Genomic DNA, 72,089 nt, shown 5'->3' on the forward strand with positions numbered 1-72,089 from the left:
CAACATAACACTTTTTCTTCAAGTTCTGTCTTTTATATATTATGGAAGATCACCTCATTGGACTTGTAATACTCCCAAATAGGCTATCAATACTACTTATCTCAATTTCTCTCTTTTTACATCGTATGCAACAAGTAAAAGAAACATTAAGTCAATTATAACACTAACATACACAAAAATTGTTTATATCTTAGAAAACGATTAAATATTCAATCTATGTTCAATCACTAAGGCTTTTTTACTCAATATGTGGTGTGTACTATCTACCATATAAATGCTAAATGGTTTTTTAACACCCTATGTATATACTATATATATATATGTATATATATATAAAACTTGAAATTAATTTTAGAATTGAATTAGCATCTAGATTGAAGTAGCATACGATATATGATACGCTATATACTATCTCTGTATATGCCGATGACATTAGTAACAACTTAATTCTAAACAATGGATGATTAATAGTTCGCTGCCCACGAGGGAAATACATGAGTTACGTCATTGTTCGTTGTGTATTGTCAAGTATAGTGAATACCGATGATACCGCAGTTAAAGCACGTAAGCAGTTGGGTTTTCCTAACCAACACCAAATTTTGTTTCGCTGAGCTGCACCGTAATAGGTGAATCATTAAAAATACTCGAGATGTTTATTTATCATTCATTATGCGTAATATTGACTTCTGTCACCATTCATTTGATTTTTACTTATTCATTTCACGGCATCTATCGAATCATTGCTTTCCTGCATCATGTATCTTTCTTAGCATCAAATTACTAATTAAATTACTAATTAAGAAATTTCTTGTAAATAAATTTTTCTATTTTTTTATTTAATTTTTATTAAAAATAATTGTCCTTACGTACAATTCACACACTATTAAATCTATACTGTCAAATTTAATTTAACGTGAGTCGCCACTGCTCCTATTCAATCATATCATTATTTTAGACTAAAATAATGGTTATAGTTAACTCTGTACAGTGTCAATTTGACATTATATAGTGTCAAATTGACACGATACGGTATCAAATTTAAACTATTGTTTTGATAAAAAATAACGATATATTTAGTAGTAGCGACTCACGTTAGGTTAAATTTGACACTATAGATTTAACAGTATAGTATAAACGTATGCTGTTAACATTTTTTAAATGTTTGTATGCCTAATTTACGGTAAAATGTAAAAAAAATTAATAACATGTTTACCTTGGCTACATCATGGGGATTCCCCAATAGTTGAAATGCATGACAAATCTCTCATGGACCAGTTAATATGAAATTGCAACTTCAAGATTTAGAAAGTTATAAGCCGAACATAAATTCACTCAGGAGTCAAGTAGCTTCATCATTCGTCATTATGATGACGCAGATGGAAATAACGAAATACTATCGCAAAGACGAGATTGGGTGCTCATCATGTATACGAATATCTGCTTATGATTAACGACGAGGCCAACATATTATCGTCATAGATAATTGTTTATTTTCCGATCACTTGCGAGTATACTTGGAACAAAATCGAGCTCTATTTGATTATTCAACTAATTCTGAGTAATACTGTTTTTAATTCACAATCAATGGATTCCCCTTTTCTAAAACAGGGAAATTTGGAATTAATTATGTAAGAGAGTTACGTATATTATATTTGATAACAATTTAGCGCATTAAAAAATTCTCACATTATCTTATATTGTTTTGTTTACTTTTCTTTCTCAGAAATTACTAGAGTTTCTTTATAAGTAATAATATTTTTTTATATTGTGTATTTTAAACTTCACTTTATTAACATGTATATTACAAAAACTTGATTCATAAATACAGACAAGTATAACTAAACATTATTAAAAAAAGATATACTTCTTTCTCTTAATTTTCATAAAATTGGCATAAATGATTTCAGTTTTCAATGATAAAGTTAGTTAAAACAAAATATATATATAACGGTATATTTTGTTACTGATTGAAAGTCATGGCTTTATAAGTTTTACGATTTTTGAAAGATACGCAAAGATTTTTATAAGTAGTTGTTAATTCATCGATGACCAGTCATTGAACCTGACCTTGAAGAACCGGAACGATACAGGTTTCGCAAGAAACTTAAAGATAGAATCTACAAAATAGCTTCGTATATATGATTAGTCAAATCGACGACTGCGTGGTGTCGACTGATCGACCAAACATCATTAGTTTGCAATAAAACTGGTATCTAATAAATATAAGCAATATGACTTAATAATTTTATGAAAATTTTGATAAAATATTTGTAAAACCCTTTTAAAAAAACCTTTTTGCAAGATTCTAATGTAATAAAAAAATAATACTGTTAAAAACAATAGCATACCAGTTTAAACATGACATAAGCTCAAACATTTAATTTGAACTTTAACAGATTAAATATTTTACAGGAAGGCTTGATTAAATATTATATTTGAATTATATGTGTAAAGCATACGATATAACTATATAAGATATATTGAATTTGAAGAAATTTGAACAGAATTTATCTTTCTTTTTCGTCTTAGTATTTTACACTCTTATTTCCTTGACCTGATATAAATTCTCATCGCCGAAGCCATTCAGATTTGTACGTCAGAGCGAAGGAGAGTGTGTTTCGAGGACTGCAATTTTTATTTCCCTTATTTCAAAATATCAGTTCGTTACTGCCACATATTCATTGGTTTTCCCCTGCTTATTAATCGACTTTTCATATTCTTATAGCTTCGTTTCTTGTATTGTTATTCTAATAATAATTATTAAATTTGATTTTTTATGAACGTTCAGCGAATAATATAAGATATAAAAAAGATATTAATATTAATTGTTAATATTATCAATTCTATCGCCTTTACTCGATTATGGCTACATTGCATGTATATAATTTGCAATCTTTTTTTAGATGCATGGATGGACATAGACATGTTTCTACGTATAGATATTGGTTGCAATCATTTATGCTAATTTTGTAGAAAGATAGAGAAAAAAACAATAATTTTTTATTTATTGCGTTTGATTGTCGCTTGTCCGTATTTATGAGCCAAATTTTTTCTGAATTCTTTTTTTGCTGCATTCTCGAAATATTTTTTTTAGAAGAATCAACGTATAAATAAATAATAATTTGCAAAAGACATATCGGATTTAAACAATGTATTATATTTAAGATGTATTTAAATTAAAATCATATTTTATAAACTTTGGCATGGTGTAATTATATAAGCGCAGCTTATATTAATTTTCTCTTGCATATTTAACAAAATAATTGAAATATCTTTATAAAAAATTGCTATAGAAAAGTGAATGTGTTTTACTTGATTTCATATGAATACATATTGTTTAAAATAAAAAACAATAAAATAAAAAAATATCTTTAATTATTTATCTTTGAATATTGATTACCGTAGTCATCGATATAAAAAGGAGACAGAATTCAATGAAAACCATGCACGTGCATGCGAGATGTCATTTTAACTGGTTAAATTGCAAATGACTTTGCCACGTCGCTAAGGCTATTTGGGAATTAATATTTTTCTTGTATTAAATTTATTATGCTTATGTAAGAGCCAAGAACCAAGAATAAAAAATCTTTATTCTGTCAGAAATAAAACATATAACTTTTAAGTGGATTATAAAAAAAATTATCTTTAAAATTATCTATAAAATAAATTTAATAGCTTGTTCTATTATATTGCTTCTCTCGATATTGCTTCCTTTCCTGCTTCCTATTCTCTTTCTTCTTCTTCTTTTCTATATTTTTTCGAAAGTTTTATTCATACATTTATAGTTTTTTTTTATTAAAATTAACATAAAATCACAAAAACCTCTTATTAGATTGTTTCATTTTTGAGTAGATAGAAAGGAATAATTCAGGATTGAAAATGTGTTAAATACTTCGTCGAAATAAGCGGTCCTTGATAACCCATTCTGTGAGTGACAATACAACAGCAAAATTTTTGTCATTTAATCAGTTTTTACCAATTATTCCCAAAATTACAGATATTTAATATAAAGATTATATCTAACTCTAAAATTGCATTAATTTCTAATGTAAAAGTATAAGACTCCCAAAACGTAATGTTTCTTGAGATCGGTGTCGATTTCATGGAAATGAAAAATTATAGAAAATCCTAAACGGAGGCACTCGATAATACTCGTAATAGGAGAGAAAGAGAGGGTCAATTATTATCCGACGTAAAATCCACGCTTGTGTCGTATATAAGATGTTGTCCTCGTGCGAGAGCTTCAGTCGCTCTTGACTCTCTGACCATCGAGATATCGGCGAAACAGACAAAACAAGGAGGATTACTGTGTGTGATAGGCAAATTATTTATTTGCGAAAGTGAAAACCGTCATGAAATTATTTAGGTGTTTAGTGCCAGTAGTGGTGCTGCTATTGATTAAGAACTCCTCTGCGAGACCTGGTGAGTTTCAAATTATAGGGAAGTTTTTTCCCTTTCATTTACGACTAATTAAAAGGAATATTATTGCCAGATTGGTTTCCAGATATTTATGTAATGATGACATAATATCTAATTTGAGAGAATTATGTTACCAAAATGATTTCTACTTCTTTAATAAAATTAAAAAAATAAATTAACTATTAATTTTTTCCTATAAACTTAAATATTGTTAACCTTATGAGATATCTAATAAATTTATGAAAGAATTAATAGATGAAAGAGAAGAAATTACGAAGCATACAAAAAAGCCGTAAATAACGTTATCATTCAGTACTTTCAATAACCTTATAATATTTATTTGTGAAGGTGTGTTAGGCGATTTGATTGGTGCGAACGTTGGTAGATTGCTGGATCCATTGGGAGTATTCAGGCCTAAAGATGGCAGTGCTCAAGCTAGCAGCAATGCTCAGGCATTGGGAGGAAACGTAAATTTCGGGCCCATCGGTATCGGTGGTGGATACTCCTCAGCTTCGGCTCAGGCGTCGGCGAACAGCGGCGGTGGCTTAGCTTCGGCTTCAGCCAAAGCTGATGCTCATGCTAACGGATATGGAGGATATGGTGGTTCGAACGCGAATGCGCAAGCATCCGCTAATGCTAATGCACAAGGTAGGCTCGCGTACCTGGTGTACATAAAACATATTTCTATAGTTTTAAACTTCTTTTAAAACATGAGATAAATAAAATATTATGACGATTAAAGTAACTCAAATAATAACCAAAGTTTACGGAAAATTCTAAAATGTTGAATGTTGTGAAACATTGTGAACATTTTCGAATACTTTGAAACATATGTCTCCAATATTTTAATCACATTAAAACATTTTTATTTAAGTATACAATTTTATCATAATATCTTTAAAATATTATTCAAATATCCCGTGCTTTTATATCTTGGAGATGTTATGACTTTTTAATATTTTTCTGCAAGATATCTTGACAAAATAACAAATTCCATTTTTAACTATCTGTCCGCAGACATTAGTTTAGAACTCCGTTTATCTAGATATGTGAAGGGACAAGATAGTTTCGATAACTGAATGATTTACATATAATAGTGGTTCACTAACTTTCAAGTTCTTATTATTCGAATGTTGCGAATAGCTAAGCTATGAGTTGGGATATTTAAAACTGAGCACAAATTTGTTCGTTAAATGGATGAACGAAGTTCTACTATATTTTATTATCTTTTAAGAATAAATTTCCTTATTTAGATTTATGTTTAAATTTTTATCTTTATTATTATCCCTTTTTGTATTATCATTAACACGTTAATGACGTGTTTTTAACATAGGTTCTTCAGGAAACCCTGGGGGGTATGTTGGCAATAATGGTGGAATCAGCGGTTATTACCCTGGCGTTTCTCATCAAGTTACTCAACCGAATTACGGAAGTTATGGTGGCTCTCAGTCCAGTGCTAATGCTAATGCGAACGCGAATGCCAACGCCAATGGCGGAGGGTATTCTGTTGGTCCCTCTTATTATCCTTCTAGACCCCAAGCCATCGGCAACGCTAACACTAATGCTAACGCAAATGCGAACGCGGGTGCTAACGTCTTAGGTAGTGGCGGCGTGAATGTGATTCCCGATAAGTATCCTGGCGGAGGAATAGATAAAATAGAAGTTATTCCCATAAACATGCTGCCGCTTTCTCAACCAACTTTACCTGTCTATTCGATACCTCACCAGCCGCCTGGAGCTGGTAAGGGAAATGTGATTGTCGTTGTCGAGGAATCCCCGCAATATCCGCCGTATCATCGTCCGACTCCTCCCCATCGCCACCATCACCACCGTCAACCGCATTATGGTGGTAAACCAAAACAGCAACCCATCGAGGTCATCATCATTGAGGAACCAAGGCCTAATCCAGGTGACACTTCATGATCGAGCACATTTGAAAGTCATCGTGCAATTATCGTCTCGTTGAGATTCTAATGCACTAACTGGTGTGGCAGCTCTATGAATTTTCTGCACTATTTTTTTAATGTAATTTTTCATGAAAGTAATGTCATAATTAATCGTCTCGCTATTACTCTCTCCATGTACTACTCTCTATATATATCTTATCATACATGTTACAATGTTTTAATAATTAACTCGTGACACATTGTTGGAATTGGATAACAATTGACCACAAAATACTGTGAATCATCTGTTTCTTTGTATACAGCTCATTTATGTGATTAATGTGCACCTCATTCCATGTACTTCTCGCTTCGTCAATTGAAGCATCCTGCACAGATTTTACATCAGACGGAAGTCACATTCAAGGATATGTAAACTAAGAATGAAGACATTTTTCTTTCATTTGTGTTATAGTCGAGGTGAAGGTTGAAAATCACAGTACATTCTTTAACAGAACATTCCTGTAACGATGACAAGAAACAAGGACGCTGCTGATAATGCATTTTCCTTGTTTTCCTCATCATGACAAGCACTCTAAATGGAAAAGACACGAAACTAAGAATCTGACGTAAATTATGCGTGACTGAGACTGAGAGCATGAACTTCGTTACTTTCGTCATGTGATAATTTAGTTTTAGTATTTGTAACGACATGTTTTTATATATGTTACATCATATATACGTAATGTTATTAGTTAAATAAATACGATAAAGAAACTAATTTTTAAAAATATTTCTTTACAGTTATTGGCGGAAATAATGGCGTTCAAGGAACCTATCCTGGATATAAAGAAAATCCGTTTTTATCTAATGGCGCTGGATCAAATACTAATGCTAATGCCCATGCTAATGCTAACGCTCAAGCAGGTGCGAGTGCAAACGGCGGAGGTGGACACAATTATCAACAAGGTGGATATCAGCAAGGTGGATATCAGCAAGGTGAATATCAGCAAGGTGGATATCATCAAGGTGAATATCAACAAGGCGGACATCAAAGCGGATATCAATCAGCAGGATATCAACAAGGCGGACATCAACCAGGAAGATATCAACAAGGCGGACATCAACAAGGTGGCAGTTACCCAGTAGAATCATCAGGACACAAAAATCCAATTGGCAGTAATAATCCCTTTCTATATCCCAGCGGTCATTCCAGTAGCAACGCCGGTGCCAATGCTAACGCAAATGCTGGAGCTGGTGCCATCGCCGGAGAACAACCGATAGGTACTAATAATCCGTTCCTTAATGGTGGCGTATCCCAAAATGTCGGAGGAGGAGGAAACTATCCAGGAAGTTCGAGCGTTTTGAGCGACAAACCTAAAGGCATTTCTACCACCTATCCGGGACAATCATCCGGAGGACTCCCTGGCTCATTCGGATCGGCGGGAGCTAATGCTGGTACCAACGCCAATGCCAATGCCGGCGCTGTTGGAGGAGGACCGATCAAAGAAAGTCCAATAATTAGCTCTGGCGGACACGGTGGCGGATCTTCGGGAGTTCTTGGTGGTTACGAAGATCACGGATCTAGTCCAAACTTCAACGGATTTGGAGGACAAGTCGGTAGTTCATCTGGTGCTAACGCTAATGCTAATGCTAACACCGGAGTCACTAACACTGGAGGATCTGGTGGACATGGACCCATTTTTGGAGGATCCGGAGGTCACGGAGGATACGGTGGGGGCTCTTTCGGTGGTCAAGGCAGTGGATTTGGAAACGATGGTGCAAATATTCACAGTGGACATGCTGGAGGCTCTTCCGGAGCCAATGCTAACGCCAACGCTAATGCCAATGCCAATGCCGGAGCCGCCGGCGGTCATGGAACTATTCTTGGAGGATCTGGAGGTCACGGAGGATTCGGCGAAGGCTCACTCAATGGCCACGGTAGCGGTGGATGTGCACAATGTGGCTCTTCCGGTCTGAACCTCGGTGGCTATGGCGGTGGTTCTTCTGGTGCTAATGCCAATAGTAACGCCAATGCTAACGCTGGAAGTTCCGGTGGTGTCCCTGGTGGATACGGAAACGGTGTTAAAGGAACAGGACATACCGGAGGACATGGTGGTCAAAGCGGATTCGATAATCAAGGCGGATTCGGCGGATCAGTCGGAGGAGGTATATATGTGTTTTACATATAAATCTGTGTTGCGTGTAGTATCCTGTATAATAAACTAAATAAACAATTTTTTTTTTAATTAACCGTATCCTAAAATTCGGAAAATTAACTATATAAACACGTAATTTTTTTAATTGCTTGCTAACGTAGTTACTATTTATTAGAAATAAGCACAACTTCCTTTAATTATTATCGTCATTATGTAATGCTTGTTGACGTTTATCTTTGACACGTAACATCTTATTACATGTATGTAAATATTCATCAAATAATCATCGAACAAACGACGCCTCTATCCTAACAATTTCTAACGCATAATTTATCTTGTGTGTTACATAAGAGATGAAAAATTATTCAGCCTTATATCATTATTATTAATGACGAGAGCTTACAAAAATCAATCCTTCGGAAGTGTTAATACAAATCAAAGTATCTAAATCACATTGTCACGCATGTTCCTTATAACACTTTCGTTCATGGATTACGAAAACGCCATTGGGTGGAAAAATGATAAAAGACTCATCCTGCACTCCGATGGATAACCCAGTCGAAAGCTCTACATCATAAATATTTGTATATCCATCGGAGATTCACCGATCATAACAGAGCTTTTCCTATTCATTTTTCCACAGACCTAAGCCCCGAGGCCAAGGCATCAGCGTTGTCCATGGCGGAGGCTGTGGCGTCAGGACAGATCATAATTAAATGATTCGCTATCCCGCAGGCTCAAACGCCAACGCACAGGCGTCTTCTAATGCAATTGCGTCCGGTGGTGGATCGGCATCAGCAAACAGCAAATCGTCGGCCTTCACTAACGGATCAGGATCCGCAAAAGCCGACGCGTCCAGCAATGCGTCTTCAGGATCTTACGGTGAAATAGGATCGAAAAGTTCAGCGTCAAGCCAAGCATCAGCTTCAACCGATACCAGGGATATGCTGATCTTTAATTAAACATTGTGATATAACGAAACTAACCGACAAGGAGACTCGGAAAGAATCTTCTTGGCCATAATAGCGATATAATACTCCAATTTATATTTTGACGTTCCACGAACAAACTTACTTACGCGGTACGAATATTATATTGTTTAATTTTGCGATGAGAATTAAAGATTAATTATTGAAAAATTAGAAGTATGCATATCATAAAACTGTCTATTAATAAATACGTTTAAATTTATAATCACGAGTTATAAATTTGAATGTATTTTTGGAAATTGTGATTGTAAATTCGAGATTTCCTTGATGTCTCTCTCTCTCTCGAAAATAAGTTCAATTTTAAAAATAGATAAACAGTCTTGAGCATTTATTAGAAAACATGTAAGAGCAAGTATTTATTTATATTCGTATTGCGAATCGTGTTGGAGGCAGATCGAATATTGTTTCGCTCGATGCAATGAAATGTGTAAGATGAATAAATTACAACATCAGAACTTAAGACAAAAGGTTCTTTGGCTAATCATAGAAATATAATTTATAGAACCCGTTTTCAGTTGATTAATGACATATCTGCCTCAGACTAAATCATTTTTATACTCATCCGAGACATTCTGTGATCAGAATGGTTTTAATATATACATATATGTATATATATGTACAATATATTTAGACACTTAAAATAAAAGATCTTAATTTAATACTCTTTTTATATTTATAAGCGTACTTAAATTATATATAATTAGCTGCGTGTAGATCGCCTCCTTTGAACTTTGGATCTGTGATTTACATGACATGCCAATGAAATATCTAATAATAAAGATATTATAAAAGTCCTATTGTAAATGTGATTAAATAAATTTAAAGATGCCGATTAAAATAACCCGATGTGTTAATAGATTTTAACTTATCTACTTATTTCTTATTTTTTTCTTTTATATATATACCTTTTTATATAATATTGATTAAAACAAAAAAAATCTGTCTTATGTTAATTAAAAGTTAAAACCACTTCAGATTTCGAAGGATAAATGCGATCTCAACTATGCCATTCATAAGAGTAATACTCGACGATCAAATTAATTGTGACTGCTTACGTCCCCGTATATTTTTATAAAATCAGGGAATAACAGCGTTCACGATTGGCACCAGCAACATCTCTCTTTGTCTTTATTCTCACGATGGCAGGCATCTCTGGAGTGTCGGAAACAACGGGGATAAAAACTCGTCGGACTTGTTCTGCGCGAGAGTACGAACAAGGAAAACGGACGGAAGAGAGAATTGCAAAGATGCAGAGAAAAAATAAAAGAGAGAAAGAGAAAAAGAAAAAGGGAGAAAGAGAAAGAGAGAGAATAACAAAACGAGGAAGCTAAAGAGAGAGGGATGCCATCAGAATCAATCGTGACGTACCTATATGATGTTCGTCCGAATCCGCGAATTGTTACGTGATTGTCACAATTAATACGTAATTATCGATAATCGTTTTTTATGCGTGTCATTTGTTTAGCTATTTCCTAGTATTATCGTTTATTATCGTGCGTTATCGTTATACAATATATATATACATATATACATATATAGATGTTTAATGGACTTGACGTGCCTTTTTGCAGTCTCTTATGCATTCTTATTATGTAATATATTATTACGCGAGTTGTGAGCATGTAAAAATTTAATAAAATTTGTGATGTTTTCGATGTAACGTTTTAATTGTCGCAATTAACATATTAATACACTTTATATATCCATTCTATTTTCACGCATCATATATATAATAATTAATATCTTAAATTATTATATGTATAACTTGATAAGTGATAATTGAGAAAGAGATGTGTTTAAATAAATAAAAACATGTATTATATAATTATACATAAAATTATATATCATATAATTATATATAATGTATACATATAATTTTATTAAAATGTGATTAATATATACCTACGACAAAAAAAATTGAACTTATTAAAAAAGTTTGAAAACAAAAGATTTTTCTTAAGCAGATTTTAAATATACTTGAATACCTTGAATCATCATTGAAAGTGTAATAAACTCTTATTATCACATACGTTTTCCTTGACTGCAGAATGAATTTCTTTGATATATTGAATAATTTTATCTTTCTTAGTTCATAAATATTATTAAACGGAATTCTACAATTGTATGCGTTTTTTTGTAGTTATAACTTATAATATTCAATCGTAAAATCAATTGTAAATATAATTTATATAGTATAATTAAGGATTTTTTGTTACTAATATTTCACAAAGTGGGTTTAAAAGAATCCTGATAAAAAAATTTTGATTTCTCTTGAAAATTATAAGAAATATATACACGAAAATATATAAGTCTAAATAAGCGTGTAAAAATAGTTTTGGACGTGTAATCAAATTATTACATATTAAGACATGTTGTAAGAACTTTATCTGTGCATATATGTTTGTCTTCAGTCTACTTTCTCTCATTCATGGACAACGAAAGGTCGACTGCTCAATAAAATATTTTAAATATTAATACAATTTATGTGTAAATAAAAGTATATGCTTTCTTTCTTTCTCTTAAATTACATAAACATTTAATATAAGTGACGCATGTATGTTATATTTGTCGAATATGAAAACTTATAATATTACATTACATTAGTAAATAATAATGTTGAAATTATTAAGAAATAGTGTGAAGAAAGAAGAGGATCATCTTTTTTCCTGGACCACGTGACACGTATGTACATAACATGAGCAAACTTAAATGAATGTGTAAATACTTTCGAGTACGTGGTTAAAATCAAACTTACGTCAATATCCATCGGCGTTAGGATTCCGTTTATATCTTCGGCCTATTTCCGGTCGTCCCTGAAACGGAAGGTCGTCTACTTTTTGAAAACCAATGACCGTTCGGAGTTGCCGACATTGTGAAATTGTGGACGACTTTCCTTGAATTTTGACGGTGAAGGGATATAAAAGCATGTGAAACGTAAGACCAGCTTCGAATCGTTTTCCAGACGTTTAACAAGTAACAGTGACACTTCCGTTTCGCGATGAGAAGTTTGCTTTTAATAACGGCACTTAGCGCGATTTTTCTAAGAGAATCATTTGGTAAACCAATGGAAAAGATGGATAATTCTGATGTGTTAGATCCCGTTGCCTTGACTGTAAACGAATCCTCCGAAATTGGTAATAAAAATTTTTAATTTAATAGATTAAGATTTTTTTATAACTAGCACGTCTTTAAAAAGCAATTTTAATTTTAACAAAAATAATGTAAAAATTTGTGCATTTTTCATTTGCATATATGATGTTTATACAACTTCTTTATTTTTTTAGGGGAAGTTGTGCACTTATTTCTAACTAGAATATTATTTAAATATTGATATCTAATTAGCATATTATTTAAATATTTATGTATAAAGGAATATAAATGCTTATATTACTTTAGAAGCCACGAGAGAGCAAAGATCGCCGCAATTCGGTTTGTTAGGTGGTTACAGTGATTATGATTACGATGATGCGTATTTCCGTTACGGAAACAAGCGAAAATATCATCATTATAAACCGTTTCGATCTCATAGGCCACATGGTCTCATCGGAGGATATGGATGTCGTGGAGGATATGGCTGTGGTGGAGGATACGGAGGGTACGTGTAGAATATTATTTTACTTGATTAAAGAACAATCATCGCTATTTTATATGTAAACGTAAAAATTAAATTATTTTATCATTTTATCATACATAATAAATCAAGAAAAATCTGCAGTTCTTCACAAATATTTGTGCAAGATAACGGTTTGCATTTTACCTTCTGATTTACGCAGATGGCAACCGGACTATGGCGGCCATGGACAAGGAGCGTCCTTTGCCTCAGCATCAGCAGGATCTGTAGGTGGAGGTGGTCCTTATGGTGGAGGACACAGCCAAGCGAATGCACAGAGCGCGAGTTTTAACATCGGGCCTTTCTCAGCCTCGTTCAGCGCTGCTCAATCGTTGGGACAAACTGGATTCTGAATTTTTAAACGGTAAGCGTTGGACTGGATCTTATCCTAATACACTGTAGACTCGTATGTTTATTTAATTAAATATTTGTCAAAATTAATTAAAGCTTCATTATGCTAAAATACCTACGTATAAACATTTTACTTTATCATCTATCACTATCTTCGCGCACTCCTATGACAAGAAAAGAATGCGCGGAAATTAAAAAATATAACTAATTATTTATAAATATTGCAAAATATATTAATTTATATAAATTTTATGCATTTATGAAAATATTTTATACAAGATGTTGCTCTTTATTACGAACATTTTGATTGTTTGTGAAGATTTCATGTAAAAAGTTAAATAGTTTATACCTTTTATATTTTTAATTATATAATTTATTATTACAGTATTATACTAGTATTATTCAAAATTCATATATTATAGATAGAATACAAGAAGTACAATATCTTTCGCATTCTAAGAAGGGTTAAAGACCAAGGATGTTGCGCTGCAGCATTATACGCTGTGGCCGCCCACGAAATTGCGCCGGACTCGTCTCGGGTATAGGTCAACGAACTCGAGGGGCCCGGAGGTCGGGTCCGGGAATCCGCGATTCGCATTATATTACCGCGATCTCGTTGTGCCCCCTAACACACCCCGCGCTGCGCTGACCCAACGCGGATGAAACGAGCCTGAAACATCTGTCCGGCGCGGCGGGCCCTATGGCGGACCCCGAAGACACAACAATCTTCGTCGGGGAAATACGGGCGTATTTCACTTTCGCCGGAGTATGTACTCGTATACGCGAGAGAACGGCGATTATAGCCGTGCAAATGTACATGTGTTTATGTATACATTTCTGTATAAATGTGAGTGTGTATGTGTATGTGTGCGTGTTTAAATATATTTGAGTGTGAGTGTGTATGTACATTTGTGGGACCTGCCCGGAAAGGCTTCGCGAATGTGAGTTGGCGCGGCGTTCGCGCATTGTGCCATTGAGGCACACGGCCCTTTCGGGGTACGTGTGAAAAAGAATGAACAAAAAAAAAAGAAAAGGGGAAATGAATCTTCTTGGTTCTCAGGCGATCGGCAGACGGCCAGACAGACGGATTAACTCGTTTTAAAGGGACAGCCAGACGCCATATTGTTGTTTTGGGGCCCGTAGTTTAGGTACGACGCTCCTCTCTCTCTCTCTCTCTCTCTCTCTCCTTCTGGGCGCGACGAACCGGTCTGTTTTCGTCTCCCGAGAGATGCACCTACACGCGAATCGGAGTGTCGATTATGCACACACTTGCGACGCTTGGACATGCAAGTAAATGGCCATTGTTCATCGAAGGGAGTCAGAGAACTTGGGGATCGAGCGAGCGAGTTTAAATCGGATCGTTTCGGATTGCCAACGTAGAAAACAAGCATGACAAGTTGATACCAATTTTTTAACTCTGAACTTAACGATGCGCTTTATAAGTTCGAGCTGTGTATATCGAAATCATTTTGTTTTAAATCTTTGGAGAAATCGATTTTTTTTAGTAATTTTTGAAATTAATCCCGTGTATATAGCTTTGTGCTTAATATTATTCCTGGACTTTTAAAATTGCTCTTGTAAGTGATATCTTCAACATTTTTTGCATAACTCCGCGTAAACGTTTTATTACGCAGCTCTGTAATCGGGAAACAATGATGCCTTAGCTGTTTTCATAATGAAACTTTAAACATATGTAATCCTGTGTTGACGCAACCTTCGCTACACAATCGTTAAACATAGTTAAAAGATTGCCAAAGGCTTACTTCTTCTTATTAAAGATGACTCAGCCGAACATTAAAAAGAAAAACTGCTTCATTTCAAAGTCGAAGTTAGCAAGCAACAGAAATTCTTAATTTTATCCGAAATTCTTTCTTTCTCATTACTATTTTTAAGTAATTATGTTTGCACAACTGGTTTAATAATCATCTTAATGGAAACAAACATAATAGATACATGTACTTTAAATATTAAACGTTTCCTATTCTCCGCAGCTCCAAGGAGTAGCTAGGCGGCCTCGAATCACCCCTAATTTATTTCACCATCATCGTCTCTCCGCCATCATTGTGGGCCCATTGTTTACAAACATTCTACGTCACTCACTAGAAGCAAGTAAATAAGCCTAACCGCGTGCGTGAGCCACCCTCTTGCCTCTTGCGAGAGGATTTCCTGAGCGAGCAAGTTTTCTTTGTCCGCATGCCAGCCACCAGATGTTCTCCAAAATAAAACCGACAAAATATCGCGACATAGCGCCGCGATTCGTACATGAACAAGCGAGACGGAGGACAAATCTGACGCGAGAAGAGCAAGGATGGAGGAACCACGAAGAATGACGAAGTGGGGGGGAGACGCCGCGAGACGGAGGGTCGCTGGATAAACGGCACAAAGGGATAGGAAGCCGAAGGGAGGAGGGCCCTGTTAAGAGCGAGGGCCCCTGAAATCGAGATCCGAAAAGCCCCGTGCAATGACCGGACGAACCGCACACGCGATCTTCGCCAGCGCAGCATCCTCCGTTTCGAGATACTCTCCTCTCTTTGGAGAGGCCAAGAGGAGTTTCGAGGATGGATGCACAAGACGCGCTCGTCGAAGAAAGTTATGAATCTTCAACGAGAAACAGTTTATTTATGTGTTACTGTAGTAAAAAATACCAATGGACCAATTTCATTATTCCAGTGATCTCTACTAGTAATAAATGTTTAGTATAATTATCATAATATTTTCAAAAGATGAACAAATAAAAATAAAAAGACTTATAGAAAAGATAAGATGGAAACTATCTGATATTAACTCGACATACACATCTAGAGAGAAGCTTCCTTTAAATCCTAATCCCTTTAAATTTTTTTTCTTGGAACCATTTATATAAGACGATGGTTTTATGAAATAATAATGCAGTTTTAATTGTAACGGAAATTTGTATACTTGCGTTGATTAATCTTTGTTTATTTCTTTTTTCATAATCACGACGAAAATATTCGCGTATTATGGTCAAAAACAGAAAGCGAAGAACATTCGAGAAATTACGTTCGCTCGTTAAAGATCTGCTGTGATATTAACTGCAGCTATTGGATGAGATAACCTGTTATTTTAGAAACTACAGAAGATCATTAAATGTGTTATCTTTTGCGCTCAAAAATCACCTTGGCTTCAAAAAATTGCAGTCCGGCTTCAACTCTTCGCTAAAGTACAATGAATACGAATTCAAGTAACTTCATTTCATCATCATCTCATTAACATGAAATCCTACTTAAATCAAGAAACTTTTATTCTCTTGATTTATGTAGGATGAAAATTCTTTTCTGGAGGGATCATTGCCGGTTAAAATTGGCATTTCTAGATCGTAGTAGTGTCCAGCCTGAAGAAGTGACATTAACGATACCCGAGATGCATCAAAGAGACTCGTTAAAGGACTGTGCTGTCGTTAACCATTGTTTAGCCGCTCCTGGGCACCTACGGCCCTGCCAGCCGGTAAACCAGTCTCTCCGTCTGAGTAAAAAGAGAGAGAGACAGAGTACGGGAGTCGTCCAGATAAACAGAAGGAGAGATCAAATGAGAGAGACAGAGGGGGAGAGGATTGAGAGGAAAAAAATGAAATAGAAAGTGGTCCGGCCGGTGCAACAGACTACAGTATATGACGCCTTTAAAGCACCTCCTCCTGGTGGTACCCATGAGTCTGTTCCTGTTTTCCACACACTATAGCAAATCCGCGATGCTTTCTTGAAGGCTCCCGCGTCATTATGCTCGCATTTCTCGTGCGGTTGTCGACTCGGAAAGTATATCCTCAACTTATAGCCGGTAAGTCGAGATACATACTGTTAAGTATTAAGTGTTAAGTCTGAGATCCATGATACAAGTAAGTGAAACTGCGTCAATTTATAAGGAGACTTGTTCTGTCATTTCGCAAGGTCGAAGGCGAGGATGACGCGCGGAGCAGTGATAAGAGTTAATCGTAGTGTTGAACTCGGTATAATTTATTTTTTTCAAACGATACATACGTCTTCTTTTTCCAATCCATATGGCGCACAAATGTGTTCATTAAATTGAAAACGATATGAGAGGGATTAATAATTACAATAAAAAGAAATTGGCTTTCACTTTATAAGAGGAAACTTTAATTGAAGGGAAAATTAATTGACTGTTTTAAAATGCATGCAAATTAAGGCTATTATATTGATCTGTGTGTTTGTGCGATTATTTTATTTTAAAAAATAATTAAATTGTTTACTTTAAATTAAAGAAATCTTTTTAAAATCCTTTTTATACAATATTTCTCTAACTGTTCGGATTTTTTATATCACATTAATATTCTTTGAAGATTATTAACTTTTATAATCTATAAGATATTTATACTGTAGAGTGACCAATTGCGATAACGTTAATGAGTTGCACAATCCATTGCTTTTACGTAAGATTCTGCCAATATTGACTGCTCTAGAAAGTGATTCAAGTAGTAATTCTTTAAACTCGTGTTCCTACGAATGGTGATTACGAAATCGTCGAAGGCCTTTTAACAAATTCATCTGAAGTTAACGGCTGTTTAGAATTCCCGAGCACTCAGGCGTGACACAAGAGTAATAGTAATCAGTTAGTATAATTTTCGTATAGTCGAAAGATCGCTAATTTTCGCTATTGATGTGTCTGGTAGATTTTTTTAAATGTGTAAACGGTCTATACATGTGTGTCTGTGTGTGTGGAAGAATAAAAATCAATTATTTAAGGATTTGTCGATTTATATAATTTATTTTTTGTTTCGTGTGTATGTCAACGAAAAGGTAGTTACGATCAAATAATTAAATATTAATCAGATGAATATAATAGATATTAATAACAGTTTGATTATTATAAACGTTAGTAATAATCTAATTACACATTATGAACTGTATGTATGCAGGAGTCGACAATGTATATATTAGAATAGATTGCATCAAAATATTTTATTGAAAGCTTTGTCGAATTTATTTCTCACCGATCATTTTCGTTCACTTATTTTACAGGGTAACAAAAATTTCGATCTTTGGACATATTAAAATTCCCGTTACAAAATGATTAAAATTTTGGCCCTTTTACTACTCACTTCAGTCTGTGTCATAATCAATGCTCAAGAGACGGCATCTAACGAAAAATGTAAGTAAAATAGTAAAAAATATTTGTTAAAGAAAATCTTTGAAGACTTTTATTATATGTTTTTGCGAAAATATACATATAAATTGTATATAAAGCTAAAATAAAATAATTTTATTTAATTGTATTTAATAGTATTTAATTGTATTTAATAGTATTTAATAGTATATTTTAAATTTTCTTTGTCTTTAAAAATTTAATTAATAAAAAATTCATTTCCGCATTTCTTTGTCTAAAGGAACATTTATCTAAGAATTAAAAAAAAATTGGATGTATTTTTTGAATTTTATTTTTTTTTCTTCAGTAACTTATTAAACAATTTATCATATTTTCTCTTTAATTGCGCAGCACTTTTTGGCCAAACGTTTGATGAAATTATCGTATCGTCGGACTTAAACGTTAGAAGAAAATCAAAAGAAAATCGTCAGGGTAAAAGATTATTATCAAATGTGCCGTCAGCAACTACTGGTCCACCGGAAAGACCGACTGCAATTGCGTCCAGACTCGTTTTCGCCGATGGAAGCCGTATAACGCCAGAAAAAAGGGAGAAACGTGGCATAACAACGCGAAGGAGGTAAATTGATAAACAACTGTCTTTCTTGTTAATTGAGTTATCGACAAGTTTGAATCAATTAATGTCTGTTATAAAAATGCCGAAGTATTAATGCCAACTAAATAACAATGTAAATTATTTTGAGTACTTATTTATATATGCATATATGTACATGTACAATTAATTTTAAAAAAAGCTAAGTAATCTTAGATAATATCAGTTGATAATACTTTGTTTTACTAAATCTTCACACACACTTAATTATTGTTTACTGAATTGCGAAGTAAAACCGAATGATTATTTCTCTGAATGATTTTCATCCGATAATGTAATCGGAAAAAATATTAATTGCTCTAAACCAATTCTCAAGATAGAATTTTAATTGTATCACAAAAATGGAAAAACATATTTCATGCATCTAATTTTAAAAATAATTAGTTGAAAAGAGGACAGTTTATATATGTCTGAATCGAAGATTTTTGTTTTTATAATTGCGTATACTTAACATTAATTGTACGTGAAAGGACTTACATGATCTTTACAATTTCAGGTATCTGGATCTGGGCGTCGCGGGATACTTGCTGAAATCTCGGAAACGGTGAAAATTTTATACCCCGAGGACAACCGCACGACCCTCCACACCCTCATCTGTGATCACACTTCTTTGGATGAACTTTTAGGCCACGGTTCATGTACAAAAAGGATAATAAAATTTTTCTGTGTCATAACACTTCCAGCTTTATCACTGCGCATTCGCAAATTATTCTTCTTTCTTGATTTTTCACAAATCCATATTTTACATAATAAGATCTTCCTAAATTTGAATAATATTTGATATTTATCTTAGAGTGAAAATCTAGACATAATATTCAAAATCAAGCAGCTCTTTTAATTTAACAAAGTTAATATTCATTAATATGTCATTATTATCAAAATTTTGAATTATAAAAAATTAATCGTTCTCTAAATTTTAACACATATCTTTGCATTTTATTATCGTTAACACAGGACAGTTTTTTTTAGACTCAAGGAAAATGCTATAATAGATTTTCTTGAGACGCTGAGACAAACACAATTTGAATACGATTCTTTTACGAATACATCCTTATTGACGACGGTACGTCACGGTCTGACAATACGACCGCCGCAATGGCAGGCCAATTGTCAGGCATTCCGCGTTCGTACGCAAGCCGAAAAAAAGATCGGTTGGCTGAAATATAGCAGCCCGCCCTCAAAAGACAGCCGCTAGCACGATCGCTATGCATCGTGTCGATGCACTTCGCCACGCGATGCACCTACGGCACGTGACACGCACGTCCAAAACACATCATTTATGTACTAGCTTTTCCTCTCCAAGCTTATTTGCTCGCGTAATATTCTTTTCGTTTTTTTAATTAACTTAGATTGAAAAATTAATGATGTGTCACAATAAAGTCACTAATCATTAGTTTCAACATAAAGATAAAAATGTGAAGATCGTAACGAGAGAGAAGAGAAGAGAGAGAGAGAGAAGAGAGAGAGAGAGAAGAGAAGAAAGAAGAAGAGAGAGAAGAGAGAAGAGAAGAAGAGAGAAGAAGAGAGAAGAGAAGAGAAGAGAAGAAGAAGAGAAGACTTATCATTTATTATATTATAGAACCTTGGTTCTGTAACTTCTTCATTTGATGATTATCCTTATTCTTTGTATCCCTGCTCTTGCGATGATGAAATATACATTTCCTTGTCTTCGTAAACGGTTGTCATATTAAATTTCTGATTTTATAGACCTTTAGAGTTTCTTAAAATTTCATATAGTTTTTTAATTTAATATCTTCTTCACATACGTTTCATGATTACTCTTTTCACAAATTCGTCAGAAGACACACGAATTGTAATGTCTTCATTTTATTAGCCACAATCTTCACATTATCTGTAATAAGTATGGACAGTAATAATACAAAATGAGTTGTCGAATGCATATCCCTGTTATGAAAGAATAAAATTATATTACGCATTTGTTATTTTCTTGCGTACGTAATGCAAAAAATCTTGAATTTTCTTTGAATCAACTGAATGCCGGAAGACTTCGGGAATTTAATTTACGGTTAAGCTATAACTTTGCAAATAGTCGGTCGTTCGCTTCGTGCGTAAAGAATACGAAAATCTCGCATTCTGAACATTAAAAGAGTTCTAAGGTCATATATTATTTTATGGTGATTTTGTGGTTAGACTCTTCGGCATGCTGAGTCGTTCGTTCGTCATACTTCTGCTTTGACGTTACAGTACATAAGCAAGAACATGCTATAATTGATCGAAATGATACGATATATTAATTGCACATTCTTTGGGTCTTATAAATTAATTTAATCAATTAAGTTAATTGTTAATATTTTAAGAAATCAATTAGTTGATTAAAAGCTCATCGTCAGATTGCAGTGTGCATAATTTTGTGTTAAGCTTGAAGTGATCTCGATCTCACACTTCGATCCAGGCCGGAAGTAGCATCCCACGATGTGAATACAAATCCAACCAATCAATTTCCTCGGACAATAGGGAGAATGGACCGGTGCAGGTGTTTCGTTTTCGACACAATCTCGCATTTGCATCGGACCTCTATCGTGATGCAAAATCCGTAGGTCTTATTGCATGTATATACCGTTTGCGTATACACGTGGGCGTTTATGTTGATTGACGGTGCACCTGCAACTATTTTATATCTTCCCAGAAAAAGCTGAACACTAAATCTTAAACGCGATTATCTATCGTCAATCCGCTGACTGCTGATCACTGACGTCAGTGGCGCAGCTAGAAGACTAGGTTGACTATGAAGACGAACGACGTTTTATTTCGTTTTACCAAGTTTAAAGATTTATAAAAGTTTCAAAAATTATTTTTCCATATTCTTTAGAGAATGTCATAATTTTCATTTTAATAACGATTATTTAATCAATTTAGGAAACAAATTTTTTAAGACATGCATAATATTAGATTTTTTAAATTTAAACAATTACATATAACTATCTATATGTAAAATATTGTTCTTTCTTGATTTTTTATTTTAAAGAAAATACTCTTTCTAACTTTATTAATTATATATATTCATTTTATATTTTTCAAATTTTAATTCTCACGATCCAATCTTTTCGTCCTGCCTACGCCACTGAACAGGGTACACGTTTAAGTCAACCCGTACTATGATTCGATATAAAACGAAACTTTCATCCGTTTTATTTGGAAAATTTGCAAAATGAACGCAATCCATAGGCGAGATGTTACGCGGTCTTTCAACTCGCTGTGCTTACCGGATTTACCGGACTTACCGGACTCTTCGTGATTGGTTTCCAAATAAGATTGTAAATATCTACACGTACATCGAGATGATGTGTCTTGAAATGCTGTTTTGCGGAAGCTGAGGTGCAAGTTTTCAAAGCTTTTAATTTCAATCAAATACCTTTAAAGATGTTCTTTAAAAAAGATTTAAACGTTTTAATATCTCTATATAAAACGAATAAATATATGTATTTGTAAATAAAAAAAAATAAATGCATTGCGCCAAATTAAAGATATTAATTCGAGAGATTTTCTTATTAATAATAATTGCATTTGGCTTAATCCCTTCAAATCCCTTTGAAATCGATACGCGAACGACAGGCGAGAAATTCGCATCGCTCCTCGATTTAATATGCGTCACGAATTAATCATCTCATCAGCATCACTTGCCAGTCGATCGTTCGACAAGATTTCGAGTTAGGCGAGGCTACCAAAGTAGTACGATCTGTATGTCACACGTCTTCGACGGCTTGTCGCACGTGAGCCGATCAACGTATGCCGTTGAATAGCACGTGTAATTCGACATCGCCTAATCTTAATTCAGTCTGCGCGATGGCACTAAATGAGATTCCGTCGGCAAAACTGCGCAAACATTTGCGAAAGCGGGAGTCAAGTGTACCGCTGAAATCCTGGGAATTCTGGGATTTCTGATTTTAATTCCGCAACGAGAAGGGTTGACTTCGTACACGAGATATGAATTCATTATTGAATTTATTTCAACAAGTAAGCAAACAATTTTAAGAGATAATTTATATTTTATAGTACTCAGCGAAAAAAGTACTATGATCCATTATAAGCACAGTGAAATAATTAGGAATTCGAATCGTTTAAACTACATACATTATTTAAACCATTTCATTCTTGTAACTATTTCGTGCTTAAAATTATTTTGGTAAATCTTTATAAATAATTATTGCATAAATAATTGAATTATTTGTAAAAATAACATGCGCATCTCTCGTTTTGTGTCAATGAAAAAAATTATTTACAGTAAAAAATAATGCCATAATGACCTTAGATGCGTGATTAATAAATGAAAGCATTTCGTATCTAAATCTGTATCTTTTATTCTACATGTAATACACATCTGATATGCATCGTTTTAAAGAAGACTCAGAATAATTGTGATTCAACGGTACTAGACGCACCTGTTTTCTTGCCTATAAAAATGCCTTATTCTCAAATCGGTTTCAGACGTATACAGTCATTGAACTCGTATCGCATTGTTCTCAAACCAACCGCGTGCCACTTTAAACCCGGACTATTGATTATTTAAACAGTATACATTGTAACTTAATACATATATTAAAAAGAAAGAGAGAAGAAAGCATTTCTCTTATTTACCTTTAAATTCCTTAAAGTATAAATTTTATTCACAAGCGGACAAAAAAACTTTGTATTATACGGTTTATTTATAACATACTGTTTCAGTTGTCAGATATCATGACCCAATCAGCACACAATATATTTAAAAAATATTTTTTAAATATTTATTAAATATTTTTACGTTAAATAAATAGTTAAAAAACATTTTAAAAACATTGTCTGTTGATTGGGGACAAAAATATTAATTTGTTAAAAATTTATTAGCAAGAATCATGAATAAATTTTTATATAGTACGATTTATCAAGTTTATAAACAATAGAGAGAGAGAGAGAGAGAGAGAGCTCAGTCGACGCGTTGAAAGCTGAAAGAGTTTAATGGAATTATGGATTCTCACACAAAAGATTAGAATAATATTTATTCTAACTCACATTCGTCAGTTAAGCGGCTCGATTGTCGTGCTCGTACTCCGATATCGCAGACATTATATCGTGAGTTCGCGTTATTTCATGAATCAGTCCCGAATCGCACCGCTTTCCAAGTCACGCATATCGTATTTCTGAGCGTGACCAGACGGATCAAAAAGTAGCGTGTCTGACAGAAGGTAGACGTATCGCAGTTGGTATCGCAAAATTCATACATCATTCCCCCTGGAATATTTTTATACATCGCTGTCTCTTCCTTCTCCGACAGCATAGAAATCAATCTCCGCAGCACATCCGCGTCGTACTATTATCCAGACTCATACTTGGAAACGTTCCTATTGCGAACTGTGGAATCGCAATTGCCGAATTAATTCCTAAATGCAAATACGAATTTTACAAGCAATTCTTCGATTCTTGATACTCGCTGAATCACATGTTATATAATAACTTCAACTTGTAATTAGAATAGATACAATAATAAATAAATACATAATTTTGATTTATTTACTGTTCAATAAAAATAACTTTTTCAAGAATGAAGAACTCAAAAACGAAGGTAATTATTGATGTAACCTTTAAACGCTAAATATGATCTCATTTATTAATTGTTGTTATAATTTGATATATGGAGTCAAACTTAATATTCAAAAATCTATCGGGAAACATTTTTTTCTCTCACATAAGAGAAGGAATCTATCTTTTGATTGAAATAGGTCTTAGTGCTTAATACCATTCACATATGTAACTATGAACAATTTATAGAACTAAAAAATGTATTAAGTCTATTATTAAGTTCCAAAATCCACTTCAACCGAAAAATATAAAATTATTTCTCTTATTTGATCTATTTTTATCGATCTAATTTCCACTTAAAATTAGAAGATAATTACTTTTGCTCTCTTGTGTATTTTTTGTAAATAGTATTATTAACATAATAATAATGTAATAAAAAGTAAAATAATAATATAATAAGGAGATAAAGTTTTATAGATGTAATAAAAATCCTTAAAGGTTCTAATTAATACATTAATATTTAAAAATATTTCACAAATGCGTATTATAAAAAAAGTTTCCATTGTAAAATATCAGATCTCTTTTTACAACAGCTGAACAAACAGTTTTAAACAATTATACAAAGGTACCGGATCCATCCACCAATAATGACGCTAGTTTGACGTCACTGCCTACGACCGCACGTGTAACTTCTTAGAATTAATATTATGTCAGTCATACTCGTCCAAACGGGTACGTCTGGTCAGAGGTGACGATAATTCTTCGGGGATGATCAGAAGTCTGTAAGAGTCCAATAGTGGTGGCCGTGGCTGTCGTGTCTGGAATAGTAAAACGCGCTCATAGTCAGATCCGTCTTGATGTCAGTCTCCCTTCAACTACGCTTCATCTTCAGCTGCAAAAGCAGTATTATCTGATCCCTACACAGACGTCATGCTCTCATTGCGTGTCCCTGCTGCTATTCACATTTTATGTTTGTGACGAATGCAACGGCATCCCTCATAACTTTCTGAAGTACTAACTCGACTTTCTTACGATTGCGTTTGATCATACACAAGTTTTTACTAACGCGGTTATTTTTGGCTTAAATTTGGATTTTGATTCTATATTTTATGTTATACAAAGTTTAACCTTTTACTAATGATAATTTATATAATCACATTTATCAACCTTTTAATTTTATTACTACTTTACTTTCTCAGGACGGGCATTATCCGTAAAGAGGAAAACGGCAAGCAAACAAAATCCTTCGATTCTCAGATGGTGTATATTTTTAGATCAATTGAAAATGCATGAAGCTGCCCACGAGTCTGTTTGTCTGGCACGTTAGATTCCTCTATCGCGTCTTGATCGGGGTGACTCAGTAACTCACGTCGCAAAAGAGGGAAAGTGTGGGGCCATCGGCCCTCCGCGACATTCGTCAACCATCACCCATTCACATTCTCGCCGTTTCCCAAGCGAATTCATTACAAACACTTTGTTTCAGTCATGAGCCAAATGCCTCGAACCAACCTGATTCTTTCTGATTCAAGATTTATCAGCCGTTCAATGTCCTTTCTTTGATTAATCATAGTCATTCAAAAAAGATAGGATGAACGAATTGAATAGATAAGAAAAAATAACTGATGAAAGATATGCTATAAATCAGTATGAAGCCAAATCTAAATTCACAATCCTTTCTCCCCTAATTTAGTGAACCTTAAATTGCTATAAACATTAATGAGTTCGTAGACATGTGTTAAGTAATAAGACAATAGACATTTCATATACAATTAGATATTTATGTGGTGTTATAAGATTGTCTCTTTTCGGATATAATGATTACCTAGAACTTTCCTTTTAGATACACGTGTGTATATCCATCAATAATTCCATGTCATTTATATGCATAGAAGAGCCTGATCGACAGATCATCGCGTGATTTCCCATATCGGTCCGATCCCGCGAATCCAGATTGTCATCGGCGCGGATCACAATTAATTCATGTTTCGCATCGGTCATGACGATCACGTAGAACTTGACGGTGCGTGCGCTTACTTTACCGCGATCCTGACCGTATAAGAGACCACTTGACGAAAGCTGGTGGGGCATCCCGTATCCCCTGTGTATCCACCAATAGGTCTGACCCATCCCATACCCCCATATCAAGGTACCTACCCATCCCATTGTCCTGCATGTCCGTGTACTTCGTGGTATAAAAGCTATTGCGATGGTAAGGACTACCAGCATCGTGCAAAAAGTTGGTGCATCAAGATCGGCAAGATCGGTGGAAGTGAACCGCTTAATTATCTAGATTTTCCGTCGAAGATCGCTAAAGCACTAAAAAGTCGTATTTCCTGGAGGATTTCTAAAGAGACGAATGATCAGAATCGAAAAAGGATCGTCACGAAAAAACTCGGATTAAGATCAGAGCGACAATGGTCAACTACATTAGTTTTGTTCTAATTGCGATGGCGTCGGTCGCGATAGCAGAGTTGAAGGTGATTCCGACTGAGCCTAGTAAGCACTGGAGTTAATATACTTCTAATTTGAAACATTTCTTAAAGATTTTAAAAATCACATTTTTTGTATGGGGGAAACTATCTTATAAAAAGATTTCCAACTTTTTTAGATGTTATGTAATTAATAGAGAAATTAACAATACAATAAAATTATGTATAATAAGTAAAATATCCCGATAATTTCAAATGCAAGTAACAATAATTATTCTGTAAATTCTGTTATTGTTCTATAATTCTTATATAAAGGTATAAGATCTATTTCTCAAAAACGAAGCTAAAGATTTATGAAAAATAATATAATATATCTATTTATTATTATTAAATTAAAAATTTGTATTATTTATAGTTTCTGTGACGCTGGATACTTACGGCAATCCTATAATGTTCCTGAGAGAAAAGAGGACAGCCGTGCGTCCTTATCCACACAGGACGATGATGTTCACCGGTTACTACAGACCGATACGTCGCACGAATAACGGTGGCCAGGCAACAGGCGTCTTCGCGCAAGGAAATGCTGTGAGTGGCGAAGCTTTCTTCAGAGGTATGCACACGCCGCATCTTAAGGGTGGCCCGGAACCAACCGAGGAATCGGAAGTGTCCAGCGCCGAGGCACAGGCGGCGCCGGCGCCTGAAGAGCAGGAACGCGAATATCATCACCATCGAAACGAGGTGCATCGTCATGAGGAGGAGCAGCATCATGAGCATCGTCACGATGAGGAGGAACAGTTTCATCCCGACGATCCGCATTATCATTACCATCATCAGGATTCTTTGACCCCTCAGGTACGATGATTTGGTGAGATTTATATTTAATATAAGTGTGAAAATAATTCTTAAATAAAACTTAAAATAAATAAAATAAGAAAGTTCATAATTTATAGCAAGATCAATTTTAGATATTTTACGTTTAAAATTATGAAATCAGTTTACGTTTATACATTTACGAAATAGAATTTTTGTAAGATTATAAATATCAATCTAAATGGTTCTCTATGAAATATGACATGGAGATCTATATTATTCCTACAGGGACATCACGAATTGGAGCAGATTCCGTTAACTACAGAGATTGCGCAACCGACGGAAAAGCCGTTTACTGCCACGGAGGCGTCCCGACCAAAAATACATCATACTAAGAAAACGCATAAGACACCCGTGACTGCCAACGCTGACGACGATGACGATGACGATGAAGATGAAGTGGATGAGGAAGACGATGAACCGGTTGTGCCGTTCGTACCATTTAAAGGCAACAGACGCCGTCAGAAATATCCCCATTTGAACAACTTCTTTCCTATGGTCTTCAGCTTCCCAAGACTAGCCACTCGCGCTGGAGCCTCCGGGTCTGTTCCTGGTGCCATCACTGCTATCGCAAATAGTTACTCTACAGGAAAAGGCGGAGTTGCTAGTTCAGTAGCCACTGCCTATGGCGGATCTCCAACTGGGTAAGTTATATTTTCCTTCCATTGATTACTTTCATGAAGAAACATTGCGCTGAAAAACGAATTATTATGGTTAGTTAATCGCATTGGAAAAAAAGGTTCTCTTTTAAATACATTGAATTAATTCAAGTATTTATAAAGAAAAACTACCTTTATTTAAACAAATAGCTACAAGAAATAAGAACAAATATATAAGTAAATGTATACAAATTAATACATTGTGACAATCTTGCGTTTCGCGGGTTTTCTCCGTGTTCAGATCCATTCTTGGAATGCCAACGTTTCGTGAACCTTGCAGTTCACTTCATCAGGGCGAGGAGCAGCCTGATACTTAGTATCAGGCTGCTAATTAATACATTTTTTATTTGTATTTTTGTTAGAAAGAAACAACGCCCGCAGCCATATAAGGAATAATTGTTAAAGTGATTTTATTGTTAGAGTCGATATTATCAACGAATTGAATAAGAAGTTTTTAAGACAATCTCTTGTGAATAACTCGCATATTATCCATGTAATTGCCAAGTCTTTTTACATGTTTTATTAAATATTTATTAAATCTCAGATAAAAAAAATATCAAATTATACACAAAAGAATTTTCGACAAAAAAGCAAAACTAATTAAGAGTAATATTAAACTTATTTTTAAGAATGTGCAATTTATTATGTAAAGATACATTGTTAAGTAGACATTAACACAAAAACTTGCAATCTTTTAGTATTTAGATTACATCGAGCTTTAAATTATTGCTGTACCATTTTATAGTGAACTTTCAGACTTTCAATCTTAGATGATTTGTTTCAATTACATTTACATTCATTAATATATCAAACTACAGTTAAAAAATTAAATATCCTTCTTTATGGAATATGCAATTATAATTTATAATAATATAAGAAGATTTAGTAAACACTAGCATAATCTGCAATCGTAGTTTATATTTTTATAAATTATGAATTGTTATTAAATATTCATATTACAGTGTCATCTAAAATTCTTGAAATCTAAGTATCCGACTAACTCGAGAAAAATCCAAATTCAAATAATAAAATTGATTTATGTGCCTATAATAAATTTTTTAATGAAAAAATAAATATTCTTTATATTATATACATAACAATTTATATCTATTTTTTATTATATCTATTAAGTCTTTTGTAAATGTAAATTATAAAAGAATAAAAAGGTATTAAAATAAAACACTTCTTTGTACTTTCTGAATTTCTAAATATAATTATACTATATTGTGATAATTATATAACATACGCATTTTATTTACATAAAACTCAAACCAACAGAAAATTCAAATCTTGCGAATACAATATAATACCAAACTTTATTATAAACATATAATCCGAATGCTGAGAATTCATTATTATATATGATGCGCATTCTAAAAACGATTCACGATTAATCATGTGCTATTTTAAAGTTTATTCAAAACAGAGTACATTATTAATCATCCATAATAAATTAATCCGTAATAAAAAAAAGCATATACTGCTTTGTTGTCATACATATAAAACAGATTATAGGCGAAGTATGTGTATGCGGTCAAACTATAGTGACGTTTTCAACATACTTTACCAAAAGCTGCAAATTTATGTGTATAAAAATATATGTTGATTAAAAAATCGGTATAACCAAAAATCTTCAATTTTAACATATCAACGAGACTGTACAAAATAACATTCTCTATTGCAACATTTACTATATGATAATGTGAAATGAGTCAATTAAGAAATTTTTATATGTAACATTTTATATGTAATATGTTGTAAATAACATAGATAGTATGTACTTCAGCTGAAAATATTAAGATTAATAAAAACAAACAATTGAAGAGGTTTTGGTGGTTCAATTAACGAAATTTATACTGAAATAGTTTTGCGTAGCGTTTTAAATTTATACGATAAGTGTGATGACAAAATTGCTTCTAACTTTTAGAAAAATAAAAAATTAAAATAATCAATTTACTAAATGGTTTAATAAACAGACATTTAAAAAGTTGACATTGGTTTTTGCAGGAAAATATCTGCGCTTATTACGCCCATAACTGTTTGTAAATACCTAATTGTTTGCACTTGTCGGAAAAAATTATGTTTCAAAAAGATTAAGATTAAGATAAACAGGTGATTGCAAAATTATATGGTCACCTTGCATTCTCATGCAAGATTGCAATCACTTGTCTTTGGAAGGAATAATAATATACGCAAACGTTGCGCATGTACAATACTCATCGTCGGAAGTCCCAAATTTAAGCGTGATGTAACTTTTAAAACAATTCTGTTTGAGTACGATGCAAAGAACGTGTGAATTTATTGTACGAGTATGCTTTTTCCAGTTTAAATAAATCCGTCGGGTCAAAATTCTTCTACAGTGATTCTTATACAATGTAAATATGTAACATAACAATTATGCAGAATACTATGCTAATAATTTCGATCTACATTAGAACGGAATGGGGATTTCCGTTCGTAAATGTGTTTTTGAAGTGTTTGTTAATTGAAAAATTATTTGAATTTTATATACAATTTACATCATCGGAATATTTTCTAATTTTCAGAGCTGGATAATTATTTAAAATGCCAAATATAAAATACTTAAAAAAATGTATTTAAAATGCACAAAATGTTTTTCGAATCCACTTTATATATAAAATGGGTAAATAGATATTTTAAATAGTTTTCAAATACAGAATGATTTTCACGTACATTTTAATATACGTACATTTTATATTTAGCATTTTAAATAGAATTACATTTTAAATGGCATTTTAAATGCAAAAATACCTAGCCCTGCTAATTTTAGCTCTATATAGTAAAATTCTCTAGTATTTATGCCTCTGACTTTACTTACAAAATATCTTCAAGATTTCAAACTAACATACATATTAAAAATTCCGAGAAAATCTTTTGAAACTTTCTTAACCAACTGTAAACAAATATATAGATTACTATAAAATCTGTTATAAATAATTTTATAAGAATTAAAGTAAATATTGTGTGTGTGTGTGTGTGTGTGTGTGTAGCATATATTTTGAATCATTTTTAATTAATTTATCAACAAGATCTTATTTTAAAACAATCAATGATTTATTAAAACATAGATATTAAAAAATCAAGAGAAATTATGATTAAGTTGCGTAGTTTGTTGAATAGAAGATCTTTAACCATAAAATTGTGTTGTGTGTTAATAATAGGATGAACAGAATACTTATTGTTAGATGAGAATTCCAAAGTGTATTCGTTCATCGACCTAAGACTGTGAAGTCCCGAGAAAAACCAAGGCCAGTTGATCAAGACTAGTTGACCGTTAATGTATCCCCTAGGCAAGCAAGATTTCACGGTTCTTTAAACCAACCGGCTATTCCGGTGACCAAGCATAATTAATGTTGGACAATGAATCTAAAAACGATTATATGCACGACAACACTTGAAAAATGGTATTTTGAATACCTAGTTATGTAACGACGGAATGTAAGAAGTTTGAAGGTTAAAAGGGTTAATAATTAAAAACGTGCTTTTATTTTCACATTTCCTGGATGCTGGATTTTGTAATAGCGATTTTTCTCGTGTTAATATCGTTTTTTCTAAATATAGGATTTACATCATATATTATGGCGACCTTGTATTATGAATATTTTGTTATAAGAATTTTTATCACACAGTTTTATAAAAATGGCAAAAGTATTTTAACAACATTTGTCCTGTCAAGGATAAAATGTCTGACAATAATGCGAACAGCGTATTGAACATTAATTACGTAGGTAAAATTGGTACTCACGTCTTTCTTCGTAGAAATCTTCGTCATACCAATCATTGAATTCTCTTCAGTGTATTCATAATTTCTCATTTGCTATTCATCCTCTTCAACCTGACTTTAGCCTTAACACAACTGATTATTTTTTATAACTCCGTTATCAAAAACCAATTAGCACGATTAATTTGATCAGAAGTTCTAAAACTTTTCAACTTTATTCTATTTTAAGAATTAAAAATTAAGAATTTTGTGGGACAATCTTTGTATGAAAGTATAAAAATCTTCTAAACTATCAGAACATTGTTAATTATTATTTAATAATAAATTCCTATACGATACTAAATTATTTTAGTTAAAATTATTACTTTAGGAACTTTAATTACTTTTGATTAATTAATTAACTTAGAAATTTAGTTATCGATGCACAATAATTATAATAATTACTACAAGTTAGTAATTATTAAATAAAAATCGTTAATTAATGTTGATTAATAAATTAATCATTGTTGTAAAGAAATCTTGTTAGCGATCTACTTGTATTCTTTCGCACTTCTTTAAAATTTCGCAATTTGGAAACTAAGACGGTCTACCAAGCGATATCAAGGATTGCTGGACTTGTCACGAAATGATGTTCCACTGAGTGAAGGACAGAAGTCATTCCAGGGACACAGCGCCAGCGACGCATCATCAGCTCCACAACGACAAAAGAGAGGCTCATTCTGTTCGTGCTAATAATATGCGGCCGATTCGACACGGTCCAAATTACCTGTTTCGTATCTGCGTAAACGCGCGTCGTTGGGATATCCCGAAACATGAACGGGTTCCGTATATAAAGACTGCCTGGCCGATTTTCTCATCGTCATTTGGCACTGAATACCCTTGGCTGCACGATCAGTATCAGAATGTCAAAGATTCTTTTATTCGTTGCGTTGCTTGTCGCAGTTGCAGTAGCATTACCAGCACCACAACTTCAAGGTAAAGACAAAAATGGTGTTTGTGAGTGTTGCAGAAAATCAAATTTTAAAATATTATCATTTTATCGGTTTTGTATCAAGATTGCAAAATAATTAAATTCTATTATCTTTAAGCAAAGATGTTTTGTGTATCTCCTGCAAATTTGGAAGCTTTAGGAAATGGACAGAAATTTATTTCTAAAACATATGCATTTTTTTATATCCAATTTTTAAAATTTTATAATAATTTGAGACGTTGATTTTAATAAACAACGCGCGTCATGTTAATGCTGCATCGATACAAATAAGAAACCAGTTTATCTACTTTTTATGTTGTCGCTGATATTTTGATCAATTTTATTTTGCGTCGTATTATATGACTCACTGTTTGTTGATCACAAAAGTATATAGTTAAGAAAGAGAGTTGTATAAAATTTTTCTGGAATTTCTTTTAAAATTGAAATAACAATCTCAAATTTAATATATCAAATACATAAACAAAAATTGCTATAATTATTATTAAGAAGTGATGTCTAAATTAATTAAATTAAAATTCAAATCCAAAGGCTCTCCTTCAGATCTTCAATGGATAATCAGAACAGAACCGGAGTCCGTTCGTCTTAAACGTACCGCGTATGGTGGATATGGTGGATATGGCGGTGGTTTCGGCTACGGATACGGTGGCGGATTCGGTGGACATGGCGGTTTTCGAGGCCATCATCATGGTCATAACCATGGTTATGGAGGACACCGAGGATTCGGACATCACGGTGGTTACGGATGCAGAGGAGGATGCGGGTAAATATCACAAACGATTAATTAGCAGATTTAGCAGATCAAACTCGTTGAAAAAATCTTTAATCGTAAAATATAAAGAAAAATCTTAGATATAATATTAATTATAATTATTAATTATAATTATATGACTCTGTAATCTTGCAACTATTAACTATGTTATTATGTAATAAAATTATTAGCCTGTAACTTACAATAATGTGTTTTGAACATTTTGCAATAGATATGGACGATGAAGGACTTAAAGAAATGGCCACTGCTCATTGAGAATGGATTTTTGTAACATAATAAATTATACTTATACATTTATTATATGTATGAATGTTCATATTTTCATACTGAATAAACTTATTTACACAAAATACTCAATTACCTGACTTATTTTGTAAATCGCAACCGATATAATAATCATTTCATCTTGTAAATATTAAATTTAATACATTATTAGGCGTCATTATTTTCCACATTTGTTTTCATATTGATTAGCAAATAATTCAGACCATATTGATTTACATACTTTAATCCCAGCAGTCGTCCATGAATGCAAATCACACTTAGTTTTATATTCAGAAAACGTAACAGCCATTGAAAAATAATTGTCATTCTGTGCAAATTCGGGAGCAACGCGTCAGACGTCATTGACAATTCCCTTATTCATAATCCATTATGTTCTACTCGGAAAATATTAATATTCTAGACGTAATATATCGATATTTAAACGACAATAAAGATACTGTTGCTCCCGGTAATATTAAATACAATTAAGTATATCTCATCGTGCAGAATAATCAGGCGAATTTATGCACTCGCGTAACTTCACACGTTTTCGATATACAACGATACGTTCGTTTATTCCTCGCCGGATGTTTTCATTAAATGTTTTGGAAAACGTCACATATGTATGTTCCTTCGTTCACACACGGTGCCTATAAAACGGTTTCGTTTATTAGACGATCTCATTAGAGTTCACTTAGCAAAGCGAGAAAGTTACGCGAATAATCGAAAAATGAAAATGAAGTTCGTAATTATATTTGCTGCCTTCACGATTGGAGTAAGTTTCTAAGATTAAAGTTTTTCGAAAGTATGTATCCAATTCTTTGTCATCTGAAAATTAAATCCCATTTACATACATGATTGAATATTTTAGAATTTTATCAAATATATATTTTATTCTGAATTTCGTTTTCAGGCGCAGTGCCGCTCGCTCACGCTTTCAAACGTGAAAGACGCAGGTAGGACTTGCATGTTTCATGTTTCATATTAGAGATAGATATTAAATACTCACACACAATCAGCAATTGTGCACTATCACAACAATAGTATGTGATATATAATTATTACGCGAGCAATTTCTGCTGTCGTAATTTATTCACTGATTAGAGAAAAGAAAGTAAATACATCAAATTGGTATATATACTATTATTGAATCGATATAGAATATTACACCGCGTAATTTTTTTTAATTTGAAACAGGAGAGACAATTCCCGTAAACATGCCGGAGCAATTAAAAGAACTAATTGCAGCGTACGAGGAAAACTTCGGGAAGCTCATAAATTTTGCCATAAAAATAAGTGAAAACAAGGACAACAATAAACGTGAGGTCTGATAATACGCTGTAACGTAATTTAAACGATACAAATTAATTATATTTTGTCGATTAATACGTGATTTACTAGATATTACCTTTAAACTGCATATTGTTTATTTTAGATACAATTTTTAAAACAACTAAGCTCGATTATCGAACAGCTTGTCCAAGAGCAATCGAAAGTTATGCACGTCAAACTTAACAATACAGACTCTATCTTGCAGGCTTTATATAACGTTAATAACGTAAAAGATCTGATCAATACTATAAAGGAAATTGATACTGTCTATCAGGATGAGGAGATTACTGACGAGCACGTTCGAATCAGTAAGTAATCGAGAATTTTGATCAAAATATGTCCTGATGCCAAAGAATATTATTAACGTTAATAAGTCTGGATACATTTAAATAAAATATAAATTATATAGAAATTAAGACATATATAAATACTGTCAAAAATTAAAAAGATAGTTAATATTTTAAAATTAATTGCAGAACGAGCTGCGACTTTCGCAACATCAGAAGAACGAATGACTAACATGCTGATTGATATTCAACGTCAAGTGATGCAAATTCGAAAATATTTAGACATGTTATGCAAGTAAGAGAGGCGCAAAAGCAATTATAAGAAATGCAGACTGCGTCACTAATATTGAATAATTAACGATTAATTTCGACGTTTCAGAAAACATCATCCAACATCAACAACCATTTTAGAAGTAAATTCTGATGTTGACATTTCTCCCGTTGGTCAGCCAAATAAAGTAGCGATTATGTAAAACAAATTTTTTCTGTATGCTCGAATGTTATGAAAAATCTAGCCATATGGTATTTTAATAAACGCACTTAAATCGTATTTTATAATTATAAATGTATAACATTATATTGACTATAGACTATAATTAATAAACTAATGAATAATATAGAAAAAATTAATAAATATAGTTATAATAAAATGTTTGAACAAAATATATATTATCAATATAGTTTAATTTCTAATTTTATTGTAGCGATTCGTCTTGTCACGTATTGAATATTTGTACAACTACGATATATTCATCCGATCTGTTGCTAGATATCACGTTAAAATGTTTTTCAGCCACATCATTTGATACGTTTGGTCGATAATACGTAGTCGCCGCTGACGACGGAACCCTCGTCGCGACGAAGCAGTTCTTTGTCATTAATTGGTAAGTTTTTTTCCGATTTAATCGAACTTGCCAATCATATTAAATGCATATGAAACAAACAGAAGGCAGTGAATTTTAATTTTATGTTTAAATAATATTCCATTACATTTTAACCTTCCAAATCATCCTCTCATGAAGAAAATGATCTCTACTCGCAAGACCTCAGTGGCTTCAATTGCACAATGCACTTCGTTAACATAATTTTTTTAGTGATAATATTTTATCGAATAATAAAAGGTGTGATTCTTATTGGCAATTATTTATCACTATGGCTGTGCTTCTATTTAGAAATTAAATCTTTCAGGCTGAGTTAGTTTTATTGAAAATATTCATCAATATTTATTCGTAATTAATATTGACAATTCAAAATTCCGGAAAAATGTCGCGATGACGAAATATTTTCTCAAATAAATTGAATTATTATAATTCTGTAAAATCTGAAAAATTAGTTAATGTCAACAATTTCAGGTGGTGTTTTGATCAATATAGGCACAGTAGGTTATTGTAGATTGAAACGAAATTCACATGCATGCTACGTTTATCGTGAGTTAGAAATTAGAGAAGTTAAATTGAGAATCCATAGGTACAGAAACACACGTGTCGATTATCGCAGCACGATCTAATTTAGAGTGCTATCATAGTCCTCATTCTATCGTATCCTTGTAAAATTGCATTCATTGGCAAAATTATTTTACTGAATTCATATATAATTACACTATTAAATCAATTTACAGAATAAACAAAATAAGAATTAAATATAGAATTTTTATCGTAACTGCTTTCGACAAAATATTTTTATATAATAAGTGGAAGATATGTACAAATAATAGAAAAAAAAGATTCATGTAATATAAAGAAATCGTGTAACGCAATAAAATAGGAGTGATTTCATCATGCAGAAATTAATATCATGCTTTCTCAAAATTGCAATTTCCTATGTTATGAATTGTTCTCTTGCGTTTACAGGAGCGATTCTCAAGGCACGTTGTTAAGGATGATTACTCGAAGATAAGACATGCATTATTCAAAATAATAGTTCTCTTGAAGAACTGCATCTCATATTTCAAGCGCTTTATTACCGTTTGCATAAATAGATCTCACGTTTAAAAGTGATTATTTAGATAGTTTACAAGTTGATTAAAAATGTATCATAAATTGTTGGAGATGAAATTTTCTTTTCTAATCAAAATATATATGTATATAATTTTATGTTTAAAGACGTGCAAATCCTTAAACTCATATTCTTCTTAATCAAACAGAGATATAAAATTAGGGTTTCAGTAAAATTGTCAAAATAGTTATGGAACGAATAAAAGTGTGCTTTAAAGTTTTCTCTATTTTCTATGTTTTACCTGGCACTGCGTGTTCAAATCATACAAATCTTAAATAATGCACGAATTGGTTTGCTTCAAATACAAATACAGCTCGAGTTGTATTCATTGCCTAATGAGAAAAGTTTTTACATTTTATCTCGCAAAACGAGACATAAACTTTTTAATGTTTCGATGTAACAACGTACATTATTTATATTTCAATGTATACAGTGATAGATAATACAATATTAAATGCATAATATCTAAGTTTATGCACTATTCATAATGTAAAATGTAAGCAACCGTTGCAAGCGCGCTAATATGCGCTTTTTGTCATAAATCTCAGATATTTTTCTTTCTAAGCAAATGATATTCTTTTTCTCCGTACACGCAGACCAAGTTACGCGCACATAAATATACGATTTAAATTCATTGGAATATTCGTGCCACGAAAATGGCGAAGACGATAAACCAACACCGTTACAAGAAAATTACGTAAATATGATCGTAAATAATAATAACTCAGTTGCACGAGAGAAAAGCAATCTTTTGACGAGCTATGATTGGCTGTTTGCAATTTTTAGCTGTAAAAAAGGGACCACTGCACCCCCGCCCCGTGAATTATTTCTTATCGATTAATCGACTCGAATGTCTATATCGGTTCATAGTAACAGTCTCTATTTTCATACATTTTTTCCTATTCATATTAAGCAGATTTGCATTTTTATTACAATCGTGAAAACTCCATTTAAAATATATATTTGTTCTTCTTTATTGGCTTTTACTTTTAAATTACTTGCTTCTCACTATATTGTTTCTCTCATTTTTAACTCAATGTATTATGTTCTCTCTCGTCTTGCTTCTCTTTTTTTTTACATTCTCAAATATTATATTTTCTTTGTATATGAAAGTATACAAAGCTATCTTTGTAATACGAAGTCTTGTACCTCTATAGGTTTATGGTTTTTTTTACTACTTATGTATTACATTTGATTGTTATACTTATGTATTTTCTTCTTAATTATACACAGAAAAAAAATTTGCAGATTTTAAATAAATATTTACTCCAATATAGTACTAACGAAATATTTACTAAATGTAAACATATATTTAATCGATTTAAACATAACTATTTTATTTTGAATAAATATTTATTTACTATAAATAAATATTTCGTCAGTACTATTGGAGTAAATATTTATTTAAAATCTGCAATTTTTTTTTCAGTATACTATACTGAAGATATAAAAATCTTAAAGATTTAGACTTATAAGCAATCACATTGCTGATCTTCACATTTGTTTTTATGTACTTACATATCTTCTACCTTGCCCTTCAATAAAATTATAATTATTAATATTATGTATATGTAATATACATATATAAATAGAAAAAAATATTAATTATTAAAGTATAGATCAGAATAAATTTTTATTTCTACTCTATAAATAGAAAGCTGCTCGAATAATTTAGAATTATCTTTAATAATGTCAACAACCTAAATGAAAATTCTAATTAATTCGGAACTTTTAGTCACTGAAAGGAGATGTCTGAACAACGAAACGCCACGCCAACTGGGAGGGCAAAACCGGGCGTCGGCGCCGGCGCCGACGTCGACGCCGAGGGTCGAACAGGTATAAGCGTTCGTGCCGGCGCGACGCTCATGAAAAGCGTTTCCATTTTCTTGACGAGCGGTCGCAGGGTGTCGGCAAACTCAAAACGGCAGATCTCCGCTGCTTCTGGCAAGGACGAGTCATCAAGAAGGAGACGTCGCCGAAAGATGCCGGAAGGCGGAGGCGCCAGGAATTCTGCGTACATCGTAAAAGTGATCGAATCCCTTAAAAAAAAGACGAGGTTCTCCAGGCGAGTTTGCAGAGACGCTTCGCAATGACTCGTGAATTAATTTTCCAGTGTTTTATTTTATCATTTTCTCGACAAGGAAAAATAAATGGAATTAAGTGGAACTGACAAATAAAAGTTAATTAATTACACGATTTACAAAAATAAGATTCTCCAATAGAATAAAAAAATTATGCTTTGTGAATTACACTAGTAGCATAAATGTATAAAATAAATAATCACGTGTATAATTATTTTGATTACCGTTTAATCTGATGATTTTCTTTTATCAGGATAGAACTGGATAGTCTCTGCAAACTTTACAAGAAATTGACTACCAATTCCAGCCAACAACAAGTTGGGCGATCGATATCTATCGGCAGAAGGCCACAATCGAGGCCAGCTGTCGAGGTAATTACACCACATGCAATTGAAAGTTAACTTTGTATTTAAACAAAATAAAAAACATATATAAATTACATTAAAGAATTTCTTCAAACTCACATTATATGTGCTCAGAGAATTGATAGAACTATTTTCCGAGAACTCCTTCACAACACGTTTCACGTAATCACCGAGGACATTCTGATAGAACGCTTGTTTTGCTGTTGGGATCGAGAAATCGAGGGTGCTATCAGACTTGAACCGTGGATCATGGGCCTAGACGTGTTCTTGCGGGGTAGCCTGCGTGACAAAATCGTTTTCTGCTTTCACGTGTACGATCTAAACAACGATGGATACATCACAAAAGATGAAATCTTTCAGCTGCTCAAGTAAAAAGCGATTAAAATCTTAATTTACAATTAATCGTATCTGTTTTATTATATAGTTATCAAATATTTTCCCAATTTCATAGAAATTGCCTGATAAAGCAGCCAGGTGAAGAAGATCCAGACGAAGGAGTGAAAGATTTGTCGGAGCTGGCCTTGAAGAAACTCGACGTCGATCACGATGGAAAAATATCATTTCGAGATTATGAGACAGCAGTTATAGAGGAACCGCTATTACTAGAAGCGTTCGGACAGTGTCTGCCTACTGATGAAAGTTGCGCAGATTTCTTGGCGACTCTTCAACCCTAAAAATATATACAAAATTAGTTACAGCAGACATTTTGCATGATAAAACGTTCTTTTAATAAGAGACATTTTTAACAATAGATATCAGTTACTCGTGATATGAGGATTATACTCATGTTATCCCTCTAAAACTTTTTACTGCTATATACTATATCATTTATCAATAAATGCAATTACAATACGTAGAAATAGGTCAGCCACAGATTGAATCCTTGTACGTGTAATTGAGCAGAAAATACATCTATTGTCATAACGGACGTTGAAGTAATTATTACATCCTCTCCGCTCATCTCGAGGGCTTGTTCACGCAGTTAATGATCGATGAAGAACAGACGATCGATTGATCGATCGCGATACCTTATCGGAAGTATTAAACATTATTGAGATATTAACTTCTTAATTAAAATTGATATCAACAATTTCTTTTAATTCTGTCTGTTCTATTGCACAAAATTAGTAGTACGCGGTAAATATTTTGATATGTTTAATTTTAATCAAATAATATAGATTTTGCATCGACTTGCTTTAGTTTTATTATTTACTTGATCATTTATTATAATACTTAGTTTTATCATGTAAATTAGATCGCAACTAATACTAGAAAACAATGCAAACATTAAATTTGATCTTCGCAGATACTTTTAAATAATAATTGTTATCAAGATCCTTACAATGACAATTCAATTAATAATATAATCCATTTTCTGTTAAAGTTTGAGGACCGTCCATGTGATTATGCTATATTTTGTATAGTTACTACATATAAAAATAATCAGTTGACGTTGTTTTAATTAATGATTGTCTATAATGAGACATGCGAATAAAAAAAAGAGACGGCTGTAAAAAAATTAAATGAGAAACAACAAATCTCGACACTGCATCTGATATAGAGCATAGATGAAAACGTGATGCGATGACAACAGTCGTTAAAATTGGACAACATCGAAATATTCAATATTAATTTTACGATCATATTTAAAGCGATTGTGTTCAGCTTGTCAGAGTAAATGGTAAAATGTGGCCGAGAAGTTCAGTTTTGTTTATTTTTAACGCGTTGATCGTTCTGGTAAAATAAATTTAAATAAAATATATATTTAAAGCTTTTTTAAATTTTACTTAAAGTTAAATTAAATATAATTGAAAAAATATTTTACTTTAACAATTTTAAAAAAGTTATATATTGTTAAACATACTTATATTATATTCTAAACATATACTTATTTGATTTAATAGAATTATAAAAGATATTTATAAGAAATAATATAGCAACAATTTGTAATAATTTGATGTACTCATAATATCTTGCGATTAATTCTTTTTCTCTCATTAGGTACATTCTTTGCCATCAAATATTGACTGGAATACTTCGCGTAATGATTCAGATTCAATTGCTCAAAATGAGAAGATTTTGAAGCTTTTTTTACAATTAGCAACGCACACAGCGAATCGATTAACGCATTTGAGAAAGAAAAGTGAAAAAGGATATGATTGTAACAGACGCAACGATACTCCGTCAATTTCAACAACCGAAGCTCTCATAACGCAATCGCCATCTCAAACAAATCTGGAATGGCTTGATAAAAGCCAAAAAATTCTGAATCATTCGTCTTCCAGTGATCCTGAAATAAATTCGGATAAAAATCAAACAGTATTCAACTCGCAATTACCAAAGTTAAGTGCTCTTCAAAATATTGATGACAATCGAGATGTAGAACGCAATCTAAATTTAAACAGCAATTTAATTCCGAAATCTGTACAAGATGTCCGAGAAGCTTCATCCGATGTTACCGGACATAATCATGAATTTAATTCTAACACTTTACAAAAATCAATTCTTGATTCAGATACATCAAACAACTCGCTAAATGTAAATGAATTTAGACCAGACTTTCTGACGTCAGCGGGAAGAGTTAATCAAGCTTTAATAAAGAATAACACGAATACATCGATTATGAATAATTTGACTGAAACTGTAAATACATTTTTTCCAAACTCGCAAAATTTGCAGGAATCAACGCTCGAAATAAGTCAACGATTATTTGACACAGATTTAGCACAAATTATTCCGAAGATTATTAGTAATGTACACGGAAACGCGAATCAGTATATTCCGTCACAAAATATGCAAAATATACAAGCGTCATCAGATAAGAACGACGATATAAGGCGAAGTTTTTTTGATCCAGTTATACTTACAAATACTGGAAACATGAATACGCAAACTGGTAAACAGAAAGATAATTTACCTGTAGTGAATGAGATTTTATCAAACACAAAAAACATTGTGGAGTCGATGATTAAAGTTTTACCTGAGACTGCAAAAGGCGCGAGTAACTTACTGAGTCAAGTTATTCCGCAATCTCAAGATATCAACACGCCATTAAAGAGTGCCGAGGAAAGTCAGAATCATCTCGCGCAATCTGACTATACTCAACAGGAGCAAAGTGAAAACGCTAAACAAGTAGGAAATCAATTTGATGCTGGAGCATCTGGAAGGAATAATCAAGAAACAAGAGTTAACGATTTACCAACAAATGAGAATAATTCAACAGCCGAAGATAGTAATAAACAATCCACATTATTAAAAGATTCTTCTATTCCGCTCTTTAGATTTTTATCAAATTTTAATGAACTGGAGAACAATAATAACAAGACTAAAATCGATTTTTCTTCTATTCAGACAAATGAAAATGCTAATAGTTCTGTCGACAAAGAATTATCAATAAAAGAAAAAAGTAAATTGACAGATGTTGCAGTTACGACGTCAGTATTACCTAATCAAATAGAATCCAATACATTAACATCGATTACAGAACATCAAGCCAAACGTTCGAACGATGTACGAGATTCTAAAAATATGAACGACGTTATAAAATCTGATTCAGAAGATGGGAAAAATCTTCAAGATAATTCATCTACTAATGACAGAATAAATCGATTGCCTGAAAATCAAATTACTCATATCGATAATCTATTAGATTCAAACAGTTATCGTTCTTTTATTGATAATTTGAAAGATGAAGATTTGCATGTGCAACTGTCTGAAGCAAAATTACAGGAAATCAGCGATCAATTGATCAACGCGCTTCGACCGATTATAGAGATGAGATTGGACAATAATCAAACTTACGTGACTGATCATTATAATAAACAATGAAACAAAAATTTACATATCGAACATATTATCTAAGTTTAAGCAAATAATTTACGAGCAAGATTTAAATCACATTAGTAAGTATTGTGAATCTAGAATTATATACAAAATGTATACCTATATAAATGAGCTATATTAATTAAACTAATTATTTTATAAAAATTATTATTTTGTAATTACGATATGCTCTTATTATATAGTACATCACAATAAGGACAATTAAAATAATTATAAAAATCTTTGAAAATTAAAATTGAATGTAAATTATTCATATTATTTTTGAACTAGTTATGAGAAATTGATCCATCAACGGATGTGCTGAATGTCGAAAATGTTCCTTGTAAAATTGATTTTACAATCTTTATAACTTCCGCGCGAAAATCAATTGACGAATAATGATCCGAACATACTTATCTTTTGATTAGTTTTATAATGTGCTACCGTAATGAAACACTTATCACGTATAGCGATTCTTGAGCACGGTCTTAAAAAATTGGATTCATGAGTATTCTATACTCATGAAAGTTCATAAAAAATTCTGTATATTAAAAAATATATTGTCGCTTTTAAGTCAGGAATAACATATTTTAATAAGTTAGACTTATTAAAATTTTACAAGTATCAGAAAAAAATATATATAGAGATTAATAAAGAAAAAGAAATATCTTTAATTATACATGCATAAAAAGAAATAGAGCCATGACACACAGAAAAACGCAAGTGGAGACGTAATAAGTGAATTAATCAATCATAGCAGAAACCGTAAAGCAATAATATAAACAATAGCACATTAAAAATGTTGATCAGCTTGCTGCTTAAATTTTTGATGCGCGTTATAACCTACAGACAGAAATAAAAATAATCGAGAGGAGCATACTCCCGACTGCGGGAGTATGACACAAAAAGTGTAGTTACCATTTTTGCATTTTTCTGCGATTTTAATAATTAAATGTTAATTTACAAAGAAAACAATGACAATGTATTAAATATTGGAATATATAGGTAGATAACGATGATCAAGATGAATTATATGACGTCGTATTAATTTGGCGATTTTAACACAAATTACAGATATAATCGTGGCAATATGAAATGCGCAAAAAGATAATTGCCGTTGTAATTCAAAGATGCATGTTGCGAAAGCTGCACTTACGAACATTGCGTCTCATTGATCAGCATTGCGTGCGCCCACAAACTGCCTATAAGCGGACAACCCGAACTTATCACGAATTATCGCGTAAATTAAATCTCCAACACGAATTGCGCCGTCTTTAATTTCTATGAGGTCTTGCTATCGCACCGTTGCATTGCGCAAGTATTCCACCGGCACATCGTGTTATCGCATATAAAAGTCGGTTTATAGTATATGCATTCGTCGTTTTGAGACACGCTGAGCCAGCGTCTCAAATCATTTTATCTGTATCAATTACGTTATGACATTTACGTGCTTATCAATATTGTGGGCCGCCCTAGTGGTGCTCAGTGCTCAAGTAAGAACAAAACAAGTAGAAAAGTAATTATAATAATGATAATATGACATTAACCAATAAGAAAAATTTTAATGTCTCTATTATAAATTACTACTGTATATAAAAATATTTTTTCGTATTTATTATTATCGTATTTATTATTAATCTTTAATAATATACTGATAACAGAACATCAGCAATCTATTGTATATTGCAAATTTTAAAGTGCAAAAGATTATTAAATATTTTGTAAATAATGCAACATTTATACGAATTGTAACTAATTTAATACTGTCATAATTCATAAATTTTTCCAGATGGATTCTTTGGAGCAATTATCACTAGAAGATGTAAGAGAAAAATAAAAATATAGATAAAAGCATTAATTTTTTATCGTAATTATCTAAGAATATCATAATAATTATTATAACAATTTTTACAAACAAATTAATTTCGTGGTAGATGTTATATATCAATAATTATAATAATGTGTTAACATATTATTATAATCACTAATTTTACATAATTAGAATCAATCTTTATAATAATACAATTAATGTTATTCGATGATATATGAAAACATTATCATAATAAAAGCTCGAGTTCGTCCATTATTTCACATACAATGATAATTATCTATTGACGATAGATACCTATTTACGTTCAAAACTAAAAGTGCAACTTACAGGAACAGTTCGAACCGATAATTGAGAACAAGAATGTGAACATCAACGTGAACGTAAACGCTCAGGAATTGGCTCAAGAATTGTGGAAGATAATGGAGACTCGTTTAAACAATCGTACTATTCATATCACCAACTCAAAGAGCATTAAGAAGGATCTCGAAAGGGCTGTAATACCTCTAGTATCACATAATAGAAGGGACGGAACATCCCCGTCCGTCTTCCAAGTAGCAACTCAACTCGATAAGATCGCCCGAAGGGCGATCATCAGAGACTCACCAAGTATAAATATGTTAGACGAAGAAATCATGGCGAGGGGTATTGTGGCAGACATGATGGCCTCCACGAAGATGACTCTATCGAAACAGACTTATCCGAAGACTAACCAGAAGAAGGATAGTTTCAGCAGAAGGATGTTGCAACGTTCTGATACGAAAACAATGTCGAACGATGATGAGCAGAATTACGTGAATGTCAGAATCAAAATTCACAGAAAAGACATTCTCGATGCTCTCCATTAATTCGACATTACATTTTAACAAAAAGAAAATTATTTGATTAAATAATGTTTGTATAGTTACATATAATATTAATACATTGAATCTATCTCGAATTAATTGTTAACATCGATGAATTTTCAAAATAAATGTTCTTTTATACAGCTTCTCTTGTTTTTAAATAAATGATTCTTTTGATTACCGTACGCATATTTCACTTACAAAGTTTCAAGAATTATTAGCTTTATATGATGTAGGAAGAAATTAATACATTAAAATAAATGTATAATTTCTTCGATTGATTTACTTTCGACAAATAGTAAGTAGTTCTCAGGGTTAGCAGCGTTACCTCATAAAAATAACTCGTTACCGTTACCATTCTTTTTCCTAAAAAGTAACTCGTTATCGTTATTGATTGCAAAAGTAACTCGTTATCGTTACCGTTCTTCAAAATGTAACGAATCGTTATTTTTTCGTTACTTTCTTTTCTTAACACTAATAGAATATTATAGCGTTTTTCATTGGCAGAACTTGTGCGCACTCAGTGCACATTAAAGCCGTTGTACACAATTCTAAATGTAAAAATGAAATAACTCAATTGATAAAGTATATTTTGTCAGATAACATAATAAAATGTATTGAGGATTTCGCGATTTAACTCGTTTCTATATTTTTATTAATCATACATCTTTACGTCAATTGTACAGCGACTTTAAAGTGCATTGAATGCGCACTAGTTCTGCCAATGAAAAACGCTATTATATGCGTAATTAGATAAATTCTTGCGGTAAATATAAAAAAGATATCAGAATTCTATTTTTTAGTAGAGGAATAAAACTCAAAAACTAATAAACAGGGTTGGGTAGTGCTAAGTTAAAAAGATAAAAGTGTTAAGTTAAAAAGTTAATTAATTTTAACTTAACTTAGTTACATTTTATCAATAACTATTAACTTTTAATTCGATTTTTTTTAAGCCACTCCTTAGACACAATGCGAAAGGATAATGAGTACATAATATAGTAATTTTATATTGTATAATCGTTACTTGTGAACAAAAATAACCAGATTCTTTAATAAATGTGCTGTGAAAAAGGAAAAATACGAAAAATTATGTAAAATGGTCAAATCTTTTCTTTTTCTTTTTTTGGTTGTTCGGACCATTTTTTTTGTTTTTTTTTTTATATCGGAGGGGAAATGCCTACCGCATTCCCTGGACCTCGGGGGAGGGTCCAGGGATATGTGGGGCTCGCACCCATTAAAACCCCTCCGGGTGTCCTTGCTCTGGCCGATGTTGGGGGCTCCCAGAAACGCGTGCAGCATACTTCTGGGAGCCCCCTGGCCCGCCGGCTAACTGCTGGCCCTGACCCGCTCGGGGCCTTTTTGACGGGCCCCGGGCGGCGCCGTTGCGCTTCTTTCTCTTTCGGGTGCGGAAGGGGACACCGCCCTCCGCACCCCGCCTCCCCGGTGACTTGGGGGGGCGTGGGTAGGAAACATGGCCCCCGCCATGTTCCCAACCCCCCCGGGCGCGCCTGGTTGTTCGGATCAAATTTAACTTTTAACTTTTCAATTACTCTTTTTATTAACTTAATTTTTAATTCAATTAATTTCATTATGGATTAACTTGTATTTTAAGTTAAATTTTCAAGGCTGTTAACTTTAACTTAACTTAGTTAAAAAAAAAAAAGTTAATTTACCCAACCCTGCTAATTAATGTATATATGTTTTAGTTACAATTAAAACTTTTGTGTAAATAGAAAATAAAGTAACGATAAAAGTAACTAGTGAAATCGTTATCATTATCTCAAAAATGTAACTGCGTTATCATGAACGTTACTCTGAAGAAAATGTAACATCATTACCCAGTCGTTACCAAAAAAAGCAATCTTATCATTTAGATTTATCCAAATTGCTTTTAGTTACAAATGGCATGCAACATAAATTAACGTGCCATTCCTCGCTTTTAATGTCACGATTCAATATGGCTATGGTGACTACTCAGGAGCCTTAAATCAGCATGCAAAATTTCAAATGTATTTTATGTACTTCAATCTCTCTCTCTCTCTCTCTCATCTCTAAGCAATTTTATAGTGTCAATTGGTGGTAAAGAATAAATTGAATTTAGCACATTTCACTGAAGCGAACGATAACACTTTATGTCATATGCTTAATATAATTAACAATGTTTTTATTACTCTCACTGCAAATTCGCAGACGACTTTTAATTTTAACGTGACCGTGAACGCTTCTATATGAACACTCAGCAGTAGACGATCACTCCAGGAATCGAAGAGAACTTCGAACATTGACAATCATGTCTTCTTCGACAATTTCGTGCCGAATATTCGGCTGTCTGGTAAGTAAATTATTTTTTAGCAACAAATGAATATAATATCGTTAATTCATATAAATATTAAATGTAACACAATCTAATTATCTTTTGATTTCTTTATAATTTTTTTTGCTAAGTCTGTTTTGAAAACAAATAGTTATTTATTATAAAATACGTCTAATTTAATTTTACCTTTTTATTTTTATAAGCTCTTGATCTTGTTGTCGCAATATGCTGATGCAAGAAAATCCTATTACTTGGAGATTTTAGAATCCTTGCAACGTCTTGAAAGTATGCTTGTCAAACAGCCCGAACGAAATACATTTTGTCTTATGCCAACCGAGAAGCTACACAATCTGATTTTAGAACACCAAACATCTTATGAAAGCAATGAGGTATCAGTGGAATACATAAAGAATACAAAATAACAAATAACAAAATTAATATAATCTTAATTTTAATAGAAAAACAGAATATGATTTCTATTTTTTTTTATAATACATAATTCAAAAAGTGATTATTTTGATTTGTATATATATTAACAAAATTACTCTATAATAATTTCTTAACAAGTAGAGTATAAAATTTAATTTATTTAATTTTCATACAGATTTATTCTTTGTTGATCTAATTATTTTAAAAATTAAAGAACTTGGGCTTTTTAATCACAGACAAAAAATTCAAAAAGCATTGGATTTTCAGAATAACATTCCATATCTCGCCCCGAGATATTATATAACGCCGAGAAAGCTGAAGCTTCAAAAGAAGAACAAAAATGAAAATGAAAACATGAATGCTAATATTAATGAAAACTTAAACAGCAATATTGATACCAAACGGCATCATAGACGTTCTTTCAACGGTGGTGATTCACATGTACCCAAAATGCGCAATCAAAATACGAATAGTAACGTCAATTTCAATAGCAATGTAAATGCGAATGAAGCATTCGATTTTAGCGACGAAGATGAAGTTTAAATGCAGATAAATTGCGGCTTCGCTCTAAAAAAATCAAGATTATAAAGATTGTTACACCTGATTGTAATTTCTCTAAAACTATCTATTGCGAGAATAAAATAATAGAACCAAACTGTTTGTAATATTTACATTTCAAACTAAAATACACTAAAATTACATTATACAATTATTTTATGTATTATATTATGGAAAATAAAAAGTTAATTCATCTGCAAAGTTTATTATATCTTTGAATCAAGATTGAACTAATTCGTTTTATCAGTACGATCTTGTTTTGTACTTTATTAAATGCATCATGTTAATTTATTCAAAAATAAAAAATTATTATCTGACACTTTTAATTCTCGCATTTGTTTATTATTGTAAGTCAATTGTTCGTCAATTTTTTTATTAACATTATTCAATTCTTTTATTATACAAGCAATTCTTTGATAACTAATTTCTTGACAGTAATAATAAAATCAATATTTATTTAATAAAAGAATGGTCCTTTTATAATTCCTGCAAACCCCAGAGTTGAGTAAGTTAACTTTTTTTTTAACTAACGAATTAAGTTAAAGTTAACAGCCTTGACAATTTAATTTAATTAAAATACAAGTTAATTCATAATGAAATTAATTGAATTAAAAGTTAAATTAATAAAAAAAGTAACTGAAAAGTAAAAATTAAATTTGGTCGCAAATGAACAACTAAAAAAAAAAGAAAATTAAAAAGTTTGACCATTTTACATAATTTTTTGTATTTTTTCTTTCTCACAGCATATTTATTAAAGAATTTGGTTATTTTTGTTCACAAGTAACGATTATACAATATAAACGAAATTACTAAATTATCCTCTCGTACTGAGAGATCGTCTAAGGATTGACTTAAAAAAATCAAATTAAAAGTTAATTAAAAGTTACTGATAAAATGTAACAAAATTAAGTTAAAAAGTTAAGAGTCTAAAATGTAACTAAGTTAAGTTAAAATTAAATAACTTTAACTTCTTAACTTAACTTTTATCTTTTTAACTTAGCACTACCCAACCCTGCTGCAAATAATTCATTTATGATTTGTTTATACGATTAAACTTAGCATTTACTTACCAAGATAGGGGTTAGCTGAGAATGATCATACTGCAGTCCATATATGTAATCATGGCACTTGCCGTTTATTAAAAACAAATTCAATAGTAATCGTATAATTACAAACAATAATAAAATGACAGTATAATTATAAAATATGCTCGGTCTAGCATTTTTTATAACGCGTTTGTAGAATCAGTCTTAACCCTCGGATTACCAAACACCGCTTGCAAAATGTGTATCATCTTTCTCTCTTTTTCTACCCCTCTTATCACTGTTTCAATCCCTCGATTTTCTAGTCAGAAAAATAAATATATTTGAAGGTACCACTTCCTCGTGCCTGAGAAAATTTAAACGACCGATAACCCGAGGGCTAATTAAACTATGAGACGTGCTATAGAGGTATGTTACAGTGATGCAGGGGTTTTGTTTACGCAATCGAAAAATTGACTCTTGCATCCTCAAAAACAAAAACATCGACTGACGACGTTCCGGCGCTTCCACTTTCGAGGATTTTCTGTTTTCGTTGCCCCACGTACCTCAAGGTTCCCGCACTTATTGTTAGATTTACATATGTGTATGTACACGCATGCGCATCTGAATATATATATGTATATATATATATGCATTTATATTTATTCATTTATTTATTTATAATATATAATTATTTATTCGTTAGGCGCACTCCACGGAAACGAGCTGGCCCTTCTGTGAGTTCGATTAAAAAATAAATGATCCTTGTTCGTTTCGCCGGAGTGCTGAGATCTGTTGAGGGTGTCGAGCGACAGTCTCTCGTCCTTTGCGATGTAAAAACTAGCGAAGTTGGATAAAGCGCTGCCAATGATTTCTACTGTATATACCCTAAGCTCCATTTTTGTAGAGATATACGTATAGATCTTTTTTATTATGTTCGTTTCATTACTTATTGCATCTTCTCTTGGTCTTGCAATTTTCGGCGCTTTATATCGTTTGTTATTTCTATAGAAGAGCATAACTTCTTTGTTTAACCCTCTGACGGACTATCAAGCAACTGGGACTTTTTTGATTATTTGTAGTTCGCGATCTAATAAACATAGATTCAAGAATAATCTCAGTAAATTGATAAATTTTTAATTATAATAAATGGATTTTTAATAAAATAAGACCAAGAAAATGATGCATATCTTGTAAAATTATTTTCAGAAAACATCAGAGGGTTAATAGTTTGTACATTGTTCTGTGCTATATACATCATTGTTCATTTAGCAACTCATTAAAATTTATATCGACTTAAAAATATGATTTAATAAATATACGAAACAAAGTTTGTGAAAAAGCTAATAAAATTGTGCAATTGCTCTTTTAAAGTTTTACACTATTGCAATATTTTCACAGGTACCGTAGATATTGCAAAGAATGCAATATGAAAGGAATTATTTACTCTCGTTTGTACATCTTACTCAATTGGAATATCAAGAAAAGTGCAATTTATCTTCATATTTTTATGAACTGTCCATTATAATATTTTAAATAAATATTCCGCGAGGGACGCGAAAAAAATTTATTACGCGACAGACAAGCACTAGTTTTTGTCGTTGTCATTTTGACAAGCAGTACCTTATCCAACTGTAGAAACTAGACAACGAAGAGAATAGACATATATCTGGGTCTTTAGGCACTTAAATGTCGGAAGTTATTGGGAACTTTGAGTTCGTGGCTCAACGAACATCTGGTACTTCCTATTTACAGCCTTAATTGAGGACGTAATACGGCGCCCCGAAGATGGGTCGAGTTGCATTCAAATAAACGATATTTATACAATTTGCACGTCAGCTCGAGAATCATAAATTGCGAAAATTTCACATCGAAGAAGACGATTACCACGAGATTACAATTACAATTCGAAAGCTTTTGCTACTGGCCTGTTGAAAAATGTCCATTAACTTAAAAAGTAATTGTCCGTTCGCCAAAGACAGCTTATGCAAGCTATCACAAACAATTGCTGTATAAATTTTTCGATTTCCAGTGTATAAATTTTCTCCTAGAAAGTAATTTTCATAAAAATACAATCCATCTTAAATACGACCTTTCTTTCTAATATTCGTTTGCCGAGAAATAAAAAACATAAAGAAAACAAACGGATCGCCAACTCAATGAGAGTCGCAAAGATAAAATTCGTTCTTCCGGTTTCATACAGACCGGATACGTAAAATTATTCTTGCCACACTTATACACAATATAGCATACATGCTCTATACCAAAATACACTTATATCTCTTGAAGAGTAATCGTGTGTATGTGTATCATTTTTCCTTCCTTATAATATGTATATATAAAATATTATGTATAAAAATCAAAGCCGCAATTATTACAATCATAATTTGCTATTACGTATAATAGAGTTCTAAAAGTTAGCCATAATTAATAATTAATTATAATTACTATTATTACAATAAGAACTTCAAATCTAATCAAGAGAGTTTACAATAGCGATAATGATATCAATATAATAGTTATAATAAAATAATAGTAATTATGAATACATAATTATAATTACAATATATTGTTTACATAAAAAATGGCAATTTATATTTTCACACTTATTATACACCTCGCCTTTTGAGTACCTCTTCATCAATTCATATACTCATTTCTCGCATTCACTTACGAAATGCGCGTGTAAATTCGCGTCGACGATAGCGCGAGAATTTACGAGAGCATATCGCACAATTAAAGACTAGCAATTATAATTCCTTCACGAGAATTCTACATTGATTAATTAGGTAAAACCGTGATAGATCATCGACACTATGTGATCGGGAATTACGGAGAGAGAGATTTACAGATATATTATCAATAAATTCTTCTCTCTCTCAGACGCATGTTTCCATTCAATCGTTCGTTCTTTCATTCATTCACTCAGTAAAATATATTATTACGATATATTCCGCGTATTCGCCAATGATCGATTCTTTTTAGATTATAGAACGTCCCGCCGAAAAACATTATATAAAGTCATCGTTGAAGAGAGCTCATAAAATCGCTCACAAAAATTGTGTGGTCATTCTTAAATGCATTTCGGATGTAGGAAACGGCAACAAAAAATATGTCTTTTCTCGATGATAATCAAAATAAATCTTCAAATATCATGTCGAAGAAGATAAATTGTGTTTCTGGTTCTATGTATCACTGAAAAATGTCAAGTTTTGTCGGGCAGTGTCAGTAGGCAGTTTCGGAGTATATCTTCAAGATTATGTGATGTATTTTTAAGTCTGTTGGCAGTTTTCAGTTTTTCAGAACAGTCTTTATGTTTCAGCTTTGCAAGTCGTCACAATTTAATGTCGCCTAATTATACGGCGGCGATTAACAAATAATTCGCAGAAAATATCTATGTAACTACTAATCAAATCTAGTTATAACGGAAATTCGTTTGCACTATTGAGTGCAGACGAAGGCCAAGTAAGTAGGAAGTGATTGCGAATTATTTGCCACCGGTCAGTTAATTGGATCAGCGGAAAGACCGAAGATCAAGATTCGATCTTAAGCCTCGAAATATTTTGGCAATTATTGTACTTGTCTACATTTACAAGTGTATCATACGTTCTACATCATGGAACACCGAGGAACAAACACGTGAATATACTGATGTATGCGTATCTTTTGTATTGTTATAAAAATTTTTTTCCGTAAAACATTACAAATAAAAATTAAATGAATTAATAGTGATATGAATAAAAAATAATTTAAAAACTACAACGGGAAGGTATATAAATTCTGTCTAATATAAAGATGAAATAAAAAAAGAAAATACATTTTTGGACATGGAGTTATCTTACTCTTATCAAAATAAGTTTGTATTATTGGATTTCAGAACCATAACTGTTAAACAAAATATTTATCAACCAAAAAACGATTAAAATTTGTGATCAACTTTGTTTATATCAATATGAGGAACCTCTGGAGAAATCATGTGAGATAAAAACGTATATGTTTCTGCCTTATATAATTCTTTCAGGACATAAAAAAAATTGATAAATTTTGATTCTTTGATTATTAATTACTTAAAACATTTTGAAAAATTTAAAAATAAAATTTTCTAAAAAATATCTACTCACGCGTTTGTGTCTCAGTTCTCTATATTTCCACTAAAGGGAATCGTCGTAATGAGCAGGCCGTCATCGGCAAACGGCAACGAAATCGTTACGAAGTTGAAAAGATTTGATCGATAGAGGGAAGAGAAACCGCATTAATATTATATTTTGTACACGCGGCTGATTACCGTTGATTCCAGCGTAAATCTACGATCTACATGATTTGAAAAATATTTGTTCGATCGATCGAAGTTACGATTTCTATACGATATTAGTATACGTATATAGATATAACGGTAATCATTTTAATTACACGAATTATTAATTAACGTGATGTCTGAATTTTTCTTTTGATCATCGAAGAGCTTTTATACGGGTATTACAATTCGCAAATACACTCGAAACTCGAGAGTAGATATTTACACCATTTATAACATACTTTCACTGTATATCCGAATCTGCATAACATTTCGGATTACAGTTGAACATAATCCCCGTATATATCGTCGTACCATGCTGCACCGTGTTCGTTTAAAATATAGATTATTAATTTTTTCGCGAATATACAAAAATACGATTCTCGGTCAGCAGCACCGCACGAAAGTAATGCGGTCGTTCATATACGACCCTCTACGATCACGAACGATTATTCCATACAGTATACGTCGAATTTATATATCCGTGGAATCAAATCGAGATTAACCAATACCATTTGACAATGTGCAGCTAAAAGAATATAAAGTAAACAGAATTTAAGAATACAATATTAAATTTGAGAAAGACGAATATCTTGGAGCTTTTTAAAATGCCAAACTATTATCATTTCGGTTCATATTCTTCCAGCTGCAAATATTCCAAAATGATATTAATTATTCATCCAAATCGCTTGTTTTAATTAACTATACTTATTGTGCCTCGCTAATTATAGTAGAATAGTTTCGCTGCTTGCTCATCCAGCTGATAAATAAAATTACATATTTTCGCTCTAAAAAAGAAATTGGCAGATTTTATGATAAATGCATGAAGAGATGCATTCGAGACGCCTTAAAATCCAATTTCAAATAAACTATTACAGTTTTGTCTCATAATAATCGAGATTACAGCAAATAGAGATTAGTACATGTAGATCAATAAGCTGTGACGGATTTAGACAGAGGCCCACGAGGCTCGGGCTTAAGGGCGCCATCCTTCTAGGAGCACAGGAGTGCAATTCTTCTAGGGAGCAAAATTAAACAGGCTTTTCTTTTTCCACAAGTTCTGAACTGGTGTACACTGATGCAGTAAGTTAGAGTGAGATAGGTATAGTTTGTTTCATTCTAACATATTGCACTAGTTCAGAACTAATACAGAATTTGTCGGAAAAGAACAAACGGAAAGTTAATTTTATATTATATTTGTGCAAGATTGCTAGTTGTAATGCATTTTTGCCAATATGGTACCTTGAAATAGTGCTTTGGTGCACAAAAATAAAATCTTGATGTTTCTGTGAAAAAGTGATACCTTTTTTTTATTGTTTATTTGTCTGAAAGGGGCGCCAAGAAGTACAGGGCCTAGGGTGAAAAAATATGTAAATCCGCCACTGTCAATAAGTATCTTTTATAAAATAAAATTATGCATTATACTATATGTTGATTTTCATCATTCTCACGTCAGATCGCGTAATCAACACTCCAATTCTCGGGAGGATCAATGGAGAAATACATACATAATTGTTTCAAAAACATAAAAATCTCCAAAAATATATTTCCCGTTCGTTTTCGCGGTAAATCGCACACTCAAGTAACCCTTAAATACAAATCATTCAGATAAAATATTCAAAAAGGATTCAGAAAGAATCGTGAAATAGATATATAAACGTATAAAGTTTACATGTTCAGACGGAAAGAACAACAGAAGAATTTTCAAAACCTGCGAGACAAACAGTTTATACCAGTATAATTATAAATTCATGTCTGTATTTAAGGGTTAATAGCATCGACGAGAGAGAAAGCCAATTGTGTAAAAGAGAGAATAGAATTGCCAATCCACATGTATAAATGATTTACTATATTTAAACTGGTGACTGCATCAGTCATCTAAAATCTAAATAATATTATCGAAACATGAGGAATATTCAATATTTTAATAGCCCTTTCTATTTAGAAAAGTTGTCTAATATTAAAATAATCATCTGTCTTTATATAGAATATTGTTCAAGAGAGTTAAAATTATTATTTTTATATTACTAATAGCTGAAAAAAGAGAAAATCTCGTTTTACGCAGAAATTTTCCCAATCGTCAAATTTAGATAATTTTTAAATTATTTCATTTTTTGACTAATGGGTATTTTAAATGCGCATCTTTTTTTTCTATATATATATACATATAATTGCAAAAAAATCCTTAGAGATACGAAAAACGTTTACATTGCTATTAAGACGTCTTTTTTCGTTATTAAAAAAAATGCGCGATGCCCTAGAAAGCACTCAAACAGACAATCAGACATTGGTGAGCATGTTTCACGTGTGTAAAGTGTATCATATTAAAATACAGCTTTTCTCAATAATTCTTCATTTGTTTTTCTTTCTTTTTTTTGTATGTATGACTCGCATTTTGCGCGTATGCTGCTCTGGCACACTAGCGCGATAATCATAATAACAACAATAATGATAATAATAATAATAAACTTACTCTTGTTCTTTTTATCTTACTTCCGTTTTCGTCAAATTATCTAAAAATATCGTATGTATCATATGTATCTTCGCTTTCGATCTCGTCGACCTCTCTTATTTTTCTCTTCTACTATTTTTATTTTCTTTCTTTCTGCATCACTGGAGACTTCCGCCAGTCATAGTATATTTATTACAAATTTCTACATATAACGTCTATGTATATTTATCATAATAGTACTTTATGCACAAGTGTAACACACGGACGGTAGTGCCTAAGAGGTCAACCGAGATCCAAGAAGAGTTCCAAATATGATAATCGTGTTTGTGTGTGTGTGTGTGTGTGTGTGTGCGTGTTCTATCGATTTTTAAAAGCGGAACAAATAAATGTGGTTCGTGTACATCTCGATTTGCGTTACGAGTATTAAATTATCACCAGAAATAATTAAAGAAATATAAAATTAAATAATTTAATTATTCAATATAATAATTTTAAATTAAGAAGCGCCATAACGGTCAGAACGTTAAGATGTTGAACTATTGTAAATTCATTTAAATGAATTAATTTCAGAAATGATAATTGCGTGCCGATATGGTTGTCGGACTTTCAACGCAATCAAATCTGAAAATATTAATAATCCCCCCAATTCCCCAACTTAAAAACTGTAATAAAACTTATTGCGAAAAATAATGCCTCGGCCGGGAGTCGAACCCGGAGTTCGAACCCCGACCAAGTTGGGGAATTGGGGGGATTATTAATATTTTCAGATTTGATTGCGTTGAAAGTCCGACAACCATATCGGCACGCAATTATCATTTCTGAAATTAATTCATTTAAATGAATTTACAATAGTTCAACATCTTAACGTTCTGACCGTTATGGCACTTCTTAATTTAAAATTATTATGTTTAACATTAGCGGTCTTTCAATCTTATTATTATTCAATATAACTGAAATAGGCTGAATTTACCAAAATTTGAAATTAATTAAAATTGTATTTTTTAAAATTAATTTACACAATATTTATGTAAAATAAATTTATTCTACAATTTTTCATTTGAGTTTAGCAAAATTGAAGATTGATGTAATTCGAATAACTTCTTAAAAATGTTTTTGAAATTAATTCAAAGATGCAAAAAAGAATTCGAATAAAATCTAGAAGTTTATTGTTTAAAAAATTCTTTTTTTTATGAAATTTTATTTAGATATCAGTATTCAAGAATTTATTAATAGCGCAAATCGAGAATAAATTGTGTAAAGGAACGAGAATGTTTTGGGCCGCTCCAAACGAACGTCTTCATGTTTCAGGAATGCGATATTCTTACATAAAAATATATCACTAATTTACGGAGCATACTCGAATTTCGCTCGTACGTCGTGAATTATTGTCAAAACAGTCATCGGTCTCGAGATAAGTAATTAATCTTTCGATGCAGTAATTAATCATTCACCATGCAAAATTTTCAACCAAATTATCGATAATGAGACTGTTTTAACAATAATGAGATGTACAGTATATTAGGAGGTAGTCGTTTGCTGCGTTAATCCTTAGCATATTATATCATATAACTTATTATCTCGCTATTTCTACATTTCTGATTTTAACAGTCGATACACACTACACTTACGTTACTTTTTATAGTTTTTAATTCTTAGATAACCACATTATTTGTATTGGAAAAGCGCCGAGAATAATATAAATCTAAAACGTGTTTATAACAAATCTAAATTATACGCAATAATGACAAAAAATGATTCTATCTCTTTAGAGATATTTCCATAGTCATTATTAGTTAACAATTGGTAATTAACAATTATATTAATTAGTAATCGTTCTGTGCAATGAATAACAAAGTGGCAAACGCTATTTTTTAAATCACGATTGTTGTTCGTTTAATAAAAAATCAAATTTAATTACAGGATTTCTGTCGACTTTTCTCTTTTTTCTGAAATTTACGCATTGCAATAGATCTGTATCATTCGCTCGGCGCTTGGTTTCTCTGTAATGCTTCGCAGATAATTTCTATCTTCGCGAGGCGTCTGTGCGAAAACCCGGCACATCAGTCATCGCGATGACTTTTTTCAGAACATCAATAGAGAGAATACACGCAAGGATTAAAGCAGAGGTGCACGCGAGCGCATACCCGAAGCGTGTATGTTCGTTTATGAGCGGTCGAGGACCGACTGACCAAAATCGACGATTTAAGCTGTACATTATAAATCTATGTATGTGAAGTATACACTTTTTACATGTATATAATTATAGATCCTTTGCCTGCTTATTATGCATTGCAATCGTGAAGAAGAAGCCTCCCTATCGCAACGATTGATCGAATGGAATGATCGGCAGTTTTCCTCCGTCTCTTTTACTTTTTACGTATTTTCGGAAATAATCACGCCTGAGAAATGTAACGCACAGTGTAATGCGCTTGAAAACATGTTATTTTCGAAAAGGAAATACAGGGCATATCAACTATAGTTATTTGCTTGAATTTTAGATTGCAATGTCTATAAAAGATCTACGATTCTTTAACTTAAACTTAAGAAAGATTCAATTTACTGAAAAACATCTCAATTTATCGATTATATTTTTATTGTTTAGATATCTAAGTTTTCTAAGATTTGTAAAAAATTTATATTTCTTGTTATTTACTAAAAATAATTTTAAGGAAAATTTAAGAGTTAAAAAATATATATATATTGTATCTAATATAGTTTTAATTGTTTAATATAATATTCACTTAACTCAGGTCAATTTAAGTTCCGGAGCCAATGTGGGTAAGATTTCGGAAACTGTAAAGGTCGATATGCGATCTAAGTGACGCTTGTCAACACTTTATTACAACACTAAGTTCTCGAAATCTTATCTACATTGAATTTTTTTGCGTTTTGGCTCTGGAGCTCAAATTGGACAGACCTGACCTAATTTATATTTAATAATAATAATAACAATATAAAAAAAATTCAACAATAGATTTGATTGCAACATAAAAACTATGATAAATCTGCGGTAATGTTCATAAATGCACTTGTTTTTATAATAATATTCAATAAAAGTCTATTTCGATATAATAAATCATAGCAAAATCTCGATATCATAGTTGTTAATTAACTGCTAACCAAATCTGTTCTAAAAGAGTAGTAAATTTATATAGTTAACAGTCATATTGTATTTGCTTAAATAGCTATATATATTAAAAAATTTTTATTACATGTATATTTAAGAAATTATGTTTTTCAAAAATATTATAATTTTTACAAACAATAAAATTTTGCAATCATGTTTTAATTAAAAAAAATTTTTACTCTCTTATTGTTATAACTCAAAGCTATGGATATTTTAAAATATTAGATACTAAACAAATTAAATATCGATACACTAATTTTTGATCATAACCTCCTTCTTTAAAATTTTTATTAAATCTTTATTTAAAAAAAACCTACATCTACAATCTACATAAATGCTCTGTGTTTCCTTTTGCGTCACGGTAAACGAACGTTACCGTTAGAGAGTTAGATAACGTGTGTACGCGCGCGAGCGCGGCGGGAACGCCGTCATATACTAATCAACGCCGGTGCAAAGCACGAGGCAATCCCTCACTGTCTGTCCATGCGAACCGCATTCACTGCCACCCGCGAGGTCGCTCGTGTGCTTTGATTCGATTCGATTCCCCGGATCTGTTGGTGCGGCGGACCGCGTGCTCGCCGCAAACACGGTCATTTCGTAGGCACGGAAGTATTACTTTTATTGCGTGTACTTACTGACAAGCTTCCCTGAGAGAGAAACCCTACTAACTTTTCCAAGGCGCACTCGAGAGACTTATATTACGTTGCGATGCTCAGACAAAGTATGCTCGCTTCGAGTCCCTCTTTCTTCCGTGTCTTCGTTCTTTTTTATCGCGTGTTTATTATTTCTGTATGCTTCAAAACTCGATTTTTCTCCTTGTTTATCGCGTAATTGAGTTTTGATCCTCCGAGTCACCGAATTAAAATTGTCCGAGTCCTTCGACTTCAGTCTTCCTGTGATTCACGCGAAGTCTGCTTCTTTATGCTCGGATGCCGTCGACAAGAGGGACTAGACTTCCTGCCCATCAGAACAGAACTCTTTCGAAGAAAGTTCCATTCGAATGCGTGTAATCGTCGGCAAATCAATCTTTCCATCTCGGAAAGTCGTCTCTGGAAAGCACGACGAGCTGTACTGACACCATTCGTGAAGGACGATGCCCCTACGTATTCTACGACACTGCGTTGCATCCTTAGACGACGACGATGATAATGTCGCCGTCGCGGCCCTTCACCACAAAAGAGTAATACGAAACCTTCACAAATAGTCGTTGTCGACTGCTTGAGCGTCCTGCGATTTTAACGTCGCCATTTCCTCCACAGTACCTGTCTCGCCCTCTTGCTCCTCCACGAAGCTTATGCTCCCGGCCTTGTACCAAACGACTATATCTACCACGAAGGCCAACACGAGGATACCGCCTGTCGTACCTGTAAAAGAAACATTCGATCGACATATTACATAATCTGTATTTATACTCAATTTAGCGTATAATACTACAAATTTCGCCGTTGTTTAAAGAATATGTTTTTCCTCGTAATCTTAATTTATTTAGTTTTTTAATTAGCATTTTTCAAGTTATAATCAATCAAATATTATTAATTATTGTATTACCAATAATGCGAGTATTTATTAAAATTCAACGATATTTTTTTTGTAAACATTCTAATTATTGGAATCTCTTAATCTGCTTTTTCCATTTTTTTTTTCCAGTAACGTAAGATTTTTTTACACATGTCTAAGCTGTACGTACCGTGATAGAACATTCTAAAGACGTTCGAATCGTAAAGCCAACAGGCGCCTCGCTCACCGCAAGTGTATTCCCATACAAGACAAGCGGAATCTACCACAGCACCATAAACGATAGGACATGGAACATTGCCTAAAGCGAAGAAATAAAGATACTGTTAAAAAAGATATTTTTAGAACAGTAAGAAATTAAGAATTTTCAATTTCTTCGCTACGTCAATCTATTTCGTTGATTTATCTCTTCTTCAATTCGTGAAATATTTTATGAAATTATGAAACCTGTCTCTATAAATAATTAATCTTTCCTATTTTTCAAACCAAAAATTATATAAAATATTAATCATTTGCTTTCTCCTTTAGTTAGGACAAGTAAATTCACCGCAATTTCTATTTTTATTAGATTGAGAAAAATTTCTCAGCAAATAATTACCGAACAAGCCGATGGCGAATTGTATCAGGCCGAGTGCCATGGCCTTGTCCCTGGGATCCACGCATCGCAGAATGAGTAACATAGAGCCCACCTCGCTCGTGGAGTGAATAAAAACGAAGACTGAGAACAGGACCATGTAAACCCAAAAGTTACTGCATTCCAGTGCACAATACCCGATCGACGCCGTGTTCACTACTTCCGGTAATGTCGTAACATTTTGTCCGATGCATTGACAATCGGAAAACTGTAAAATATCAAATATAATATAGTGAGAAGAGAAAAGTCGTAGCAAAGATGATAATTTCTTGCATCTAATGTGAGAGCATAGCTGCTGAATAATATTTCACTTCGAAAGAGACGAAATTGCTCACAATGGATATTTATGCTCAGAGAATTAAATCTCGTCGGTAAAGATTCAAGAAATATCGAATAAGACAGAGCGCTTAAAATTATCTTCGTTTAACAATCATGATGCTATTTAAATATCATTGCAAACAAAAACAAGAAATTATCCAAAATCGCGTTGATCTTCGAATGAATTCGCAACAATCTCAATTCTTAATGTTTCCAAAAGTGATTCAATTACTATTACAGATACTATCATATCCCAGATAATCTCACTCAAGTAAACATGTCATCAGAGCATGTTGTCAGATGCCGGTTTTACTGGGCTTAACACTTACCGATGACACTTTGCCGTCAGCAACCGTAAAATTGGAGCAACCCGCGTGACACGCAGAGAAATACGTTTTATTATCGGAACCGCAGATTGGACTAAATTTGTTCTGATTGCAGACGCAGGTCGCCTCACAGGTCGGCTCGAAGCTAGAGAGTCTGCGGGAACAGGTCACTTTATAGATCAACTTCGCTTTAAACTAAACTACGTCTTATTTTTATTTAATTTAACTTATATCTACTTTGCTTACTCAAGATAACTCGTCCTAACATGAAAATAGATTAATAAATTTGATTAAAATGCATTTGATGCATTTGCTTAATTATTAAAAAGAGCTATTTTCATATTAAGTTAATAAGTTAGATAAAAAAGAACAATTCAATAAGTAATTGTCGTAGATGCATTAAATATCTTGTTTAAGCAAGAAAATGTCGGCTTATAGTGTAGCTTAAATATTAGAAATTATGTCTTAAAGACGCGTCAAATTAATTAATATCTTTTTTCCTTAATTAATATCTTCTTTTCTCGAAACTTAAATTCTACAATTTTTATAATATAACATTAACAAACATTATAATATAACATTTTATAATATAACAATTTTTATAATATAACTAAAAAATAGAAAATTTATGTTTCAGAAGAAAAAAAGGGAAAGATCTGCTGAAAAAAGAAGGCTATTCACAATTGTACAAGAATCAATTATGAAAAATCAAGACTCATTATGAAAATTCATTAAAATTAATTAAATCCTTGTTATTAAAGGAAAAATCTGCATTTGCCCACGTTTAATAAATGACCATGGATTGTTCCATTCAGTGGAATATGATGTTTCAGATCACAGAAAGTCACTGTCGAGGTTTTCTCGCTTTCGCGCCGGGCAGATAAACGAGGAGTAAATCAGGAGAGCGAAATGTATGTATTTAGGGGAACCAGGAGATATCGTTGACTTGTAAATAAGAGAAGGGAGGACGAGGGTCTACGCACGTTTCCGATACATGTATTTACGATGCACATTCTAATCGGACACGCATTCGAACACGTTGTCTTTCGTTAAACACCGACCGTCCGCCAAGTCGCGCGTTTGAATACGCAAAATGCCAATCGCGATAGTTTCGTAACGATGTTACTGACATGAGTTAAATACTTTGAAAAAGTATTCAAGCGATGAGGAGATATTATCGAAAGGAATATGAAAATGCGAAACGGATTCGTGTCATATGTTCCACTGAATCCGAGAACGTAGAGTCCTCATTTAAAATTCATGAATTCTAATTGCAGATGCTGTATATTATTCTAGATCTCTTTTGCCTTTTTTTTCTGTATTCTCCCTATTTTAATAGAAAAACATAATAAAATTATTTAAAACAAAAACACACTAAAATACAAACTTTATTAAATTTGTTATCCTTGATACTAAATGTAAAATTAATAAAAACCTTGATTGATTTTGTTGACACTCAATATTATGCTAATATAATATTATTATAAATTTATATTTAATATGTTATATTATTTTCATTTAATATACATACGTTTATATGTCAATAAAATGTTTTATTTATATATGCGTAATGTAATGACTTCTTTCGATGACATCCGCGTTGAATGTAATTATTATTCGAGGGACGGTTCGTTAAATTCTGTTGGATGAAATCACTTACCCATCGGGATGTGACACAAGTCCGGCAAAGTCATCCATCGGACAACCAATAAACATTAGCACACCCATGCCGATCGCGTAAACGATCGCGGTGAAGGCGATCCAGGCTGCGACGAATCTGGCATTGGGTTTCGCCCTCAAGATAAACACGCCGCTAATTATGATGCCTAATCCCATCACTAGGATCCCACCAACACCTGCGCAAAAAATCTTGCTCATTATACGTTCAGAGCCATTCACCTGGCAATTCATGTTCTGCGTCGTAATCTAGTCATGGGAACTCAAGGATAATGATAGTCACTTTATTAAAATAGACTCCATAAAAATCAACACAATCGTTGAATAGAAATATGCTGTTTACTAAATTATCTGGATACAATAAACAGCATAAAATACAATTATATTATACTTAGGTAAAAAAATTTAACAATTATATAGTATTATTAATTTTTTATGTACGTTATTCAATATTTTATCTAATACGTTAAATAAATTTTATTGTTTAATTTATTACATTTTATCTATCATAAAAATAAAGCATTCATGTTTTCAATAATTAAAAAAATAGCACAAATATAAAAAAAAATAAAAAATAAATGAAGATTTATCGTGACATTTCAGAATTAAAATGTTTTACTATTTTTAGTTTATATAATATAATATATTTTTTAATATATTTCTATTGCGAGCAGATACAAAATCATTCGAAATCAGTAGCAACAACGTAACAGCGGTAGTTCTGTCAAATTATTCTCTGTACTTATATTCGAATAATATCCGAGCGAGCGTAGAATGACGGATAGTAGAATGTAGAAACGGCACAGCCTTGTTCTACAGCCGGCGCCAATTACTCGGCGGACAATATCATAAATTAGCACGCGCATGCACGTAAAATAAGATACTGTACAATTAATACCGAGATACGCGCGAGTTCGTACTACCGTTTATGTCGAACTATCCATTATCGTTACACACGCGGCTAAACCGCAGCTGCTCTCTCTAGCATCTTTCATTACACCTGCACCGTTTTAATATTATTTATTCATTGTAAGTCTAATTTTTTTCAAATAATAATAGAAAAAAAAGAAACCGAAATACGTAATGTCGTTGAAAATTACATGTTTTCTTAAGTCGAAGGATTAGTAATAATGCTAGATTATTCAGTTTGATTGGCCAACAGATTTTGTTGCAACTTCCTGCACGACGAACGAAGTGAGAGAATAATTCTTTTTCGTGAGCGAAATGACACGACCATTCTGACGTTTACGTCAAATTATCCACTTTGCGTCGTAATCGCGACGGACATCCGGCGGCGAAATCTTGCGACGTCGCACGCCCGATCTTTCGGGAATGACGTCGTCGCTGTTACTCTGGACACGATTCATCTCTCACGGTATGCATGTCATTAGTAATATAATTGGGGATACGTTTCGGGGTTCCCCGGGTACCACTCGCATGTTCATTCGCGATAATTACCTGAGATCATGTTTGCATGATGAGCCGGTAGGCGAAATTGGCTCTCGAGATATTTTGGTAGGAAGGTGTAGAGACCGGCAATCGGCAGGATGTGTAACACACTACTTGCAGTTCTGAACATCAGAATGTCATTTTTCAAGAGCCTTTTTACAGCACTGGGAAAGTCTGCAACAGTATAAACGGTTGAAATTAATGCAGGAATGAACAAGAATAAATATCAGATCAGTCTGTAAACTCTTGCGTGTTTATTAAAGTTGTCATCGACTTCCGATACAGGTGGAATAAAAGAGAATTGTGATACGACAACCAGACATTGTTGAGTAATGAAGAAATATTTGTCATCGATTAAAATGTAAATTGCGTTTTATCTTCCTCATCTATAAATCACTGGAAAATAGATATAAATCTATCAAGCAACCTAATAGCAATAAATCAGTCGGCATACAAGGTATCAGATAACAGATATACATAACGAATGAACGCCTAATTGAACGCCACGTTCTTTCGAAATTTTCGAAAGTTGACATCAAATGTTCTATTAATTATGTTCCCTAGGCAAATGAGAGAAACGAGATCTCACACCATCGTATTAATGTGCAACGGATATACGGGTCATCGACTCGAGGTGTTACACGTTTCATGGGCGAAGGTTACGCAGGGCCCCCTTAGCGATAGTCCTAGTCGCAATCCGGCTCCGCAGATGCATCGCGGCAAGGCGAGAGATGCACGCGTGGCCACGGTTATCTCTTATTGGTCCCGGTCTCGCCTGAGATCCCTCTGTCCCTTCGAGCCGTGCAACAACCGTATATACTCATCCTCTGCGAATCTGACAGAGTTGCCGGGTCTACCGATCCGCCGTATATTTACGAGCTCGATTACGAGGGGCGAGCTAATTAGCCAGCAATCGAGTCTCTCCTCTCGCGTTCTTCCTCGCGAGGATGCGAAAAGGTTCGAAGGTGGTCGAGGTGGGAACAGGATGGAGGAAGAGATCGTGTCGGGAAAAGGAGAAAGGGACGAGGCTCCGTGCAGTACGATTTTGTTATAAAACACTGAGCGATTTGCAGACAATTCCAAGCGATTTCAGTATTAACGACGACGACGACGACGACGACGACGACGACGACGACGACTACATTTACTAGCAGTTTCGCTGGAATCAATGTAACGTACGTATCGGTGAAGATCGATGCGTCGCGTGGACTTTTACACACGCTCTTGGCCAGACGAAGGTACATCGCTTGGCCGACCGAACGTATTGACCCATTGAAACGTATATACCTGCTCTCTCAGAAACTATAGACCGCCAGCATTCTAGTTACCGACGATTAAGGGAATGACATTGTCGCAATTTAGATGCACGAAATTATTCTCGAAGTTCGACAAACGCATTTACACACCTCTCGAATCAATTTGCAGTCGATTCTAATGAGAGAAATGTTCATAATTGTCTTTCTCTCTTGTTACTAAATTGTCATAAAGTTCAGAATAGAAAATGTGTATCTTTTTATGTACGCTATAGCATTTAGAAATAGAAATATTTGAAAAATTAATATAATATACTTGATTCTATTAAATGCTATTGAAACTATGGTATATGTTAAATCTTTTAATGGATGAATTTTTTTCCTTTCCCATTTTGAAGAATATCAAATAATAAAACAATGATTTTGATAATTTTAAATTATACTGTCATAAGATAGCCTTAAAATTTCTCTAAAAATTACCCAGAAGAAAAAAGAAATTCGATTAAAGATATTAAAAAGTAAATATCGTAAATTAAAAAATGTATTTTTTTGCCAAGAGAATTCAGAATAAAAGTTTCATAGTATTTTAAGCTTCATGCATTTTCATTTGCGAAAATAAAAGTTGAGAAAAAGATTCATCGTTTAAAAGAATCTAATTGTTATAAAACGAAGAGCAGATTAAAGGCTAAATTAATCATTTTATAATTTGCTCAAAAAGAAGCTAAATAAATGCTTTCGATCTCCCTCTGCTGAGGATTTAATTTATCTGCTTGGACGAGTTGAGCGTCTTTTTCGCATGAGACTGTAGAAAGTGTATAGTATATGCGTAACCTTGTGCGTGCAAACGCAGCTACATGCCTAGGACTGCCTAGAAGTCTTCTAGGCATCCGTGAGAGGCCAGCTAGGAGAGGCCAGTCGTGGCAACTCCGCATAGGGACGTCCTACAGACCATGAGTAGACAAACGTGACTAACATTGCGCTCCGAGTATTATCGCGCACGTACACAGTACCCTTTAAAGGTTCGAACGTGAGACGCCGATCGTTATCGTATGTTCAAAAATATATCCTCTTACTGACAAATGTTTTATTTCACTGATTTTGTAACCATCAACATCATTAAGTTAGTGATTAATGCGAGAAACCCTGAAAATCGCGATGTGATCAATAAGAGAGCGTATTATGTATAAATAGATGCATAAGTGTTATTTTATAATTGTGCTCGAACATAACGATTGCACAATAATTGGACAACAATTGAATTTCATTTGAGTACCTCTTGTAAGTCCAGTTGTAAAACTAAAATATTGCAGAACGGTTCAGTTGTATCTTTCAAATCTAATTGTTGTGAATTCGCATATCTGATTACAAGGTGACGCATGAAATGTCTTATTATTTAGTATAATTTAATATAATTAAATACATTTATTTTTAACAAAATTGACAAAGCTTAAAAATTAAATGTTATGACGTCTTATGCGCTACCCTGTATATTCATTATAGCTATGATAATTATGATTTTTCAATGTCACGATCTTTTCAATGTCACGTCTTTATATAAATTGATTTACTTGTCTTTGCAGTTACATGCGTAGAACGTTCAGAAATAAATTATGTTTAAAACGTGATACTAAAATATTCGTTATAAATATGCGAAGGCACAGGAACTCGCCTTTCAAGAAAATAACAGAGTGTCCGACAATAAATAAAACATTAGAAGAGACACGGGTTAAAAGTTAGACATTAAAAAGGCTCGCACGTAGGCGATCCGCCGAATTGAGTGCGACGGTGTTTGTAATGCGGTTCGTAACGAATTCACTCGTACAGAGCAACCGAGAGAGATGAGCAAAAGAGAAAGGAAGAGAGCGAGAGGAACACACAGAACACAGAACGCAAAAAAGGAGGGGAAAGAAAAGGAAACGAAAAAAAAAATCCGAAGTGAGAGACACACGCACGTTAGTCCGTGTGCACGCGCAAAACGTACGCGCGTGCGTGTCCACCACCGCCTCTATGCACGACGCGTGACCGTGAACTTGCCCCACCTCGTGCACGAGTCGGTCAGTCATTATTATTAACGCACACACGCAAAGAGCGGCGACGGCTGCGGCAGCGTGTACACACGCAACATACGCGGCCGTTTACGCGACGCACGCGTGAACGCACCGTCCGCGCGCGAGGCTCCGTTAAAGGAGCATCCGACGATTTCAGGCTTTTCGACATCAGAACGAGCTAAGTTCTCTCTTCTCCCTTAGTTACGCAGCAACTCGATACGCGGTAATTAAGACGAACTTTTTCGCAAATCGTGCAGAAAATTGTCTGGGAAACGCATCGTAGTAAAAATGTATCATTTCCATCTTTTTTAAAATTGTAAGAATTATAAAAATTATTCTTACGCGTCTACTCTTTTTTGGCCACTTATTATTGCATTATAAAAAATTGTATGGAATTTTTAAAATATGATTATTTATCAATAAAGTACGTGAATATTATAGAGAATATTGCAGTAGATTTCTGTTTCTAAAATAAAAATTCAGTTACAAAAAATTCTGATTCTCTTAACAAAAAATATAAATTCTCTACGAAAAATATAAATTCATGTTAATTCTCTTAAAAAAAAAAAGAACTTTTTACAATTACATTTTCAATTTTCTATTGAGATGTTTTTTAGTGGCTTTCCATCCGACATAATATTTCACGATTAACTATTAATATTTGCAACTAACAAAATGACTTTAAACATACATTAATTTGATAATATATTAAATTTTCATTGATACATTTTGAGCGGATTAAGAGAAATCAGAGGATTAAACAGGTCAAGGTGATTGGATCGCAAATGAAGCATGAAATACCGTCTTCAAAGAGCACTTCTGGCAGTACAAGTTCAACTGGAAACATCGAGAAGAGGGAAAAAATGCGCAAAAGCGCAGAAAGCTAATCATGAAGTTGATTATTCACGGTTGCCGAATTTCACGAGAGAGTCACTCGAGGAGCTCGAGGAACGATTCTCCACGGAGAGAGCCTAATCGCGTGCCGAATTTTTTTCACAGGCGTGTCGAAACCTGTAAATCTCGGTGCGAGTCGTACTTTCCCGATTAGACCCGCATATATTATAGACAGAGGCGATACCGATTTTCTCCGCTCGCCACCTAGAACCGCTATTGACCTTGAACCGTCAGAGACTTACCGCTTCAGAGATCGTCTGATCGCTTCGTTTCTTTTATGCGCATAGATAGAGTCGTATGAATGCATTATTCGTCGCCGTGCGACGACGGCGGGACCAATATTGGGACTTCGCGCGAGATATCGATGCAGCTGCGGATATGGCACAGTGATTCATCCTGTTGAGTCTCGATCATCATTGGATAATGGAGGCGATTTAAACGCGTGGGTTGTTATAGATTAAATATACATCTTAACTTAAAGTCAGCGAAGCAGTAGATTACTTATAAAAATCTAAAAAGCTGGAAATAAATGTTACATGTAAAGACTCTTGTACAATGCATTATTCATATTGTTTTGTAGTTTGTAACAATTACATATTTTTAGTATTTATACATTTACTTCTTCTCTCTCTCTCTCTCTCTCTCTCTCTCTCTCTCTCCAATTATTATAAAATAAAAATCATTTAATCGACAAAAAATAAATTAATAAATTTTAAAAAATTGACGAAAATTGTTCAAAGCACACCGATATATCGTTGCCTTGCTGCGCAATGTAAATATATGTATAAGAGAAAGCATTATTCGAGCCGTAGGCGAAATCGCTCGTCGTGAGCTCCCGATTAACTTACGA

At 32.9% G+C, this 72,089-nt stretch overlaps 7 protein-coding genes across 11 annotated transcripts in view; 6 read left to right on the top strand and 1 right to left on the bottom strand.

Moving 5' to 3' along the window:
- The first annotated feature begins 4,257 nt into the window (after positions 1 to 4,257).
- On the top strand, positions 4,258 to 10,077 carry LOC108730545 (glycine-rich cell wall structural protein 1.8). Of its 5 annotated transcripts, none has more exons than XM_018460314.1 (6): positions 4,258 to 4,422; positions 4,768 to 5,067; positions 5,753 to 6,328; positions 7,107 to 7,741; positions 7,928 to 8,471; positions 9,197 to 10,077. In XM_018460314.1, exons 1-6 carry the CDS (start codon positions 4,353 to 4,355, stop codon positions 9,421 to 9,423), a joined length of 2,352 nt encoding a protein of 783 aa, XP_018315816.1. In that variant the 5' UTR covers positions 4,258 to 4,352; the 3' UTR covers positions 9,424 to 10,077. The 5 variants fall into 5 exon arrangements, with proteins under 5 accessions (XP_018315816.1, XP_018315813.1, XP_018315814.1 ...); XM_018460311.1 differs by having other exon boundaries at positions 7,107 to 7,388; positions 7,419 to 8,471; XM_018460312.1 differs by having other exon boundaries at positions 4,768 to 4,927; positions 4,967 to 5,067; positions 7,107 to 8,471.
- Positions 10,078 to 12,448: 2,371 nt separating this feature from the next.
- Positions 12,449 to 16,083, top strand: LOC108730496 (glycine-rich RNA-binding, abscisic acid-inducible protein). Its single transcript, XM_018460226.1, has 4 exons — positions 12,449 to 12,584; positions 12,847 to 13,045; positions 13,224 to 13,424; positions 15,403 to 16,083. The coding sequence occupies exons 1-3, from the start codon at positions 12,449 to 12,451 to the stop codon at positions 13,411 to 13,413; spliced, it is 525 nt and encodes a 174-aa protein (XP_018315728.1). The 3' UTR covers positions 13,414 to 13,424; positions 15,403 to 16,083.
- Positions 16,084 to 17,083: 1,000 nt separating this feature from the next.
- On the top strand, positions 17,084 to 19,812 carry LOC108730502 (uncharacterized). The gene is made up of 4 exons (XM_018460233.1): positions 17,084 to 17,203; positions 18,403 to 18,532; positions 18,878 to 19,103; positions 19,633 to 19,812. The coding sequence occupies exons 2-4, from the start codon at positions 18,451 to 18,453 to the stop codon at positions 19,682 to 19,684; spliced, it is 360 nt and encodes a 119-aa protein (XP_018315735.1). The 5' UTR covers positions 17,084 to 17,203; positions 18,403 to 18,450; the 3' UTR covers positions 19,685 to 19,812.
- Positions 19,813 to 26,818: 7,006 nt separating this feature from the next.
- Positions 26,819 to 41,240, top strand: LOC108730483 (uncharacterized). Its single transcript, XM_018460205.1, has 14 exons — positions 26,819 to 27,146; positions 27,495 to 27,931; positions 28,178 to 28,593; positions 32,932 to 33,071; positions 33,293 to 33,346; positions 33,870 to 34,101; positions 34,951 to 35,149; positions 35,288 to 35,330; positions 35,572 to 35,699; positions 35,810 to 36,014; positions 36,183 to 36,288; positions 40,323 to 40,440; positions 40,549 to 40,802; positions 40,886 to 41,240. Exons 1-14 carry the CDS (start codon positions 27,065 to 27,067, stop codon positions 41,106 to 41,108), a joined length of 2,637 nt encoding a protein of 878 aa, XP_018315707.1. The 5' UTR covers positions 26,819 to 27,064; the 3' UTR covers positions 41,109 to 41,240.
- On the top strand, positions 33,198 to 34,395 carry LOC108730538 (keratin-associated protein 19-2-like). The gene is made up of 3 exons (XM_018460302.1): positions 33,198 to 33,325; positions 33,870 to 34,101; positions 34,322 to 34,395. The coding sequence occupies exons 1-3, from the start codon at positions 33,253 to 33,255 to the stop codon at positions 34,332 to 34,334; spliced, it is 318 nt and encodes a 105-aa protein (XP_018315804.1). The 5' UTR covers positions 33,198 to 33,252; the 3' UTR covers positions 34,335 to 34,395.
- Positions 41,241 to 45,624: 4,384 nt separating the features above from the next.
- On the top strand, positions 45,625 to 50,357 carry LOC108730539 (RUS1 family protein homolog). Its single transcript, XM_018460303.1, has 4 exons — positions 45,625 to 45,749; positions 46,046 to 46,078; positions 46,417 to 46,884; positions 49,940 to 50,357. The coding sequence occupies exons 1-4, from the start codon at positions 45,693 to 45,695 to the stop codon at positions 50,213 to 50,215; spliced, it is 834 nt and encodes a 277-aa protein (XP_018315805.1). The 5' UTR covers positions 45,625 to 45,692; the 3' UTR covers positions 50,216 to 50,357.
- An 11,110-nt stretch (positions 50,358 to 61,467) lies between these two features.
- Oatp74D (Organic anion transporting polypeptide 74D) overlaps positions 61,468 to 72,089 on the bottom strand; it is a 75,263-nt gene continuing 64,641 nt past the window's right edge. The window contains exons 8-13 of the mRNA XM_018460329.1: positions 67,054 to 67,218; positions 65,579 to 65,774; positions 63,922 to 64,072; positions 63,239 to 63,482; positions 62,813 to 62,941; positions 61,468 to 62,489 (exon numbers count right to left, since the gene is read on the bottom strand). Coding sequence (XP_018315831.1) covers positions 62,320 to 62,489; positions 62,813 to 62,941; positions 63,239 to 63,482; positions 63,922 to 64,072; positions 65,579 to 65,774; positions 67,054 to 67,218 — 1,055 coding nt within the window. The 3' untranslated portion in view covers positions 61,468 to 62,319. The remainder of the gene's footprint in view (positions 62,490 to 62,812; positions 62,942 to 63,238; positions 63,483 to 63,921; positions 64,073 to 65,578; positions 65,775 to 67,053; positions 67,219 to 72,089) is intronic.

The sequence above is a fragment of the Mycetomoellerius zeteki genome, unplaced genomic scaffold (assembly GCF_001594055.1).
Source record: "Mycetomoellerius zeteki isolate Tzet28-1 unplaced genomic scaffold, Tzet1.0 scaffold93, whole genome shotgun sequence".
In the NCBI taxonomy this organism is placed as follows: domain Eukaryota; kingdom Metazoa; phylum Arthropoda; class Insecta; order Hymenoptera; family Formicidae; genus Mycetomoellerius; species Mycetomoellerius zeteki.

What these genes read in the sequence shown, in the direction of transcription:
- LOC108730545 (XM_018460310.1), top strand. Translation starts at nt 4,353, where the DNA reads ATGAAATTATTTAGGTGTTTAGTGCCAGTAGTGGTGCTGCTATTGATT. An exon ending in CGCTAATGCTAATGCACAAG is followed by an intron (nt 5,068 to 5,752) that starts GTAGGCTCGCGT and finishes TTTTTAACATAG; the next exon opens with GTTCTTCAGGAAACCCTGGG. An exon ending in CGGCGGATCAGTCGGAGGAG is followed by an intron (nt 8,472 to 9,196) that starts GTATATATGTGT and finishes GCTATCCCGCAG; the next exon opens with GCTCAAACGCCAACGCACAG.
- LOC108730496 (XM_018460226.1), top strand. Translation starts at nt 12,449, where the DNA reads ATGAGAAGTTTGCTTTTAATAACGGCACTTAGCGCGATTTTTCTAAGA. An exon ending in AAACGAATCCTCCGAAATTG is followed by an intron (nt 12,585 to 12,846) that starts GTAATAAAAATT and finishes ATATTACTTTAG; the next exon opens with AAGCCACGAGAGAGCAAAGA. An exon ending in TGTGGTGGAGGATACGGAGG is followed by an intron (nt 13,046 to 13,223) that starts GTACGTGTAGAA and finishes TGATTTACGCAG; the next exon opens with ATGGCAACCGGACTATGGCG.
- LOC108730502 (XM_018460233.1), top strand. Translation starts at nt 18,451, where the DNA reads ATGATTAAAATTTTGGCCCTTTTACTACTCACTTCAGTCTGTGTCATA. An exon ending in GACGGCATCTAACGAAAAAT is followed by an intron (nt 18,533 to 18,877) that starts GTAAGTAAAATA and finishes TTAATTGCGCAG; the next exon opens with CACTTTTTGGCCAAACGTTT. An exon ending in GGCATAACAACGCGAAGGAG is followed by an intron (nt 19,104 to 19,632) that starts GTAAATTGATAA and finishes TTACAATTTCAG; the next exon opens with GTATCTGGATCTGGGCGTCG.
- LOC108730483 (XM_018460205.1), top strand. Translation starts at nt 27,065, where the DNA reads ATGGTCAACTACATTAGTTTTGTTCTAATTGCGATGGCGTCGGTCGCG. An exon ending in AGGATTCTTTGACCCCTCAG is followed by an intron (nt 27,932 to 28,177) that starts GTACGATGATTT and finishes TTATTCCTACAG; the next exon opens with GGACATCACGAATTGGAGCA. An exon ending in TATGGCGGATCTCCAACTGG is followed by an intron (nt 28,594 to 32,931) that starts GTAAGTTATATT and finishes TTGGAAACTAAG; the next exon opens with ACGGTCTACCAAGCGATATC.
- LOC108730538 (XM_018460302.1), top strand. Translation starts at nt 33,253, where the DNA reads ATGTCAAAGATTCTTTTATTCGTTGCGTTGCTTGTCGCAGTTGCAGTA. An exon ending in ACCAGCACCACAACTTCAAG is followed by an intron (nt 33,326 to 33,869) that starts GTAAAGACAAAA and finishes TCAAATCCAAAG; the next exon opens with GCTCTCCTTCAGATCTTCAA.
- LOC108730539 (XM_018460303.1), top strand. Translation starts at nt 45,693, where the DNA reads ATGACATTTACGTGCTTATCAATATTGTGGGCCGCCCTAGTGGTGCTC. An exon ending in AGCAATTATCACTAGAAGAT is followed by an intron (nt 46,079 to 46,416) that starts GTAAGAGAAAAA and finishes TGCAACTTACAG; the next exon opens with GAACAGTTCGAACCGATAAT. An exon ending in ATGAGCAGAATTACGTGAAT is followed by an intron (nt 46,885 to 49,939) that starts GTCAGAATCAAA and finishes TTGGATTTTCAG; the next exon opens with AATAACATTCCATATCTCGC.